We start from the raw sequence: 72,089 nt of genomic DNA, 5'->3' as shown, positions 1-72,089 counted from the left end.
GCACAGGTGGGCACTGGCAGGGTAGATCTGGGCACTGGCAGGGTAGATCTGGGCACTGGCAGGGTAGATCTGGGCACTGGCAGGGTAGATCTGGGCACAGGTGGGGTTTTTAGAAGTTTACTGTCACTTTTTATGTTCAACAAACTCACAGACACCTTCGGTCTCCTCACACGCTATCGCTGTGTGAGGAGACACGTTCGGCAATGGGTGATGATCTCATTTGTTTACATTTGAGATCATCACCCATTGGAGGAGGCGATCGCGCTGTAAACGGCCGCTGTGATTGGCCGTTTACAGCGATCTGTGATTGGCTGTGTCCAGCGGACACGGCCAACACAGATTTTCCCCGATGCGCGCTCCCGGGAGCGCGCAGGGAACTCTTAAAGGGGACGACGTCAATAGACGTAGTCCCGGAAATTGAGATCCGCGCTGTAGACGTCTTTTTACTATAGCGCGGATCTCAAGTGGTTAAATCTCTCACCGCTCCTTGGCCTCGCCAACACCCTGGTAAAGATAGACGTGAGCCGTCCGATGGTTCCTTCACTCTCAGTTACCTAGTAGCCATGCCCCGACATGTTTCGTCATTCACTTGACTTAATCATGGGGTTGGCTACTAGGCAGGGCGTCTAGCTTTTTATTCCCATTTTAAGTGGCTGCTTAGTGGGGAAGGGTTCTTTTGCTGGAAGCGCAGTGGTAAATACACAGGTGAAAGGGCATTACTGAGTGTATTATTGATTTGCATAATTTTGCTTGAGAGCCACGTCGCACAACCGCGCAATTGTCAGTTAAAGCTATGCAGTACCGAATCCCAAAAAGTGCTCTGGTCAGAAAGGGGGTACATTCTTCCAGGGCTGAAGTGGTTAACACCGCCACAAAAATGCTACCACCTATACAAAGGCCCTCCGCACAAACGCAGGAGAGATTTTTTTCTGTCTATACTTTAACCACTTAAGCCCCAGACCTTTTTGTGATTCAGCACTGCGATGCTTTAACTGACAATTGCGCAGTAATGCGACGTGGCTCCCAAACAAAATTGACGTGCATTTTTTCCCACAAATAGAGCTTTCTTTTGGTGGTATCTGATCACCTTTGCGGTTTTTATTTTTTGCGCTATAAACAAAAAAAGAACGACAGTTTTGAAAAAAAATGCATTATTTTTTACTTTTTGCTATAATAAATATCCCCCCAAAAAATATAAAAAAACTTTTTTTTCCCCACGGTTTAGGCCGATACGTATTCTTCTACATATTTTTGGTAAAAAAAACCCAAAAAAAACGCAATAAGCAATTATTGATTGGTTGGCTCAAAAGTTATAGCGTTTACAAAATAGGGGATCGTTTTAAGGCATTTTTATTCATCTTTTTTTTTTTTACTAGTAATGGTGGCGATCAGCGATTTTTATTGTGACTGCGACATTATTAGCGGACACATCGGACATTTTTAACACATTTTTGGGACCATTGTCATTTATACAGCAATCATTGCTATACAAATGCACTGATTCCTGTGTAAATGACACTGGCAGTGAAGGGGTTAACCAGGAGGTGGCAGTGTAGGGGTTAAGTGTGTCCTAGGGGCATGTTTCTAACTGTGGGGGTGTTGCTGTATTTACAGAACACTGATCTCTGCTTCAATCACAGGGAGCAGAGATCAGTGTCACTTGTTGCTAGGCAGAACGGGGAGATGCTGTTTACATCGGCATCTCCCTGTTCTCCCTCCCCGTGAGACGATTGCGGGTATCTCTGCAGCGATAGAGTCCACGGGACACACGGTTGGACTCACGGGGTCCCGACCGGCGTGCACACGATGGCAAGAGGGCAATTTTAAATGGATGTACCTGTACGCCAATTTGCCTGCCCGTGCAATTCTGCCAACGTACATCGTCATGCGCCAGTCGGGAAGCGGTTAACTTGGAGTAACTTGGTCTGAGAATGTTTTTCAACACAAGCTAATTTTGTTTTATAAATTTTGACTTAATAAATGAGCAATATCTTCATATACATGTAGCGTCATGTCACAACTGAGTATAAAAGACAAGAGAGGTGCCTCTAAGGCCGCGTACACACGGGCGGACTGTTCGCCCAACTTTGTCCGCTGAACAGTGTTTCAGCGGACAGTCCGCTCGTGTGTGGGCTTTCAGCGGACAGTTTCAGCGGACAGTTTGACGGACAAAGTCTTTTGGAAATTCCGAAAAACTGTCCGCTGAAACTTGGTTTGAGCGAACAGTCCGCCCGTGTGTAGGCTACTTTCGAAATGAGCAAACTGTTCCCGCTCGGAGGAAAGTCTGCTCATTTCGAGCGCATGTGAAGGTAGGCGGGGCCCGCGACGGAGACGTCGCGGGCTCCGCCGCCTGGAATGGACTTAAAGGGGAACCCCAACGCCGAAAAAAATCGGCGTGGGGGTCCCCCCAAAGTCCACAACAGACCCTTGTCCGAGCACGCTACCCGGCCGGCCAGGAAAGGGGGGCGAGCGAGCGCGCCCCCCCTCCTGAGCCGTACCAGGCCGCGTGCCCTCAACATGGGGGGTGCCTTGGGGAAGGGGGGGCCGCGCAGCCCCCCCACCCCAAAGCACCTTGTCCCCATGTTGATGAGGACAAGGGCCTCTTCCCGACAACCCTGGCCGTTGGTTGTCGGGGTCTGCGGGTGGGGGACTTATCGGAATCCGGGAGCCCCCTTTAAGAAGGGGGCCCCCGGATACCGGCCCCCCACCCTATGTGAATGAGTATGGGGTACAATGTACCCCTACCCATTCACCTGTAAAATAAAAGTACCCAAAAAAAAACCACAGCACACGAGAAAAAATGTTTTATTGCACAGCTCCGGGGGTCTTCCGTCTTCGGGGGTCTTCTCGCCGGACTCCTCCGCTATCTTCTTGTAGCTCTTTTACTAGCGGAGGAGTCCGGCTTTCTTCCTCCCCGCCGCCGGCCTCTTCTCCCGACTTCGGGGGTCTTGTCCCCCTCTTCGGTTCTTCTGCCGGGCCACCGCGCCTTCTTGTAGCTCTTTTGCAGGCGGTGGCCCGGTCTTCTGTCGCCGCCGCCTTCCGTTCTTCTGCCGGGCCACCGCGCCTTCTTATAGCTCTTTTGCAGGCGGTGGCCCGGTCTTCTGTCGCCGCTGTCGCCGTCGCCGCCTTCCGTTCTTCTTCTTCTTCTTGTTCTTCTTCTTCTTCTCCAGGAGATGTTGACACGACGCTCTCTCCGGCCGGAATGCCAGAGCCGCCCTGCGCTGCCACTTATATAGTGCCAATGGGGCGGTGTCACATGGTATATGTCACATGGGTTGGTCACATGGGTTGATGTCACATGGGGACTATGACATCGTAAGGGGGCGGGGTCACCATGTGACATCAACCCATGTGACCAACCCATGTGACATATACCATGTGACACCGCCCCATTGGCACTATATAAGTGGCAGCGCAGGGCGGCTCTGGCATTCCGGCCGGAGAGAGCGTCGTGTCAACATCTCCTGGAGAAGAAGAAGAAGAACAAGAAGAAGAAGAAGAACGGAAGGCGGCGACGGCGACAGCGGCGACAGAAGACCGGGCCACCGCCTGCAAAAGAGCTATAAGAAGGCGCGGTGGCCCGGCAGAAGAACGGAAGGCGGCGGCGACAGAAGACCGGGCCACCGCCTGCAAAAGAGCTACAAGAAGGCGCGGTGGCCCGGCAGAAGAACCGAAGAGGGGGACAAGACCCCCGAAGTCGGGAGAAGAGGCCGGCGGCGGGGAGGAAGAAAGCCGGACTCCTCCGCTAGTAAAAGAGCTACAAGAAGATAGCGGAGGAGTCCGGCGAGAAGACCCCCGAAGACGGAAGACCCCCGGAGCTGTGCAATAAAAAATTTTTTCTCGTGTGTTGTGGTTTTTTTTTGGGTACTTTTATTTTACAGGTGAATGGGTAGGGGTACATTGTACCCCATACTCATTCACATAGGGTGGGGGGGCCGGTATCCGGGGGCCCCCTTCTTAAAGGGGGCTCCCGGATTCCGATAAGCCCCCCGCCCGCAGACCCCGACAACCAACGGCCAGGGTTGTCGGGAAGAGGCCCTTGTCCTCATCAACATGGGGACAAGGTGCTTTGGGGTGGGGGGGCCGCGCGGCCCCCCCTTCCCCAAGGCACCCCCCATGTTGAGGGCACGCGGCCTGGTACGGCTCAGGAGGGGGGGCGCGCTCGCTCGCCCCCCCTTTCCTGGCCGGCCGGGTAGCGTGCTCGGACAAGGGTCTGTTGTGGACTTTGGGGGAACCCCCACGCCGATTTTTTTCGGCGTTGGGTGTCCCTTTAAGTCCATTCCAGGCGGCGGTGCCCGCGACATCTCCTTCGCGGGCCCCGCCTACCTGTACACGCGCTCGAAATGGGCGGACTTGCCTCCGCCTTACGTGGGCGAGTCCGTTCATTTCAAAAGTTGAGCGAACTGTTTGGCAAACAGTTCGCTGAAACAGTCCGCTCGTGTGTGGGCAAGTCCGCTCATGCAAATTTTGAGCGGACTGTTGCGGCAACTGTTTGACGAACAAAGTTTCAGTGAACAGTCCCCGCGTGTGTACGCGGCCTTAGTGTAGCAATATGGTTACATTTAATGAAGGTACAACATTTAGCAACTCACATGGTTGATGATTAAAACAGGCACATCCAAGTATGCAGGTATTCGGGGTAAAGCTGTCCAGATAGACCATCCTCCTCACCACTAGGGATGAGCCGAACACCCCCCGGTTCGGTTCGCACCAGAACTTTCGAACGGACCCCAAATTCGTACGAACTTTAGAACCCCATTGAAGTCTATGGGACTCGAATGTTCGAAATTAAAAGTGCTAATTTTAACGGCTAATATGCAAGATACTGTCCTAAAAAGGGTTTTGGGACCTGGCTCCTGCCCCAGGGGACATGGGTCAATGCCTAAAATGTTTTTAAAAATGGCCGTTTTGGCGGGAGTCTGTAGTATGCCTGTGAAGTGCCACGTGTTTCCCGTGTTTAGAACAGTCCCTGCACAAAATGACATTAAACGGAAATAACATCATTTAAAACTGCTTGCGGTTTTAATGTTATATCTGGTTCCTGCAATATGGTTGAAAATCATTGAGAAAAATGGCATGGGTAGCCCTCCCTGCCCATTACCAGCCCCTTTGGGTCTTGTACGCATATTAAGGGGAACCCCGTACCCATATTAAAAAAACGAAATGCGTGTGGCCCCCAGGCCCTATATACTCAGAACAGCAGTATACAGGCGGTGCAAACAAGACAGGGACTGTGTAGGTTTGTTGTGTTAAGTTGAATCTGTTTGTAATTTTCAACTGGTACATTTTTAAAGTGTAGCTTCAGTCAAAAAAACTATTTTTAAGCTTTTTGGAAAACATAGGGAAGGGTTATCACCCCTGTATAATTTGTTTTGTCGTCCATCTTTTTTCATCTAACTTGCTGTTGTCTCTTTCCATTTGCAAGTAGGAGATGTTTGTAAGTTGGATGTTTGAAAATAGGGGCCTGCCCTATATGCTCTGCAGAAATGGCGGAACAAGGTGTTGGTTTTGCCACAACATTGTAAGCCCTCAAAGTGATTCTTGGTGGGCGCTGGAGCACCCTGCTGTGAACGATTATATCAAGAATTGTAATTACATGCCATTGTTGAACAGTGGTAGAAAAATTGACCTTTGGTGGTTGTGGTGCTGGTGCCACAACACTATAAGTCCTCACAGTTACTCTGGGTGGGCACAGGAATGGGACCTCCTGTGAAATATTATATCGAGAATTGTAATTACATGTCGCTGTTAAACAGGGGCAGAAAAATTGGGCCTTAGGCACTGGTGCTGGTGCCACGACACTGCAACCTCTCCCATATACTCTAATTTTATTGCAGGAATTAGCCCTGCTGCAAAGCATTGCATCAAAAATTGTAATTAAACGCCCCTGTTAAGCAGGGGCAGAAAAATTGGGCTGATGGCATCACCCAGAACCAGAAATGTTCTTCCAACATATCAGCGGAGGAGGAAGAGGATAGACAATCAACATAACAGGACATCACTCAGCATCAGCATAGGCAGTCTTGAAGGAATATGATATTTCAAAAAAAATTATTCGGTTACATCAGCTTCAGGTGCTTGGTAGCTGTGGGTGATCCAAGACTGATTCATCTTGATGAAGGTCAGTCGATCAACTGATTCGGTGGACAGGCGCACCCTGTGATCGGTAACAAAGCCACCAGCAGCACTGAAGGTGCGTTCCGAAAGAACGCTGGATGCAGGACAGGCCAGTAGCTCAATTGCATACTGTGCAAGCTCTGGCCAGTGATCCATCCTCAAGACCCAGTAAGCCAGAGGATTTTCGGTGGGAAAGGTGTCCAAGTCTGACCTTGCCCCTAGGTATTCCTGCACCATGTAAATCAGACGCTGGCGATGGTTGCTGGAACCGATCATACCTTGGGGCTGCGGACTAAAAAATTGTCTGAAAGCATCAGTCAGACGGCCACCTTCTCCACCGCTCCTTCTGACCGATGCCTCAGCAACACGTTGTCCAGGACCAGGAGTTTGTAACCTCCCAGTCTCTGGGAATGCATTGCCCAGACCTTTCTGCAAGGCCTCCCGGAGATGTCTCATCCTCTGCTCCCTCTGCGATGGCAAGATAAGGTTGGCAACCTTACCCTTGTACCGTGGATCAAGGAGAGTAGCCAGCCAGTAATGGTCCCTCTCCTTGATCCGAAGAATACGAGGATCCTTCCGCAGGCTTTGCAGGATCAGGGAGGCCATGCAGCGTAGGTTAGCTGAGGCATTCGGTCCGGAGTCCTCTGGGTCACTAAGGACAACATGATCCGCAGCTACCTCCTCCCAGCCACGTACAAGTCCACGGGTTTCTTGGGACTGTAAATCATCCCTACAAGACTGCTGCTGCTGCTGATGCTGAGTGCCAGCCTCCACCTCCATGCTGACACAATCATCCTCCTCCTCCTCCTCTTCCTCCTCCTCATCCTCTTCCTGTGTGATGGGTGGCACAGCAGGAACACTGTCTGGATAAAACGGGCCTTGAGAGGCAAGGAAGTCCTCCTCTTCTTGCCTCTGTTCTGCCTCAAGTGCCCTGTCCATTATTCCACGCAGCGTATGCTCCAAGAGGTGGACAAGAGGTACAGTGTCACTGATGCATGCACTGTCACTGCTCACCATTCTTGTGGCCTCCTCAAACGGTGACAGGACAGTCCATGCATCCCTGATCATGCCCCACTGTCGTGGTGAGAAAAAACCAAGCTCCCCTGACCCTGTCCTGGTGCCGTAGTCACACAGGTACTCATTGATGGCCCTCTGCTGCGTGTGCAGCCGCTACAGCATGGCCAACGTTGAGTTCCACCTGGTGGGCATGTCACATATAAGGCGGTTCTTGGGCAGGTTCAACTCCTTTTGAAGCTCAGCCAGCCGAGCACAGGCATTAAATGATCGGCGGAAATGCACACAGACTTTCCTGGCCTGCTTCAGGACATCCTGTAAGCCTGGGTACCTGCCCAAGAACCGCTGCACCACCAGGTTAAGGACGTGAGCTACACAGGGCACATGGGTCAGTTGTCCCTGTCGGAGGGCGGAGAGGAGGTTGGTGCCATTGTCGCAAACCACCATTCCTGGCTTAAGCTGGCGTGGCGTCAACCACCTCTCGGCCTGCCCCTCCAGAGCTGACAAAACATCCGCCACAGTGTGGCTCCTGTCCCCCAAACAAACCAGCGCAAGCACGGCATGACATCTTTTGCCTGCGTACTTGCGTAGCCCCTGGAACGCCTACGGAGCACCGCTGGTTCTGAGGACAGAGCACTGGAAGAGGCCATGGAGGAAGAAGAAGAGGAGGGGGTGGAGGAGAGAGGTGTGTCACAACCAATAGTAGCATTTTGGAGGCGTGGTGGCGGAACAACCTCCAACACTACTGCACCTTGTCCTGCATCCTTCCCAGCTGCCAGAAGAGTGACCCAATGGGCCGTGAAAGACAGGTAACGTCCCTGTCCATGCCTGCTGAACCATGAGTCAGCGGTAATATGCACCTTACCACTGACCGCCCTGTCCAGCGAGGCAAGGACATTGCCTTCCACATGCTGGTAGAGAGCCGGAATCGCCTTTCGGGAGAAAAAGTGGCGTTTGGGGACCTGCCACTGAGGAACCGCACATTGTACAAACTCACGGAAGGGAGCCGAGTCTACCAACTGAAAAGGCAGCAGTTGAAGTGCTAGCAATTTAGCCAAGCTAGCATTCAGCCGCCGGGCATGTGGATGGCTGGGAGTGAACTTCTTTCGCCCGTACAGCAGCTGGGGCAGGGACATTTGCCTGCTATAATCGGACGTGGGTGTACTGCTAGCAGAGTGCCTTGAAGCACCTGGCTGTGACACACCTAATTCTACACCTTCATTCCTCTCAGTGCAGGTTTCAGAGAGGACTGAAGGTCTAGTGGGGTTGGAGATGCCAGCTGATGAGGAGCAAGGAGAGGTCCGCTTTGTTCTTTGGTGTGGGTCTTTGAGGTACGCTTGCCAACGAGCTGCATGGCAGGTCAACATATGTCTGGTCAAGCATGTGGTGCCCAAGCGGCTGATGTTTTGGCCACGTGAGATACGCTTGAGACATATGTTGCAAATAGCAGCGGTGCGATCTGATGCACTCGTCTCAAAAAAGGCCCACACCAAAGAACTTTTAGAATAACGCGCAGAGGCAGCGCCCTGCACTGGCGGAGCTTTGCGGTGTGATTCAGTCGGTGTGCTGCCCCTAAACTGGCCCCCGGAGGGCATCCTGCCTCGTTGGACATGTGACTCCTCTTCTCTCCTACCAGGCACCCACGTGGAGTCAGTGCCCTCATCATCCCCTCCCTCTTCATCGCTGTAGCAAACCTGGCAGTATGCTGCAGCTTGTGGAACATGACTGCCAGATTGCTGTCCTTCTTGAGCATCCCCTCTCTCTGCATTCACGCCACTGCCTTCCTCTAGCTGAGTGTTATCATCAGAGCCTACAAAACACTGGGCATCCTCCTGGAGCATGTACCCAACACTGTGCTCAAAGAGTTCAGGAGACTCCTCAGGAGGATGTGGTGGGTCTAGGGAAGGAGTCACTGATGATGACATTGAGAGGAGGGAAGACGATGCGTTGGCAGCTGCTTTGCTAGTACCCTGAGACTGGGTGAGAGAGGATGAGGAGGATGAAGAGGGCTTGGTCATCCACTCTACCAAGTCGTTGGCATGTTGCGGCTCAACATGTCCAGCTGCCGAAAAGAAGGACAAGTGTGTCCCATGGCCACGTGCTGATGACAATGCACCGCGTCCACGACCAGCATTGTTGTCTCTAGACACAGAGCCTGCTTGCCCTCTTTTATCGGCTCGCGCCTGTCTGCCTCTCCTTGCTGGCCTTCCAGACATGGTAATGGCCTGAAGGGAGTTGAGTAAAACAGCAGTTGGGTAGTGTATATTGTGCTGGAGGCACACAACACCCACTAACTCCTGCAGATGCCTTTATTATAGAACACCAGTAATAAAGGATAGATAAAGGGGTATACTGTACTGGAGGCACACAACACCCACTAAGCCCTGAAGATGGCTCTATTAGAGAACAGCAATAAAGGGTAGATACAGGTGTATATTGTGCTGGAGGCACACAACACCCACTAACTCCTGCAGATGCCTTTATTATAGAACACCAGAGATAAAGGGGTATACTGTACTGGAGGCACACAACACCCACTAAGCCCTGCAGATGGCTCTATTAGAGAACAGCAATAAAGGGTAGATACAGGTGTATATTGTGCTGGAGGTACACAACACCCACTAACTCCGGCAGATGCCTTTATTATAGAACACCAGAGATAAAGGGATATACTGTACTGGAGGCACACAACACCCACTAAGCCCTGCAGATGGCTCCATTAGAGAACAGCAATAAAGGGTAGATACAGGTGTATATTGTGCTGGAGGCACACAACACCCACTAACTCCTGCAGATGCCTTTATTATAGAACACCAGAGATAAAGGGGTATACTGTACTGGAGGCACACAACACCCACTAAGCCCTGCAGATGGCTCTATTAGAGAACAGCAATAAAGGGTAGATACAGGTGTATATTGTGCTGGAGGCACACAACACCCACTAACTCCTGCAGATGCCTTTATTATAGAACACCAGAGATAAAGGGGTATACTGTACTGGAGGCACACAACACCCACTAAGCCCTGCAGGTGGCTCTATTAGAGAACAGCAATAAAGGGTAGATACAGGTGTATATTGTGCTGGAGGCACACAACACCCACTAACTCCTGCAGATGCCTTTATTATAGAACACCAACAATAAAGGGTAAATACAGATGTATACTGTGCTGTGCTGGAGGCACACACAACTTCCAATAACTCCTGCAGATGGCAGATGGCTCAAATAGAGAAGAGCTATGTAGGTGGATATAGCGGTGTGTACTGGGTACAGAGCACGCAGACAGCACGCACAAGCTCCTAACACTGACTGCAAGCTCTATTATAAAAGATAGATATATCGCTAGCTATATAGGTGAGGTTAATATAGCGGTGTTAACTACGGTCAGGGCACGCAGACAACAACCACTACAGAAGAGCAAGATCGAAAAATCGTCCCATAACGATCGGTGTATACTGTGTTGAAGGTACACAGAACACCCACTAACTGCTTCAGACGCCAACACACTACACAAGGCCGCGGCGCTGGCGGCCTTATATAGTGTGGGGCATGTACTACACAGCCTGAGCTATGATTGGCCACAGGCATCCTGCCTGTGACCAATCATGGCTCTCCTCGCTGCCGGCGCTGTGATTGGCCAAGCATGCGGGGTCACAGTGCATGCTTGGCCAATCATGAGCCAGCAATGCACTGCGCCATCGCAGTGCATTGTGGGCCGTGAGCGCCACAGGAATTTGGCGCGAACGGCCCATAACGTTTGGAATTCGCAGAACGGGCGAACAGCCGATGTTCGAGTCGAACGTATGTTCGACTCGAACACGAAGCTCATCCCTACTCACCACCATCAAAGTCGTCCCTTCCATGCTGCACTCCATGAACTCTTCAAGCCTCGCATTCAGATCACTCTACTGCAAGTTAGTCTTCCCGGTCACGATTGTAGACTATTAGGGGGAGTTTTCTTCCCGGCAGGGTCTGGCGTCTGCGGGACTTTCGGTCAAGAATGCCCTGTGCGCATGCGCTGCTGACTCAATGACTCATTGCGAGTTGAATATCTCCTAAACCATACAGGTTTAGGACATATTCTTTTTACCTACAGGTAAGCCTTATTATAGGCTTACCTGTGGGTTAAAATCAAAAATAGGACTATACAACCGCTTTAAATGTAACCATATTGCTACACTTAGAGGCACCTCTCTTCTCTTTTATACTCTGTAGATCCTGCTGGATTTTGCTTTTAATCCCCTTGTGGATGCTGCCATTTGTGTATAGACACTTTATGGTTACACAAGCCGCGAGGTGGGGAGACACCAGTGTTCCTGCTCAGTGACGGGGAGTGGGTTGATTATTGGATGCTGGACAGTCAAATTGACCATAATGCGCTTCTTTATTTTATGTTTGTACGTGTTTTTTTTAACCACTTCAATACAGGGCATTTTCGCCCCCTTCCTTCCCAGCTCAATTTTCAGCTTTCATCGCTCTAGCGCTTTCAGTGACAATTGCGAGGTCATGCTACACTGTATCCAAATGAAAGTTTTATAATTTTGTTTGCACAAATAGAGCTTTATTTTGGTGGTATTTATTCATGACTCTGTTTTTTATTTTTTGCGATATAAGCGCAAAAAAAGCGGAAATTTGGAAAAAAAACTATATTTTCTTTTTTCTATTTTAAAAGAAATCTAATAAAAATCTAATTTTGTCATACATTTAAGCCAAAATTTATTCTGCTACATGTTTTTGGTAAAAAAAATTCCGTTAAGTGTATAATAATTGGTTTGTGTGATCACGGACATATGTACGCAAATGATCATGTACATATGTGTGCAGGTGATCACGTACATATGTGTGCAGATAATCATTGGGACATGTGATTTTAGTGGGACATATGTGGGGGACATGTTTTTATTATTAGGGACATGTGTTTTTATTATTTGGGGACATGTATGTTTTGGGGACATGTGTGTTTTGGGGACATATGTGGGGACTGTGTTTACACTGTGTGGTGTGTTGTGTGTTTACACTAGACTGGTGATCAGTGAGTAAAAAGCTGTAAAAAACAGCTCATACTCACTGATCATCAGCCGGCTGCAGCGATCTGCTCTCCTCTCCTCAGCGATGACTTCTGTGTGAGGAGAGGAGGAGCCAATTGCCTAGAAACCGGCTGTTTGTTTACATCACATGACGGCCGTGATTGGACACGGCTGTCATGTGATCAGGAGGGCCAATCACAGAGCCCTCCTGCCGATCTGAGATGCGCCGTGTCCGGGTGACACGAGCACATCGGGAACGCGCCGCTGCGCAGGCACACGCGCGCGCGATCCCGCTCCTAATCAGAAGTAGACGGCTCCCACCCGGCCGTATATGTGCATTGGCCGGATAGGAAGTGGTTAACCAGTTGCCGACCGCCGCACGCCGATGTACGTCGGTAGAATGGCACGGGCAGGCATAAGGACATACATGTACGTCCCTTGCCTCCCGCGGGTCGGGGGCCCGATCGGGCCCCCGCCCGGTGCCTGCGGCGGTCGGTTTTCGTCCGGGAGCGATCCGGGACGAGGGGGCGGCCATTCATTCATGGCCACCCCCTCGCGATCGCTCCCGACGAATAGAAATCCCCGGTGACATCACTTCCTCTCCTGTAATGTAAACACAGGAGAGGAAGTGATGTATTCTCTCCTCCGTGTCGGTATTTTTCGTTCCGACACGGAGGAGAGCGGATCGGTGAGTTGCACCAACACTCTACACACACAGTAGAACATGCCAGGCACACTCACACCCCCCCTTTACCCCCCGATCACCCCCCCAATTACCCCTGCCCCCCAGTCACAGTGACACCAATGTCATTTTTTTTATTTTTTATTTTTTGCATTGGTGTCATTTGTGACTGTAATAACTGTTAGGGCAGTTAGAGTTAGCCCCCTTTAGTTCTAATGTACCCCCCTAACCCCCCCAATAAAAGTTTAACCCCGTGATCACCCCCCGTCGCCAGTGTCACTAAGGCTGGGTTCACATTGCAGCGGTTTATGAGAACGAATGTGATTCGCACCGCACTGCAGTGCAAATCACATCCGATCTCTGTGCGATTCGAGTTCAGCCATTCGCCGCACCCGCCGCACCCGCCACACCCGCCGCACCCGCCGCACCCGCCGCAAATTCGCACGGGACCCTTTTTTTGGCCCGCAGCAGAATCGGATCGCATGGGTGTTCACACCATGCGATCCGAGTTTGCAGATCGCACTGCGATATGCGAACTGATCTGGGGGTGTCAGTAACATTTCACTGACACTCCCAGCAGTTCGCATAGGGCAGTGTGAACTGCCGCCGGGAGGCATGCGATGCGGGAACCCGCCGCGGATTCGCGGCGTTTCCGCATCGCTCCAGTGTGAACCCAGCCTAATAAGCGATCATTTTTCTGATCGCCGTATTAGTGTCACAGGTGACGCTAGTTAGGCAGGTAGGTATTTAGGTTCGCCGCAGCTTTTTATAGCGCCAGGGACCCCCATATACTACCGCATAAAGCCCCCTGATTGCCCCCTAGTTAACCCTTTCACCAGTGATCACCATATAACTGTTACAGGTGACGCTGGTTGGTTAGTTATTTTTTTATAGTTTCAGGGCACCCGCCATTTATTACCTAATAAAGGTTTAACCCCCTGATCACCCGGCGGGTGTCATTTGTGACTAATAACTGTTAGGGCAGTTAGGGTTAGCCCCCTTTAGTTCTAAGGTACCCCCCTAACCCCCCCAATAAAGGTTTAACCCCGTGATCACCCCCCGTCGCCAGTGTCACTAAGGCTGGGTTCACATTGCAGCGGTTTATGAGAACAGATGTGATTCGCACCGCACTGCAGTGCAAATCACATCCGATCTCTGTGCGATTCGAGTTCAGCCATTCGCCGCACCCGCCGCACCCGCCGCAAATTCGCACGGGACCCTTTTTTTGGCCCGCAGCAGAATCGGATCGCATGGGTGTTCACACCATGCGATCCGAGTTTGCAGATCGCACTGCGATATGCGAACTGATCTGGGGGTGTCAGTAACATTTCACTGACACTCCCAGCAGTTCGCATAGGGCAGTGTGAACTGCCGCCGGGAGGCATGCGATGCGGGAACCCGCCGCGCATTCGTGGCGTTCCCGCATCGCTCCAGTGTGAACCCAGCCTAATAAGCGATCGTTTTTCTGATCGCTGTATTAGTGTCACAGGTGACGCTAGTTAGGCAGGTAGGTATTTAGGTTCGCTGCAGCTTTTTATAGCGCCAGGGACCCCCATATACTACCGCATAAAGCCCCCTAATTGCCCCCTAGTTAACCCTTTCACCAGTGATCACCATATAACTGTTACAGGTGACGCTGGTTGGTTAGTTATTTTTTTATAGTTTCAGGGCACCCGCCATTTATTACCTAGTCTCACTAGTGTACCCCTAAATTTAGGGGTGTCTACTTTCCAAAATGGGGTCATTTGGGGGGGGTTTGTGCCATCTTGGCATTTTATGGCCTTCAAAACTGTAACGCCCTTAGAAAGTCTGAAGGCGGTGCTTGGTTTTCGGGGCCCCGTACGCGGCTAGGCTCCCAAAAAGTCCCACATATGTGGTATCCCCGTACTCAGGAGAAGCAGCAGAATTTATTTTGGGGTGTCATTTCACATATGCCCATGGCATGCGTGAGCAATATATCATTTAGTGACAACTTTGTGAAAAAAAAAAAAAAAAAAAAGTTTGTAATTTTCCCGCAACTTGTGGCAAAATATAAAATATTCCATGGACTCAACATGCCTCTCAGCAAATAGCTTGGGGTGTCTACTTTCTAAAATGGGGTCATTTGTGGGGGTTTTGTGCCATCTTGGCATTTTATGGCCTTCAAAACTGTAATAGGTAGTGAGAAGTGAACTCAAAAATTTACGCCCTTAGAAAGCCTGAAGGCGGTGCTTGGTTTTCGGGGCCCCGTACGCGGCTAGGCTCCCAAAAAGTCCCACATATGTGGTATCCCCATACTCAGGAGAAGCAGCAGAATTTATTTTGGGGTGTCATTTCACATACGCCCATAGCATGTGTGAGCAATATATCATTTAGTGACAACTTTGTGTAAAAAAAAAAAAAAAATTTTTTTTGTCATTATTCAATCGCTTGAGGCAAAAAAATAAAATATTCAATGGGCTCAACATGCCTCTTATCAATTTCCTTAGGGGGTCTACTTTCCAAAATGGGGTCATTTGGGGGGGTTTTGTACTGCCCTGCCATTTTAGCACCTCAAGAAATGAGATAGGCAGTCGTAAACTAAAAGCTGCGTAAATTCCAGAAAACGTACCTTAGTTTGTAGATGTGACAACTTTTGCGCAAACCAATAAATATACAATTATTGACTTTTTTTTTACCAAAGACATGTGGCTGAATACATTTTGGCCTAAATGTATGACTAAAATTGAGTTTATTGGATTTTTCTAATAACAAAAAGTAGAAAATATCATTTTTTTTCAAAATTTGCGGTCTTTTTACGTTTATATCGCAAAAAATAAAAATCGCAGAGGCAATCAAATACCATCAAAAGAAAGCTCTATTTGTGGGAAGAAAAGGATGCAAATTTTGTTTGGGTACAACATTGCATGACCGCGCAATTACCAGTTAAAGCAGCGCAGTGCCAAAGTGTAAAAAGACCTCTGGTCATTTACCAGCAAAATGGTCCGGTCTGAAAGTGGTTAATAAATACAAGAGTTGTTCATTATTGCACTATTGGGAATTCTTTTTTTTCACAATTCACTGTTAGATGGAAAGCTTGTGTAGTTAAATATGGTGGATGGTGGTCGATTGGATACCAGGAGCCATATATATGTTGGAATACAGAATTGTATTTTGTGCAACAACTACTGTACATCAGTATTTAGTAGAGATATATTCTTCAACCAGTAGATGGCAGTGTTTATAAACTTGTAGCTGCATCCATGGTGTCCTCTACAGTCTACAGTATGTGTTTTCCCTGAATAAAGTTCATGTTTCCTGTCTGCAGTTGAGCAGCAAAGCCCACGTGGATTGTGTACTGTCTGTTCTGTAGGGCTATTGTAACGAAACGTCCCACACTCTGCTTAATTAACATGAGCTAGTTATCTAATCCTTTACCCAGACTGGATAACTCAGAGATATGACCTTTCAGGGTAAACTTGCCATCTCATCACTCACAACTTACAATACACATAAGTATAAACACATCCCCCAATAGTTTGCTAGGAGACAAAAGGTGTGTTAATGAGCACAATAAACTATTGGATGAAAGACCCAGGCTTTCCAGATCTCATTAATCAGCATTGCTTTCACATATATCTGTCCACTTAGTCCCAAGCATGCAGAGACCATCATGGCCTCTTTCATAGTGTCATTTTGCATTACATAACAGAATATCTTCCTAAATGCTTGTAGCTCCCTCAAATGCTATGGCCCATAGTCAGTGCGCAAGAGGCTAGCATTCAATCCACTCCAAAAGCCTCTGTCCCGGGTGAGTCTGTCAAAGCTATATACAAAATTTCTAACAATACATAAATATATTTTTGCTGATCACTTAATTGTGAGGCAATTCATTCTGGTGAGTGAGACTTATCACATTTTTGGGAGTGGTGATCACGCACATACACTGTGATTGCTATAACAATTCCTTTTCCAGATTTGTGGACACAAGTTCACCTTTTAACACCTTCCCACTCAGCCTATAACAGACTGATGGCTGGGGAGGCCTTTTGTTATTTGAGTGGACGTCATATAATGTCCTTTAAGAAGGGGCCACGCAGCGGCGTGATCTGTCACTGGCTGTGCCCACCGTACACAGCCAACTGATCACTATAGCGGCCCACTGTCAGTATGATGTGATCACTGTGACCAATCACAGCAGATCACATGAAAATTGTAAACAATAGATGGCTTCCTTTCATGCCGTCCATTGTATACAATTGTGTTTCTAACTGTGATTATTCACAGTGATCACATGGTACAGACAAGGCCAATCACAGCCCATCTGTACCATGTGATTAGTTTTGGCTAATTACAACAAAAGACACCAAATTAATGCATTGTCTTCAGTTAAAATAATTGCTTATACCAATGAAATTTGTTGGAATAGGCAATCATAATGTGTAAAAAAAAAAAAAAAATCCTGATCACTTCCACAGTGTTACTATACCATAGTAACACTGTGGAAGTGATCAAGATTTTATTTTTTTTTTATTTTTTTTTACACATGATTGCCTATACCAACAAATTTCATTGTTGTAATTAGCCAAAACTAATCACATGGTACAGACGGGCTGTGATTGGCCTTGTCTGTACTATGTGATCACTGTGAATAATCACAGTTAGAAACACAATTGTATACAATGGACGGCATGAAAGGCAATGGACAATGGACACTGGACACTGCATTTCTCTGGCCACAGTGTGTTAAAACAATTGTAAACAAAAAAAGTAATAAAAAAGAAAATTTAATTTTTTATTTTTTTTACATATTGTCACCAGTCAATGCCTCAACCCCCACACCAGTTATATGATAATGTTGTACTGCACTGGTGACAATATTATTTATTCATTTTCCAAAACATTGTGACAAAAAATTACAACTTCAAAAAACATTACATACCTCTTACTAAATACCTTGGACTGTCTGCTTTTCAAAAAGGACTCATTTGGGTGTATTTGTACTATCCTGGTGTTTTCGGACCTCTAGAAATGAGATAGGCCTTCGGTACATCCGGACTGATCAATTTTCAGATCTACACAATAGTTAGTGGTCTCCAACTATCCTATAGACTAAATAATGTATACTAATTTGGGTTATTTTCACAGAGAAAATGTAGCAGAATACATTTTTACCTAAATTTATGAAGAAATAACATTTTGCAAATAAATAACAGAAACAAAGAAAGACAAGGGTTTTTTTTTTCAAAATTTTTGGACTTTTGATTACATAGCAAAAAAAACAAAAAAAAAACATTGTTGATTAAATACAACCAAAAGAAAGCTCTATTTGTGTGAAAAAATATGTAAAAATGTCTTATGGCTACAGTGTTGCATGACCGCGCCGTTGTCATTAGAAATGTGACAAAGCTGAAAATTGGCCTGGGCAAGAAGGGGTAAAAGTGCCCTGTAATGAAATGGTTAAAGTGGTAGACTTCTATTCATTTTATATGTTATTTTTGTCCATTGTTATATTTTATTATCCGTTGATGTATTTTTATGCGTTTTGCATCACCCTAGGTCCACCTAGGGTTTGTGTCACCTATCCATTATCATACAAGAATATAAGAGAGTATTGCTTTCCCGACATACAGTATATATATATATATATATATATATATATATATATATATATATATATATATATATATATATATATATATACCGTATATACTCGAGTATAAGCCGAGATTTTCAGCCTCTTTTTTGAGGCTGAAAGTGCCCCCCTCGGCTTATACTCGAGTCATCGCTGTCTGCCTGCTCGATCAGCGTGTCGAGCAGACAGACAGCGGACATTCTACCATTCAAACGCCGCGCCTCCGCCTCCGCCTTCGCCTCCGCCTTCGCCTGTGATAGGCGGAACACTGAATTTCCCAGCAGCCTGTGTTCCGCCTATCACGGACATCGTCTCATCCTCGTACTACGGACGAGGATGAGACGATGTCCGTGATAGGCGGAACACAGGCTGCTGGGAAATTCAGTGTTCCGCCTATCACAGGCGAAGGCGGAGGCGGAGGCGCGGCGTTTGAATGGTAGAATGTCCGCCGAGGCGCCGACGAAGAGCGGCGATCCTGGCAAGGCACGGGACAGAGGCAAGGCAAGGCACGGCACGGGACGGGACGGAGGCAAGGCACGACACGGGACGGAGGCAAGGCACGGCACGGGACAGAGGCAAGGAGGCAAGGCACGGGACGGAGGCAAGGAGGCAAGGCACGGGACACAGGCTCGGGACACAGGTAGGCTGGGCACACACACACACACACACACACACACACACACACACACACACACACATGGACACACACACACAGGGATGGATGGATACACACACACACAGGGATGGATGGATGGATGGAGACACACACACACAGGGATGGATGGATGGAGACACACACACACAGGGATGGATGGATGGATGGAGACACACACACACAGGGATGGATGGATGGATGGACACACACACACACAGGGATGGATGGATGGATGGACACACACACACACAGGGATGGATGGACGGACACACAGGGATGGACGGACACACAGGGATGGACGGACACACACACAGGGATGGACGGACACACAGGGATGGACGGACACACACACAGGGATGGACAGGCATGTCTCACCCTCGGCTTATACACGAGTCAATAAGTTTGCCAGTTTTTTTGGGGGTAAATTGGGGGCCTCGGCTTATATTCGGGTCGGCCTATACTCGAGTATATACGGTAGTCAAATTATGCACCTCCCTAGCTAACTGTATAATAATTGGAAGTTTTCTCATTGAATTTAAGATTTTTTAATGTTTCATAGTGGTTACTATAATGCAAATAATGTTGACCACTTCCTTCAATAGAATCATTCTAATTGCTTTGATTGTGACTGAAATGAAGCAGTATTTGTACACAAAAGTGTAATGGATGGAGAAGCTGACTCCACCTGCAAAATGAAGAATGAACACTAAGCCCTGGTTCACATTGATGCTATTTTCATTGTGCTACTTCATTCAAGTAGCAGGTCAGCGCGATTTCAGGTGCTACTTGGCCAACATCTGTGACACTTCATGCACAGATGTCTATTGAAGTAGCACCTGAAATTGCCAAAAGTGGTGCAGGAACTACTTATGCAAATCGGTGCCGGCAATAGGCTGCGACTTGTCATGCGATTTGACCTGCTTCTGATTTTTGCAAGCAATGAATGGCTACCAGCTACCCCCGCCTGCCAGAAGACAATTGCTGGGCAGGAGGGCTTCCCTGTCAACACTGTCTGTGTTGATGGGGGAATCAACCCATGGTTGCAGGAAAGAAATTTGCACCATCTATTACCTGTGTAAGTATGCATACTCCATATCTGGCCATTCCCTGTGGAAGCAGAGAATCACTAATTGACTGTTGCTGTCTCCCCATGATGTCAACTTCATTGTTTCTCCGCCTCGTACAAAGAGAAAATGCTTTTCATTTTTTAAAGGTGTCTTTTGAATGACACGTGCTGGGCAAGTGCCCCCCTGTGGTAACAATGGTGCAGGGCAGCCCCACTACACAAGACTAAAGCCGCGTACACACGATCGGAGAATCCGTCGGAATGCGTCTTATCAGACCGTGTCGTCAGATAATCCGACTGTGTGTGGTATGCATCGGACTGATTCCGTCCGAATCTCCGTCCGACCCAATTTTCCAACATGTTGGAAATATTTCCCGACCAACTGGGCTGGTCAGACGTAATCCGATCATGTGTAGAGAATTTTGATCGGACCAAGTGCCCCGCATGCTCAGATCAAATTCCTACATCAAAGCTATTGGCTACTATCCTGAATCTAGTCCCATCGTAACGAAATTACGTCATCGCCTTCTGAAAGATCAGATTTTTCAACAACTTAGTCCGACCGTGTGTATGCAACAGTTTCGGACACAATCCGTCAGACTAAATCTGACGGACAAAATCCGACGGATTTGGTTGGCAGAATCTCCGACCGTGTGTACAGGGGCTAAGGATGAGCTCAGGCGTGTTTGCAACCCGCACATGCAAAGCGCTTGTGGCACTGTGCAATAAAATGCATGTTTTTATGTGCGTTACCACAATGTACTGTACAGTGCCACACAATCTGCAATGAGGTGCATTGCCATTCAAAATGGCCCACTCCACCTTGCAAATGCACCTGAAAACAAAGGCAATGACCGGCATCAAAATCATTGGGCTGCTTTAATGCAATGCAAGTGAACATGCAGGATACCATATGTATTTTAATGCACCACATACATGTGAAGGGGGCCTGGAAGAGATTTTATTTTGCTGTTGATCAGGACTGAGACGCAGGGGTGTTTCCAGGAATTTTGCACACATTGGTGCATTGCAATGCAATACACCAGGGTACACTAGTGTGGAGTGGCTCTAAAACCTGTAAGGCTGGATTCATACCACATCAGCTGTTTTTAGGTGGTGGTGATGAGCGTTAAATGCATGTGAGTTGATGTGCATTGGCATTCATTTATGTCACTCATTGATGTACATTTTTTACCGCATTGCAGGCTTTTTTTGGAGGCGTAGTAGCCAAAATACATAGTTTTTCTTTCTTAACACGTGCTGCAATGCACTGTGATGGATTGTTATGTGTTGCATTGTCTTCCTCTGCATTTCAATGCCGAATGCTCCATTTCACAAAAGGCACACAAATGCAATGTGTTGTTGTGAACCAGTGGTGGCTGGTGTTTTTTTTTGGGAGGGGGGGCGGCATGAACCCACCCTTTTTTTTTAAGCCTCTGGCTCTAATCACATGCTTAAAAGAAAACCCCATTGGCATCCATGTGTCTGGTGCCCCGGATGTAGTTTAGGGGGCCGGACGCATGGATGGGGGGGGCAGTACCCATGAGTGCTGCATTAAGGGCCGCCACTGGTGTAAACAGAACCTATGAGCAAAGGATTTCAGATTGTTTTTCCTTATGGGTCTGCATTGAGCTACGCAGCCCAACTCGCATTTTTTTTTTTTAATGAAACCTGGTAGTTCCTGGAAATCTGAGACTAATGTCAGCTTTAACAAGTCAGCCCCTATTCAAATTTGTGATTAATATATGCAAGCAATTTTGAGGCTTTATTCCCACAGTTTTGGGGAGGAAGTGCCATACAGGAGGTTTCTTGGGGCACGATCATGTATTGTTTAATTCACAGGCTTTTATTTTGGGAGTGTCTGAAAAATGCATATTATTTATCCCTTTTCTGCATGCACCAGTTGAAGCCAATGGGGCCCAAAACTATTTATTCTACAGATGCACCAAAATTTCGGCATCCAAAACATATCGGACAAAAATTGTGTTTGGCATTTTGCCGATACAGTAAAAGGTGCCGATAATGGTGCCAAAAACACATGCAATTTCAACGTGATTTTATTGTGCTTATGGTGTGTTTTTCATCAAATCTCATAAAAAATCTAACACAGGTGCGTTATTGATGCATTTTCAATGCATTTTAACGGGGATGTGCATTCTAGGTGTGGTGAAGACATACATAGAATTTGAAAGGATGCATTTTTCATGAGCTTTTATTGCACTAAAGGTGCCGTTAATGGCGGAAAATAAATTAACATTCATTTAAAATTGATAATATTAATTAAAAAGTGCCATATAATATATATATATGTGTGTGTGTGTGTGAATATATATATGTGAATATATATTTATATTCACATATGTGATTGTGAGTAAGGGCATTATCTGTTGAAGCCCGAAACGCCAGCTCTATCTGGTACTTTTTTTATATTTGAACGTTGAATATGAATTGATGTTATTTATTCTTCGAAAATAAATTTTTATGTGCAGCAATTCAGGTGTTGAGCTGCAGGTGCCTGAATACTCATATGTGAGCAGGGACAACTGAAAATAGGATTTGGCTTGTTGAACGTTTTGAAGTCTCAAGCTACAAATGTTCAGGTGTAAATGCATGATTAAAGGGGCCCAATAAAAACGACGGAAGCGCATTAGCATTCATGATAAAAAAGCATATAATTGCAAAAACATAGCCGTGAAAATGGTCTATGTGCATCGGCACAAAATGTACACATGTACACTATTCACCCCTTTGGTTTTTTTTTCAGTGTGTATCTCATGTGCTATTCAGTGTCTCCGACTAAACAATTCATTACCCTTTAAATTAGAACTATGGGCAAAGCTTTTTCTTTATTTTGAATGGAGCAAGGGAGGGTTATAACTAGGGTTGCCACCTCATCCCTTTAAACTCGAACACATACAGGTGATACTCGAAAAATTAGAATATCATGCAAAAGTTCATTCATTTCACTAATGCAACTTAAAAGGTGAAACTAATATATCAGATAGACTCATTACATGCAAAGCAAGATAGTTCAAGCCGTGATTTGTCATAATTGTGATGATTAAGGCTTACAGCTCATGAAAACCCCAAATCCACAATCTCAGAAAATTAGAATATTACATGCAATCAATAAAACAAGGATTATACATAGAACAATATCGGACCTCTGAAAAGTATAAGCATGCATATGTACTCACTACTCAGTATTTGGTTTGGGCCCCTTTTGCAGCAATTACTGCCTCAATGCGGCACATGGAAGCCTGTGGCACTGCTGAGGTGTTATGGAAGACCAGGATGTTTCAATAGCGGCCTTCAGCTCTTCTGCATTGTTCGGTCTAATGTCTCTTATCTTTCTCTTGGCAGTGCCCCATAGATTCTCTATGGGGTTCAGGTCAGGCGAGTTTGCTGGCCAATCAAGCACAGTATTCCCATGGTCATTGAACCAGGTTTTGGTGCTTTTGGCAGTGTGGGCAGGTGCCAAGTCCTGCTGGAAAATAAAGTCAGCATCCCCATAGAGCTTGTCTGTGGAAGGAAGCATGAAGTGCTCCAATATCTCCTGGTAGATGGCTGCGTTGACCCTGGACTTAATGAAGCACAGTGGACCAACACCAGCAGATGACATGGCTCCCAAATCAACACAGACTGTGGAAACTTCACACTGGACTTCAAGCATCTTGCAATGTGTGCCTCTCCATTCTTTTTCCATGCTCTGGGTTCTTGATTTCCAAATGAGATGCAAAATTTGGTCTCATCAGAAGAGAGTGTGCGGTGGCTCTTGATGCACTGACTCCAGCCACAGTCCACTCCTTGTGAAAGTCCCCAAAACTTTTGAATGGCCTTTTCGTGACAATCCTCTACAGGCTGCGGTCATCCCTGCTGCTTGGGCACCTTTTTTCTTCCCCACTTTTCCCTTCCACATAACTTTGGCTAAGATCAAGTGTAGTATCTGTTCTTATCAGTTACCAGGAGGTGGCGCTTGCTTCCGTCCCTGTTCCACGGCGAGGTGGAGCAGGGGTGGCAGTTGCTATGCAAAACCTGCTGGTGTAAAGGTGACCCGGAGCGGTTCGTAGCCGAAAGGGAAGCCTTCTGATGGGGATGGAGAACCACTGGTCGGCGCCAGGGGAGGGGACCCTGGCCTTCTGGATTGGATTGTGGCAGCTTTAGCTCCGGTCAGTTGTTCGCGAGGGAACGTTTGTTCCCCTGTTTCCAACAGGGAGGCGGCCTGTACTTCCCGAATGTAATTAGGTAGGAGTGATGGGAGCGAGGGTGAGGCCTGATGGTAAAGGGTCTCACTAAACTCCTGGATCTCCATGCCTTTCTGGCTGGGATGGAAGCTGTTGTGGTCTGGGGGGTCGGGGATGCTTCTTTGGAAAAGCCTATGGTGATGTGCCCCTGAAGTGGTGGTTCAGGGGTGCTTTACATTCACAGTGATTTATCACTTTGAAGTTTGGCACCATGGACTTTTTTCAATAGAAAAATAACTTTCTATTAATTTGATACCGCACTTTGGGAACATCCAACTTCTTTTGCAATTGCCTGTTGAGGCTTTCCCTCCTTTTGGAGGGTGTCAGTGATGGTTTTCTGCACAACTGCCAGGTCAGCAGTCTTTCCCATGATTGTGATTCCTACTGAACCAGACTGAGACCATTTAAAGGCTCAGGGAACCTTTGCAGGTGTTATGGTTTAATTAGCTGATTAGAGTGGAACACTTTGAGCCTAGAATTGCACCTTTTCACAATATTCAAATTTTCTGAGATTGTGGATTTAGGGTTTTCAAGAACTTTAAGCTATAATAATCACAATTACGACAAATCACAGCTTGAACTATCTTGCTTTGCATGTAATGAGTTTATCTCATATACTAGTTTCACCTTTTAAGTTGCATTAGTGAAATAAATTTACTTTTGAATGATATTCAAATATTTTGAGTATCACCTGTATGAATTACACAGTTTCTGAGGCTAATTTAATGCAGATAAGACACCAAGTGAGTTGAATTACCACCTTAAACATCCACATAACCTGTATAATTAATATATGTTTGGTTTTAAAGGGATAAGGCGGCAACTCTAGTTATAACCCCTGTCTGAATTTTTTTTACCATCTGTGTCCTATTGTGGGGTTTTTCCTTCACTTCCTGTCCCATAGCCAAACAGAAAGTGAGAGGGAATCCCTGCAAATTAAGGGAAATCTTTGGGGACCCCAGATAACCAGAACTAGTGTCCCCGTTGGAAGATTTCTCCTTTATTACTTTTCTGGGAACAACCTAAAATTGGAAATTTTCTTTTACTTTCAATGATAATGGTAAACAGGAGAAATAGAGAGGGTGAATTTCCTTATCAGGGGGCACAGACAGCAATAAAAACCGACAAGCATTCTAAACACTCTGCACTCTATCCAAAACAAAATTTCACCTCTAGTTCTACTAGACATAACTTATAATAAATTTACACGTCTTTCCAAAAAATATAATTTTCAACAATTTTTTGTTATTTTGTTTGTAGCAGTGTAACCCAGTGTTTCTCATCTCCAGTCCTCAAGGCGCCCCAACAGATCATGTTTTCAGGCTTTCCCTCAGATGAAATGGCTGTGGTAATTACTAAGGCAGTGAAACTGATCAAATCACCTATGCAAAATAATGAAAAGCCTGAAAACATGACCTGTTGAGGTGCCCTTGTGGACTGTAGTTGAGAAACACTGGTATAACCCTATGTTGGTATGCATAAATTAAGTCAATTCCAGATCACTGATGCTTTCCTACTTCCCCACCCATTTCCTGCTGAGTAATTAGTGGCCTTATATAAAGGACAGACTGCCTCCTTGTGAAGGAACAGAACACCAAGTCTCCTGCTGAAGGTGCCACGTTGCCAGTGAGACTGAGGTATCCTGATATTACTATATACACCTCTACAGGTGAACAGGTATGATTTTCACTTTCTATTAACTATATACTGTATATTTACATATATCATTTTTGTGTGTTTAATTATTGAGCAAGAAGTCAGACATGTTCTAATAAAATTCGGTAGCTCTTCTGAAATCACGTCATTTATGGGATAAAGACATTTTGTTCTTGATGGTTTGTTGCAATTTGCAGGAATGACACACAATAGTGAGCCATGTAATGTCCTGATCAGTAAAATAGATGTTCTCATTTATAAAATAAGGCAAGTCCCCGCTGGTTTGTCTGTTGGTTGCCTGGGGCCAGATTCCTAATGACAAACTATGGAGCAACAAGGGCTCATCCTTATCAGGAGGAGAGGTTAGGAAAAAAAGTTGTTTCTTTTGCACAGATGGATATTTTGAGCACAGGTGCATGGTTTAGTTAAGGCGATGTTAAAGCCTTTGTTTTAATCTAAATTCTAATACAAATTGAAATTCTAAAACAAATGTCACTACTGTAATAGATACTTCTATTGCTGTGACAGATACTTTTTTTATTTTTTTGGTCTCTTTTAGCACTTTTGGGGTTTGTGGTGGCTTCTTTCCCTTGCAGAGATCTATAGAGCAACCTTTGTGTGCATGCTCCCGGCCAGCACTAGAGCTGAGTTGTGTGTGTCCACTCAAACACACAGCCCTGAAGTAAGCCACTGCCCTGCTTCTCCCGCCTCCCTGTGTTGAACAGTGCATGCGGGATACTCAGGGCACACACACTCTTTCCTGGAAGTTCAGGGAAGTAGTGCTATACCTGGAGGTATACCTGGAGGTGATGTGCAGTTGGAACTCTGCTTGTTTGTGCTTGCACATTTATTGGATTACTCACTGAGGAATAAGAAAAAAGGTTGCTACGAAGCCAATAATAAAAAAATTAAAAATAAAAGTTAAATTAAAGTCGTAAAATCTTAAGTTTTTATACTATAATGCATTCTATGCATTAAGGTGAAAAACTTTCTGTGTTGCAGCTGCCCCCAGGCCCCCCCCCCCTTTTTCTTACCAGAGCCCGATCCAATCCAGTGGTGTGCATGCCAGCCGCTGTCTTCCCACATGGACAGATTGATAGTAGCAGGAGCCATTGGCTCCTGCTGCAGTCAATTAAATCCAGTGACATGGGAGCCAGGGGTCGGGGCTGAGTGCTGCTGTCTGTGTCAATGGTCACAGCAACGGGACTTGGGAGCATGGAGCATGCCGGTAGGGGACCCCAGAAGAAGAGGATTGGGGCTGCTCATTGCACAGAGCATATAAGTATAACATGTTTGTTATTTTAATCCAAAAAAAAAAAACTGTACAACCTATACTCAAGTAATGTTGAGTATAGGCGAGTAAAATTCTTCTTCTTTGCCAGTATTGTGATATTCCCATTTATACTTATGACGCCCGTTTGCAAGGGGCCAAAATGAGTAAACGCAAGTAAACTACTGCAATCAATTAAGAAATTTTCTATTTTTGTTTTACTGCTCTCTATTCAATTCTGTATTAATGGTCTTTACTCAGCTGTGTGCAATGTCCCATAGACAACAATGCATCTCATTTCAAGCTGGACTAAGATGGTCAAATACATTTTTCCTTCACTAATACATGTGTTTTTGCTTCCATTATTAGCCCATCAGCTACATAATGTATACAGTGCTGTACTCTGGCAGTGTTGTGGACTTCATACACCACTCTCTTCCTCATCCAATCAGAGAACGCTTTGCATTGGATCAGGAAATGTGTTCTCTGAATGGTGCCCGTGCTGAACAGGCAACCTCCTGTTTTCTAATGCATTAACCTGAGATCAGTGAAGTAGCAATGGGGTTTATTTACTGAAGGAAAATCCACTTTGCACTGCAAGTGCACATGGAAGTGCAGTCGCTGTAGATCCGAGGGGGGCATGCATTGAAAATAAAAACCAGCATTTTTGCTTGTACATGATTGGATGATAAAATCAGCAGAGCTTCCCCTCATTTCAGATCTTCCCCCTCAGATTTGCAGTGACTGCACTTCCAATTAGTTGTAGTGCAAAGTGGATTTGCCTTTAGTAAATCGACCCCATAGTCTACTTCAGTGAATTCTAGCTTCCAGGGATGTTGAACAGGGATGGTAAATACATAGTTACATCAGGCCAGGCTGGGCCAATATAAAAATATACCATGCCTGGAATTCTTCTTTAATCCAAACCTGGAGTTGGGCTTTAGGTAAACAGGGTCCAGGAGCCATTTTTCTTCTCATTTAAAAAAAATTGTCACTGTGCACCATTTATGTAGTGAATTGTTTTTATAAATATCACTTGCTATACAGTCAACATACCCTATTGGCAGAGTCAGTTCATTACACTGGCACCCTATGATGTGTCTGGACTTCCATGGTGCAACTAGAACCACCTAATACTAACCTGATTTAATAAAATGAATAAGAAAATTGTAATAACTACAGCTACATAGCGCACGCCCTATCAGGGTTTCTTGTTACTATAATTGCTAGCAATTACTCGCTAGGAGTGGCAACTGGTCATTAAAAAATTGGAACAAATCACTCTCTTCGAAGTAGCAGCAATCACTCATACATGTTTTTTATCATTTTACAATAATGCTGGATTGATTGCTGTTTCATGACACCTTTTGTAATTTACTCCATAGGCAGAAACTACTATTCTAGGCACTTTTTTTGGACAACACATGATGCAAACACATTGTGCTACACTAAGGGTCGGTTCACACTGAGGCAGCGCGACTGCCTCAGGCGACCTGCATCCGACTTCAGCGGCGGCTCGCAAAATTACTTCTATATAGAAGTCAAGGCAAGTCGTCTGAAGTCGCCCCAAAAGTAGTACAGGAACCTTTTTTCTTGTGTCGCCCCTATTAGAACGGTTCCATTGTACAGAATGGAGTGCAACTTGTCAGGCAGCTAAGTCACCTGACAAGTTGCCCCAGTGTGAACCGAGTCTCGAGCTCATGGGAGAGTGGTTTATGGTGTAAATATGTATTGGGGCATGATAACACACATATACTGCATTAATAGATAGTGGGTCACACTGTTGTTTACTAATAAATTATATATAATTATTATACACAATTTATATAGCACCAACAGTTTATGCAGCGCTTTACAATGTATAGGGGGAGGGGTGAACAACACAATTACAGTGTGTATATATATATATATACATTTATTTTTTATTGCTTGATGACTTGAAGATTGCAGATTGGGAAAACCACCAGGAAGGAGGTTTTAGCTTCTCTCACAACTCTAATGATGAAATCATTAAGTAAACAAATGAAACATGTCAGTCCAGTAAAATCCGTTGTCCATATTGGTCACGGTTACAGTGCTGATGAAATTTAAGAATAATTGAAAGTTATTTCAACAATAATATCACATTTTATTGCAGAACAAGCTTGCATCATGTGGCTCCCTCTGCTGGTGGTGTTGGGTTTGATTCTTCTGTACAGATGGTACAGGCAGAGTCAGATACTGTCGAATCTCACAAATAAATATGTATTTATTACTGGATGTGATTCTGGATTTGGAAACTTGCTGGCTAAACAGTTGGACAAACGTGGAATGAAGGTTCTGGCGGCTTGCTTAACAGAGGCTGGAGCTGAAAAACTGAAGACAGAAACTTCCAGTATACTACAAACAAGAATTCTAGATATCACTGACAGCAAAAGTGTGAGCTCTGCTGCCGAATGGGCATCAGCCATCGTTGGAAATGAAGGTAATGTTTTTTTTCTACATCTGGGTTGCTGATTATTATTATTGTTATTGTAGAAAATGTCTTATAAATAGGGTCCTATAGCGTTCACCCCACTTACCAGCACAGTAGAGAGGAACATTACCCTTATCATAAAAATGTCCTCTTGTTTCTAAGCAACAAAATGCCAACCCAGACGCAACAACAGATCTCTCAGCAGCCAGCATTAATAGACCCTACAACAGCCAGCAACAATAACCTCTCCCTCAACAGTAGATCCCTCCCAGCAACAATTTACCCCCCAGCAACATAAGACCCCCGCCCACCAGCAACAACAGACATACCCAGCAACAATAGATCAGCCAGCAGCCAGCATCAATAGACTTTTCAGCACACCCCAGCACTCCTTGCCATAAAATACATTCAGTGCTGGAAGGGAAGGAGTTGCCTGAACTGCTTTTAACGTGTTCCTGTCCCATAACCAGGGCTTTTTTTTCACTGGGAAGTGAAGGGAAATCTCTGCAATGGGACACCAAAAAAAAAAATTCTGACTCCCACGCTCTATCCAAAATGGGGGGGGGGGGGAGTTTTGCCTATAGTTCTAATTTACATCTACATCATGGTCCAGAGAGAAATAGAAGCAACTGAACATGTTATGTATTGGATTTAATTGGCTTTAAGCAAACTATAGATAAATAAGAAAACAGGAATGTGTTCTTTGGCAAGAAGGACCATACATATACTATTGAGTAATGCTGGGTACATACTATAAGAAAATCGGGCAATCGATCGTCCAATTTTCCTCGTTTCACAGCAAAGGAACCGAATGTCAATTTCATACAAAAATCCTCATACAGCAAAGGCTTTTTTGTTTTTGTTTGTTTCTGATCATGCAGAGTCTTTCTTGTCTCTGATTTTCTTGTACGAAAATGGTACACAATAACCGCTTGCTGACTGCACCATAGTCGAATGACGGCTACAGCGTGGCTCTAACTCTGGGAGGACGTACACTGATGTGCACCTGGGAATATACGTGACTGCCGGGTCCAGAGGACCCGATACATAACGGATCACGGTAAATGGCCGCTGATAGCGGACGTTTACCACGTGATTGCTCTGTCAAATGACGGAGCTATCACTTGTAAACCAACCGGCGTCACGTCCGGTTCCTCTCTCCCTTCTCTGTACTGAGCGGTACAGTGTGAGAGGGGAGAGACTGGTGGCAGCAGTGCTGTGGACTGGATCTGTAGTGGCCACAGCGCTGATGTCCAGCACTCATCCATCCATCCTCACCCACCCATCTATCCATCCATGCTCAGCCATTCATACTCGGCATACTCATCCATACATACTCAGCAATACTCATCCATCTATGCATCCATGCTCATAATACTCCTCAATCCATACTCGGCATACTCATCCATCCATCCATACTCAGAATACTCATTCAGCCATCCATGCTCAGCATACTCGGCCATACTCATTTTCTTTACACAAAAAAATTACATGTTCAAAAGACTCATTATGCCTCATAGATTTTACATTGGATTGTTTTCTTTCCAAAATGGGGTCATGTTTAGGGCGTTTCCATTGTCCTGGTGCTCCAGGGCCTTCAAAAGTGTAAGCCCTTGTACACACGGTCGGAGAATCCGTCGGAATGTGTCCTATCGGACCGTGTTGTCGGATTATCCGACTGTGTGGTATGCATCGGACTGATTCCGTCGGACCCAATTTTCCAGCATGTTGGAAATATTTCCCGACCAACTGGTTCGATCGGACATACTCCGTTCATGTGTAGAGAATTTTGATCGGACCAAGTGCCACGCATGCTCAGATCAAATTCCTACATCAAAGCTATTGGCTACTAGCCTGAACGTAGTCCCATCATAACGAAATTACGTCATCACGTTCTGAAAGACCGGATTTTTCGACAACTTAGTCCGACCGTGTGTATGCAACAGTTTCGGATAAGATCCGACGGACAAAATCCGACTGGCAAAATCCTACGGATTTGGTTGTGGAAATCTCTGACCGTGTGTACAGGGGCTAAGAGGTAGTCAAAAAATGATATGTGTAATTTATGCTCCAAGAATGCCTGATGGTGCTCCCTGCATGTTGGGGCCTCTGTATGTGGCCACGCTGTGTAAAAGTCTCACACATGTCATATCCCCATATTCAGGAGTAGGAGAATGTGTTTTGCGGTGTAATTTGTGCTATGCATATGCTGTGTGTGAGAAATAACCTGAGAATCGTGAGGAAAAAATTACAACTTCAAAAAAACTCACCATGCCTCTTACTAAATACCTTGGAATGTCTACTACCAAAAAGGGGTAATTTGGGGGGTATTTGTACTTTCCTGGCTTGTTGGGGTCTCGAGAAATGAAATGGGCCGTCAGTACATCAGGTGTGATCAATATTCAGAGATTGGCACCATAGCTTGTGGACTCTATAACTTTCACAAAGACCAAATAATATACACTGATTTTGGTTATTTTTACCAAATATATATATAATTTTTATTTTTTTACAGTGTTTAGTCTTTTTTTTCTTTTATAGCGCAAAAAAACAAAAAAAAACAAAGGTTATTAAATACCACCATACGAAAGCTCCATTTGTGTGGGAAAAATAGGACAAAAATGTAATATAGGTACAGTGTTGCATTCAAAATGTGAGAGCACCGAAAGCTGAAAATTGGTCGGTTTAGGAAGGGGGTTTGAGTGCCCAGTGGGTAATTGGTTAAACGAAAATTGTTTGTTCTGTTCCCGTATGAGACATTTTGGAGTTTGTCCCTTCGGGAATTTTCATATGAAAAGTCGGAATCGGCTTTTGCAAGTTGTATACACACTACGAAAATCGTACAAAAGTTCCTGGGGGTGAAACCGTTCGCCCTATTTTTCTTATAGCGTGTACGAGCCTGACAGGGGTTGTAAACCCTCAAGGTTTTTCTACTTATTGCATTAAGGTGAAAAACCTCCTGTGCTGCAGCAGCCCCCCTTATACTTACCTGAGCCCCATAATTCCCATGACAGAAACAAGCACACCGGCTCCAGCCAGTGTCTCGTGTTCTGATTGGATATATTTATAGCCGTGCAGCCATTGGCTCCCGCTGCTGTCAATCAAATCCAATGATGTGGGCACCAGGGGGCAGAGCTGAGTCCTGTTGGCACCAATGGCTGCACATGTGTCTACAGGAGCGTGCCCAAACAGTAGTCCCCTCGGAGAGCACTACTCTGGTGGGACACTAGAAGAGGAGGAGCAAGGTGTGCCGCAAAGGGACCCCAGAAGAGGAGGACCAGGACCACTCTGTGCATAACCAACTGCACAGCAAAGGTAAGTATGACTTCTTTCTTCTTTTTTTTTTTTTCTTTTTTTTTTTTTTTTATCTGAACCTTTACAACCCCTTTAAGTGGAGGCAAAATATACAATGGATTAAAGCAGCCTTTCACCTATATTTCTGTGTTTCTCTAATCTTTAAAGTTTATCCCCTCCCATAATATAACAAATATAATAATAATTATTATGCTTTAACTTTTGAGCAACTACTTCCCAACACTTCTGCATTCTTGCAGTCTTTGTACAGTAAGACTGGAGAGCAAGAGGATGAAGCAGCACAAAAGGCTAATTTCATGTGCTGAAGAGGAGCATTCTGGTAGGAGGAGAAAGCAGAGTGACAAAGGGATGAGCTCAGCGGCCTTCTGCTTTTCCTTTTGCTGTCCAATCACAAGCAGGAGGGAGTCCAGGATGACCTTGGCTCAGAGATAGTAGGCTAAATGATATTTGCCATCAGGCATTTTGTAGCAGAAAAAAAGTGCCGTGGGATAAATCTCTGGATTAAAGATGAACATTGCAGACAGTCGGTTTTGTTTCTTTTAATGAGCTATTAATTTTTATTTATTTTTTTGGCTGGAGTTCTGTTTTGATTCACTGGAAAAAGTGCCAGAGGGAGAGACAAAGTGCTAATTCACTTGTTCTATATGCTGGGTTTGATCAGTATCTGTCCTTAAAGCTCCAGGCTTAAAGTAGAACTAAAGGCAAAACTTTTCCTATTCACTTGAATAGGTTGGGTTTGGCGTGGATACTTTCTGTCATATGTGACTGGGGGGGATAAATATAAAGCATTGCAGCCACCACATGTGTTTTACCCTCATATGGCTGAATTTTCAGCTTAGATTGGATGCTAAAAAGTGCAAAATTGCCTTCAGGAGTTTTTTTTTAAATAAGGAGGATTTTTTCGCCCCTCCAAAACAAGTTGTCTTCTTTTTATGGAAGTATAATCAGCAATAAAGATTTATGGACTATATTGTTTTGAAAAGTGCTGTATCGTGTGCTATAGATTTTAAACCTGTTTTAGGCAGTGTTCACACTTGTGCGATCCCAGACATTGCATGTGATTCACACCACATTGCTGTGCACATCAGATGCGATGTCTGTGCAATGCAAATTCAGCCACACAGTTTGTTGCAGGACCTTTTTTTTTTTTTTTTTTTTTTTTTTTTTTTTTTTATCCGCACTGGAATCAGATCACATGGGTGAGTCAGATGCGATGCGGGATCCTGCAAAGGAATCGCACTGGTTCCCGCATCACACAAGTGTGAACCAAGACTTAAAGGTTAATAAAGCAGTTTTTCTTTATTCAGTACTGATATTACTTTGTTTCTTACCTTACAGGACTTTGGGGATTAGTTAACAATGCTGGCTATGGTGTTGGTTTGGGACCCAATGAATGGCAAACAAAAGAAGACTTCTCCAGGAGCCTGAATGTAAATCTGCTTGGCACAATCGATCTCACTGTGAATCTGCTGCATCTTGTTAGGAAGGCACGGGGCCGCATTGTATATACATCTAGTGCTCTGGGGAGGTTGGCTATTATTGGTGGGGGATATTGTCCTTCAAAGTATGGCGTGGAAGCTTTTGCAGACAGCTTAAGGTGAGTTACCATGAAGATCTATTCTATAGCTTGTATCACAAAGGTGTTGTATTGCAGTAAACACTTGTGGAAATAAGACATGGTGTAAACTGAAAACAAGACACTAGCAACAATTGTGCCAGGCCCCTTACCAAACAGTAATGATCTCCAAATGATACGAGATCAACAGTGCAGAAATTATCCCATTGGGCCACCACTCAGGATACCACTTACTCACCACCTCCATGGTCCTTCACTAGTTATCTAAAGCCAGCACAAAAGTTTGAGTAACACAGGAAAAATACACCACACCAGGGATCAACAGCAGGTGTACAACATCCTCTGCCATTGGCCTTCCCCGCACATGTTTCGTCCCGCCGGCTCCAGAGATATAAGTATCCTCGGGCATCCCTGTTTTCCCCAAAATGTTCAACCACCTCACAGTGCTAATATCATTTTTATTTTAATGTCACTTTATGCAACAATAATACTTTTTTGAGACCATATCTGTGAGAATATGGTAACTTGCTAAACTGACAAGGTCAGAAGGCATTTAGAGAGACTGTCACTTTATTTTCTAATTTCAGGGCAAAGTGCAAGTCTATGTAAAGCTCGCCCCTGGTCTAGTTATACTCCCCTTCACAGCACTCTTCCACGATCCTTCATGCATAAATAAAAATAATCAGGTATGTATGTATGTATGTATGTATGTATGTATCATCAAAACTGTTATCAATAAAAACCATTGAAATTGGGGAAAACACTGCCACTAGATGGCACTGAGTATCATATGACATAGGCATGCTCATCAGCTCCATCTAGTGGCTATAATGCAGTATTTTCCCAATTGAAGTTTTGTTTTTTGTATTTAATGAACATTTAATCTGCAGAGAATATAGCCTTAGACCATTAGACTATGCCCAATTTGCACAGAATTAATTTGTAGTTTCGATGGTTGAACAGCTGGTGTTGATTGTATGGGAGAGCATCTGACTTCATGATGCAATGCTTGGGCCTGAGTAGCCAATCGCTACAGTCACATGACAGGAGGTGATGGGTTTTATACTCTTTAAGCTTCAACACTCTTTATGTTGCCATGGTTGCAGAGGACTGTTGTGCAGGTGAATATATCTAGGTTTGGGGATAAGCTTTATTACAGGTGCTTCAAAAAAATCTGAACATTCATATCCTCTGTCTAGTGATTCTCTGACTGTAAATAGTCTATCTAACATGGTGGTGGTACGTTGCAAAGCTAGGTGTATAAAATGGGCATCTACCACTTCTCTGGTAGTTGTAGGGGCAAAGGATAAGAGTTCTCCATCCAATTCATAGGCTCAATTGGTAAAAAAAAAATTGGTGCAAAGCAGGAAGTCCCATTTCAGCAAAAAAATAATAATGCGTTCTAACCATCAATCTCCCTCACCCACCATGAAACATTAGCATCATTTTGGAATATCATGCTGTAGCCCAGACTGTGAACACCACTGTATCCCAGCCAAGCTTTTGCCCTACATCTTTAGATTTCAAAGAAATATGAACATGCTATATTTTGCTTTTTTGTGGTATTAAAATAATAGTACATGTTTTTAAATGAGTAATTCCTGTATACAACTGGTGTGTTTTTTATAGTAAATCATTTTATTTTATTTTTATTTCATAATATTTGTGTTGCTTTTTTTACAGGAGGGAAATGTGTGCATTTGGTGTAAAGGTTGCTATCATAGAGCCAGGAGCTTTTAGAACACCAATGACTGATTGGGAGATTCATCAAAATAATCTACTTCGACTTTGGAAAAACCTTCCTGCACATATTAAGGAGAGCTATGGAGATGATTACTATAAGCAAAGTAAGTATTATAAGCAGAGTCCCTTCACACTACGGTGGTCTAGTGCAGTGCATTTAACTTACGCCTGTTTACATGCGTTGTGTTGGCAGCCCATTCATATGACTTCAGCTTGCATTTGTCGGAATAAGAGGGTCTGCCTGGTATGAGGTCAGTAAAGAGCTTGTCAATTACAAACCTGCTGCATGTTTCTGTTGGTTATTTTCCCAGACATCTCTACTAATACTTCAGTGCAGTAATAGAAAAACTATAATGGCTTTGGGTTTATACCAACTTTCAACTAGTAGACACCGCTTCTCCAGTGATCATCACTAGCTTCTGGGCCCCCCCCCCTGTCTATACCAGGCCCCCAAAATCCATACCAGACCCTTATACAAGCATGCAGGCTGGAAGTCAGGAGTGACCCCCCCCCCCCTCCCTGAACCATACTAGATCGCTTACCCTCAACATAAGGAGAGTGCTTTGGGTTCCTCCCCAAAGCACCTTATCCCCATATTGGTCGGGACAAGAGCCTCTTCCCGACAACACTGGCCATTGGTTGTGTGGGTCTGCGGACGGAGGGTTTTTTCGGAATATGGAAGCACCCTTTAACAAGAGGGTCCCCAGATCCTGCCCCCCCCCCCCCCCATGCGAATAGGTATTGGGTACATTGACACTTTTTTTGGTGAATTGGTAGTGGTACAAAGTAAAAACCACAACAGACCGTCTTTGACAATTCCTTTTATTAAAATTAAATTTATTAAAAGAAAAGTTTCCCACGATGTCCATTCATCTTCAGTCACGCCACCTGATGGACCCGAAAAATAGACGTCAGAAGGGGGTGGGGTCACTCGGTTAAATCACTGGATGGCCCCGCCCTTGCCTATATAAGAGCTGTCAAAGCCAAGAAATGGCAGTTGCCGAGAGGCCTCCCATCGAGGCAGCGCTTATTTTTTTATTTTATTTTTTTGGATCTGTTGGGGGGGCTTGATTACAGATGGATGGACATCACATTAAAGGGGGCTTCCAGATTGAGATAAGCCCCCCCGCCCACAGACCCTGACAACCAATGGCCAGGGTTGTTGGAAAGAGGCTCTTGTCCCCATCAACATGGGGACAAGGTGCTTTGGGGGGCACCCTTCCCATGTTGAGGACAAGCAGCCTGGTCTGGTTCAGGAGGGTGGGTGCTCACTCATATCCCCCCCTTTTCCTGGCCTGCCAGGCTGCTCGGATAAGGGTCTGGTATGGATTTTTGGGGGGGACCCCACGCCGTTTTTCTTAAGCCCCAAACCATTTTGCTGGCCAAAGACCAGAGCACATTTTGCGATTCGGCACTGCGTGACTTTAACTGACAATTGTGTGATGTGGCTCCCAGACAAATTTTCTTCCCACAAATAGAGCTTTCTTTTGGTGGTATTTAATAACCTCTGCGTTTTTATTTTTTGCGCTATAAACAAAAATAGAGCGTCAATTTTGAAAACTTTTTTTTTGGTATAATATCCCATAAAAATATATAAAAAATTTTTTTTTTTTCCCTCAGTTTAGGCTGATACGTATTCTTCTTCTGGTAAAAAAAAAAATTGCAAATAAGTGTTTATTAATTGGTTTGCGTGAAAGGTATAGCGTCTACAAAGTAGGGATTCGTTTTATGGCATTTTTATTATTATAATTTTTTTTTTTACTAGTAATGCTGGCGATCTGCTTTTTTTATCAGGACTGAGACCATTAGGGTGGACACGTCGGACAATTCTGACACATTTTTTGGACCATTGACATTTTTACAGCGATCAAAACCCCCCTCCCCCACCCGCCGTTTTACTTTCCTGAGGCCTGAAATTTTTGCACTCACAGTCCACCCAGGTGTGTTAGCAAAGCAAATTAATATTTGCTTTTCTAACACAACCGCCTCTCAGCCAATCAGGAGGCGCAGATCTAATACCCATCACCTGAGCACCAGCCACTAATATGCATACTTTCAATTACACCCCAAAATACATTCTGCTACTCCTCCTGAGTGTGCCACATGTGAGACTTTTTCACAGCCTGGCCACATAGCGAGGCCCAACATGCAGGGAGCACCATCAGGCATTCTAGGAGCATAAATTGCACATATAATTTCAGTCCTACCTATCACACATTTGAAGGTCCTGGAGCAGCAGGATAATTAAATTACCCACAAAATTACCTCATTTTGGAAAGAAAAGGCCAACGTATATTCTATGAGGGATGGGCTGCAGATAGGTACTCTTATGGGCTGCAGGAGGGAGGGAGTGTTTCTGCTGGCATCATTTTACAATAAGCTGTTGGGGAAGTGGTTAAAATCCATACCGGACCCAAAGGGTCCCCCTTCACCATTTTTTTTTTTTCCCAAATTTTTTTACATTTTTTTTTTTTTTTTTGTACAATATTTTTTTTGTTTTAATCTAGCTCTCAGCGAGGAATCCTTCGCAACCTATTGACTGCACTCCGCGGGCAAACATCCCACTAAGTGCCCAGAGAGTTTGGGTGTTGGGCGAGTACCTGAATGGGCGATGTTCATGCCAAACTTATGCTTGGCCCAAACCATTTGCCTATCTCAAGTGGGGCCTGAACACTTTAACCCCTCACAGTTACTCTTGTTGGGCGCAAGAATGGGCCCTGCTGTAAACAAATGTGTAAATAACTTGTAATTACATGCCCCTGTTAAATGGGTGCAGAAAAATTGGGCCTTAAGTGTTTGTGCCCTCAACCAAAAATATTGTTGGAAGCTAGCATAATCAAGACTCAGGAATAGGATAGGCAGCATAAGCAGTCTTCAAGGGATCCCAGATCCCTAGCAAATTCAATCAGTTACATCAGCATGCGGGGCTTGATAGCTGCAGGACTGATTTTTTTTGATAAATGTCAGCCTATCAACGGAGTCTGTGGACAGGCGCACTCTTTGATCCGTTAAAAACCCTCAAGCAGCACTGAATGTTCATTCAGAAAGCCCGCTGGATGCAGGACAGATCAGTAGCTCGATTGCAAATTTGAGCAAGTTCTGGCCACTGGTCCATCCTCAAGACTCAGTAACCCAATAGATACTCAGTTGGAAAGGTCTCCAAGTCTGCTCTTGCCCCTAGATATTCCTGCACCATATAATGCAGATGCTGCTGATGGTTTCTTAAACCTGGGCACTGAGGACTAAAGAATTTTTTAAGGGCATTGGTCAGCTGGCCACCTTCTCCCCTTCTCTTCCTCTGATCGAACGAAGCCCCAGAAACACATTGTCCAGGATGAGGAAATTGTAACCTCCCAGAGTCTGGAAAGGCATTACACACAGTTTTTCTTCAAAGCATCCTGAAGATGTTTTATCCTCCTCTCCCTCTGTGAAGGCAGGATGAGCTTTGCAACTTTACCCTTGTAACGTGGATCATGAAGGGTTGCCAGACAGTAATGATTCTTCTCCTTGATACCACAAATCCTTGGGTCCTTTCACAGGCTTTGCAGAATCAGGGAGCCCATGCAGTGTAAGTTTGAAGAGGCATGATATTCTGAATCCCCTAGGTCACTAAGGATGACATTGTCAGGAACTAACTCCTCCCAGCCACGTACAACTTCTTGGGTTTCTGGGGACTGAAAACCATTCCTTGAAGACTGTTGGATGTTATCCTCAAAATCCATACTGACACAATCCTCCTCCTCTTCCTCCTGTGTGTTTGGCGGCCCTGCAGGAATAGAATCTGCATAAAGGGGGCCTTGAGAGCAAAGGAAGTCCTTCTCTTCTACGCCGCTGTTCTGCCTCAAGTGCCCTGTCCATGATTCCACAAAGCGTGTGCTCCAGCAGGAGGACTAGAGGGACAGTGGTACTGATGCATGCATTGTCGCTGCTCGCCATCCTTGTGGCCTCCTCAGATGGTGACAGAACAGTGCATCCTTAATCAGTAGCCACTGGCATGGTGAAAAGAAGCCAAGCACCCCTGAGCCTGCCCTGGTGCCATACTCGCATGGGTACTAATTGATGGCCCTCTGCTGAGTGTGACATCCCGGTGGGCATGTCAGAAATGAGGCAGTTGGTGAGCAGGTTGAATTCCGATTGAATGTTAGTTAGCCAAGCACTGGCATTGTATGACCGTCGGAAACGACCACAGACTTTTCTGGCCTGCCACTAGAAGATCTTGTAAGCCTTGGTACATCATCAATAAAGGCTGCACCACCAAAATCAGGATGTGTGTCAAGCATGGAACATCAAGCGTCCCTGTGGGAGGGTGGAGAGAAGGTTGGTGGCATTGTTGCATACAACCATTCCTGGCTCACAGTGCCATGTCGTCAACCACCTCTGAGCCTGCCCCTGCAGAGCTGACAGAATTTCTGCCTCAGTGTGGCTCCTGTCCCCTAGACAGACCAACTGAAGCACCGCATGGCATCTTATAGCCTGACTAATTGTGTAGCCCCTTGAACGCTTAGGGAGAACTGCTGGTTCAGAGGACAATTCAGCAGATGAAGCCATAGAGGAAGAAGAGGAGTTTGGAGCAGACAAATGTGTCAGAATCGCCACCAGCTTTTTGGAGGCATGGTGGCGGAACAAGCTCCAACACTGGACCCTGTCCTGCATCCTTCCCAGCTGCCAGCAGAGTTACCCAGTGTGCCGTGAAGGAAATGACCGCTCTGTCAAACGAAGGCCAAGACATTGCCTTCCACATGATTGTAGAGAACTTGAATGGCCTTACATGAAAATAAATTTATTTTTGGAACCTGCCACTGTGGTATAGCACATTCCACAAATTCACGAAAGGGGTCAGAGTCTACCAGCTGAAAAGGCAACAGTTGGAGAGCTAGCAATTTGGCCAAGCTAGCATTTAGACCCTGAGCATGTGTATGGCTGGGACAGCATTTCTTTTTATGGTTCACCAACTTTTCTACATGTTGTGACTCAATAACACAGCCAGCAGCAGAAAAAAAGGACAAAGGTGCACCACCTGCAGAGGATGCACATGTCCAGGACCACCACTTTTCACTGTAGACACAGAGGCTGCTTGCCCTCTTTTAGTGGCCTGTGAGTGTCTGCCTCTCATTGGTGAACTTCTGGACATGATGGGGTGTTTTTTTTTTGTTTGTTTTTTTCCACACTGCCCTATATACCCTGCAATATATACTGTACACCGAATGCACTTTTTTAATATACACTGTATTATATACTGTATATAGTGTACACTGAATTCACAGTATTATATACTGTACACCGCCCAAAGTATAATATATACTGTACACTGCCTGTACTGTATTATATACTGTACACTGCCTGCACTTTATATACTGTGTACTACACGCTCTATCCACTAACTAACCTGCCTAATCTATCTCCAGTTCTTGACACCAACACACTACATACGGCCACCGTGTAAGCAGCCTTATATAGTGTGGGGTGTGGTCTTAGCCCCTCCACAGTGCCCACATTATATAAATCTTCTTTTTACCTTAAAAATACTGCCACTATTTTTTTTTTTTTTTGGATGATCTGTATACCACGGTTACATGATAAACTTCACAGTTTCTCCAGTGCTGGGAGTTCAGGTAGGAGGAAATTTCCACTGCAGCCTGTATACATGTCCACATGTGTGATGTCAATATCATGGGACCCGGCTCTGAGAACAAGAAACGGTTCTCTCCAGCATAAAAGACACAACTAAAGTATGTGCAGGTCCACTGCCTTGCCTGTGTTAGCTGGCCTTCCAAGGATAGACAGTGCAGGAGGCGAGGATCTGTGCATACAGGATAAAACCGCCTTTTTACACAATGCAGAGGATAACCCCTTAAGTTCCACAGTGAGTATAACAAGCATGCTGTGCTGCATATACAGACTGATTTTACTGTTGTGGGTTTAGTAACACTTTAAGCATGAATCTTTTTGAATAGTCTCTAACAAAGCTCTAAGTTTGCAATTAAAAAGACAGACATTCGTCATTAGTACCTCTACTACTAATGGGGGGGGGGTTAATTAAAGGGGGTAAGTCATGTCTTGGGTTTTGACCTATAAAACCAGAGGGGGAAAAAACCGAAATGTCACCATAAACAGAGCATTCCTGCACTAGTAGGGTCTTTACTGACTACTGCTAATGTCAAAGAATCAACTTAAACAACTCTTAACCACTTAATAACCGGCCTATAGCCGATTAACGGCTATAGGTCGGTTTGCTATCTCTGAGAGGCCCAGGGGGCGCGCACGCCGGAACATCCGTGCTCGCCGAGTTCACGGGACCCGGCGCAACACGGATCGCGGTAAAGGACCAATGGCAGCGGTCCTTTACCACGTGATCGCTCCGTCCAATGACGGAGCGATCACAAATGTAAACAATTCGGCTTGCCGGGTCAAGCTAAGGTCATCAGTCTCCTCTCCTCACACCGATGCAGCGTGAGAGGAGAACATTCCAGTGAAACTAAAACATAACCGTGAGTGCCCAGCAGTGCCCAGCAGTGCCCAAATAGTGCCACAACAGTGCCAGAACAGTGCCAGACCAGTGCCAGACCAGTGCCATCTATCACCTGTGCCACCTCTGTGCCACCTCTGTGCCACCTCTGTGCCACCTCTGTGCCACCTCTGTGCCACCTCTGTGCCAGCAGAGCCACCCCAGTGCCACCCCAGTGCATACCAGTGCATACCAGTGCCACTACAGTGCATACCAGTGCCATACCAGTGCCACACCAGTGCCACACCAGTGCCACCTGTGCCCAGCAGTGCCACCTGTGCCCAGCAGTGCCACCTGTGCCCATCAGTGCCATATGTGCCCATCAGTGCTCATCTGCGCCACTGCAGTGCCACATCAGTGCCGTCTGTGCCCACCAGTGCCGCCTGTGCCCACCAGTGCCGCCTGTGCCCACCAGTGCCGCCTGTGCCCACCAGTGCCGCCTGTGTGCTAATCAGTGCCACCAGAGCCACACCAGTGCCACCAAAGTCACTATAGTGCCCATCAGTGCCACCTGTGCCCATCAGTGCCACCTGTGCCCATCAGTGCCACCTGCGCCCATCAGTGCCACCTGCGCCCATCAGTGCCACCTGTGCCACTGCAGTGCCCCATCAGTGCCGCCTGTGTCCATCAGTGGCGCCTGTGTCCATCAGTGCCCACCTGTGCCCATCAGTGCCCACCTGTGCCGCCTGTGTCCATCAGTGCCCACCTGTGCCGCCTGTGTCCATCAGTGCCCACCTGTGCCGCCTGTGCCACGACAGTGCTCTGCAGTGCAGCCTCACCAGCCACAAGAATAGCAAAAAAATATTTTACTAGTGAGGAAGCCTACAAGCTTCTAGGTGGTTGAGGTATTAGATGTGTAATTTATGCTCCTAGAACGCCTGAAGTTGCTACTTCAATGTTGGACTTGTGTATGTGGCCAGGCTGTGTAAAAGTCTAACACATGTGGTATCACCGTACTCAGGAGGAGCAGCAGAATGTATTTTGGGGTTTCATTTGTGGAATGTATATGCCGTGTGAGAGAAATAGCCTGGTAAAATGACAATTTGGTGTGAAAAAAAATTAAAATAAAAAAAATCTTTATTTTGCAAAGAATTGTGGGAAAAAATTACAACTTCAAAAAACTAACCGTGCCACCTACTAAATACCTTGGAATGTCTACTTTCCAAAAAGGGGTAATTTGGGGGGTTTTTGTACATTACTGGCTTGTTAGGGTCTCCAGAAATGAGATAGACTGTCAGTACATCAGCTGTGATCAAATTGATACATTTTCAGTGATTGGCACCATAGCTTGTAGACCCTATAACTTTCACGCAGAATAAATAATATCCACTAATTTGGGTTATTTTTACTAAAGACATTTAGCAGTATACATTTTTGGCCAAATTTATGAAGAAAAATTACTTATTTGCAAAAATTTTTAATAGAAATGAAGAAAAATGCTTTTTTTTACAAAATTTTCGGTATTTTTTCATTAATAGCACAAAAAATAAAAAACGCAGAGGTGATCAAATACCACCAAAAGAAAGCTCTATTTGTGGGAAAAAAAGGACGAAAATTTCAGATGGGTACAGTGTTGCATTACCGAGTAATTGTCATTCAAATTGTGAGAGCACTGAAAGCTGAAAATTGGTCTGGTTATTAAGGGTGTTTAAGTGCCCAGTGGTCAAGTGGTTAAACATCTAGCGTTCAAACCACAAATTATGACCATTGTTTCATCAAGAACCAATGAGATGTGGAAATGGGTTGCATAGCTGAACATTATGGCAAATAACACTTACCCAACTGAGCATAACTGTGTGTCATTAATGCATATTAACTGCTGCTATCTTAACTGTTGGACTTCTGATGTTCCCACAGGTATCCTGGCTTTAAAAGGACTAACACAAGCAACCAGTCCAAGGCCGTATGAAGTCTCAGACTGTATGGAGCATGCCCTGACTGCTGTTCACCCCTGGACCAGATACTCTCCTGGCTTGGACTCCAAACTGTATTTCCTCCCTGTATCTTACTTCCCCACTGCCATCTCTGATTATTTGTTTTGTCGGTCTGCTCCCAAACCTGCGCAAAGTATATCCTAATGTCATACAGAATTAACTGTTCACTGGGTTAGCCAATTAAAAAAGCTTGTACTTTTATTATTATCACAGTGGGTTATGAGGATTGTGAAATACCCAGTGCATATTATGGAAAGTCATTTGGTGGTAGGTAATTGGTGCACATATAGTCATCTTCTATGAACAGATCAGCGACAAGCAGAAGCACATTCATAACTGAGGGAATCAGCTATGGTGGATTAACACAGGAATCCTTTTGGTGATCCTCAGAACTGGGCTTTGTGGGCTGCTAGTGTTCTGGTGATTATCGTGCCCCGAGTTACATGTATTGCTGTGGAGCTGGTGGCATTTTTTTGGTTCCATATCAACTACTATGATGGATGGTAAGTGTTGGGATGCTTTTCAGCCCTTGGTGTGAGGATTGCTGTAATTGTAGAATTTCTTGTTCTACATTGTATTCTTGGGATTAAATCAAATTATAGTATTAAACCCAAAACTAAAAATGGAACATATTTTACCAGGTATTAGATTTGGTGGTTGCATTCATTTTATTTATTAATTTTTTTAGGCTTTTTCACCCCGTTTTCACCTGGTGAGTAACACAGGACCAGCCTAAAGCCTGATACACACTGTTAGTTTTTTTTTCCGTTCAAACAGGTAAAGAAAAAGTCGGAGTCGCTGTACCCGTGATCGAACACTAGTACAGCGATCTCCCTCGCTGAGCTATTGTGTTCTGACAGGGGGAAGGTCCCCCCAACAGTACACTCCAATCAGTGCTCTCAGCCATTGCCGGTCAGCTGCTGGTTTTCCATTGCACATGTCCAACAGAAGCTGGCCAAATGGCCGGCTTGTGTCAGACCAGCTGCCATACACACAGCTGAATGTCGGCCAGTTTTTATTGAACCGGCTGTTGTCGCCTGGCATTCTGCCTGTGTGTATAGGGCTTTAGGGTATCTACACTCTGAATGAAAGAGCAATAGAGAAACCTTTCGGACAGCAGCATTGTCAGACTGGTGAGAGGGGAGTGTTAGAAGGAATAGCAGATTTAGATTCAATAACAAACTGAAGCCAAACTCCAGCTAATACTTTTTAGGGCAGTTATATTAACTGTTTATATTCCTGGGATAAAGATTTGACATAAAAAAAATCAAAAAAAAATCTGACCATTACTGACCCTGTCAATAGTAAATGGTTTTTGCTCAACTTTCTAACTGCTACATCTTGGGACAGCTTGTTCTGTTGAAAAACAGACTTACGAGCTGGATCACTAGGTGCAAATAAGAGCCTAAAAAATAAAATAAATGCAGCCATCACATCTAAGAATTGGTAAGCTACAATATATTGAATGTTTGCTTTTGGATTTAAATTTGGCCATTTAGCTAGTTCAAGGCAGCGTTTTCTTCGCATATTTAAATTCAACCAAAATCAGAAACCTAGGCATTGTACATCTAGACATATGGGGAAAAGAATGCTCAAGCAAAGGTTACCATCAGTAAAAAGCATGTCAATAGTGGTCAGTGAGACCACTTAGCATACTGAAGGACCAATATAGTGTCATGGCTAGGGATGAGCCGAACACCCCCCGGTTCGATTCGCACCAGAAACTTCGAGCGGACCAAAAATTTGTACGAACTTTAGAACCCTATTAAAGTCTATGGGACTTGAACGTTCAAAATCAATAGTGCTAATTTTAAAGGCTAATATGCAAGATATGCAACAGACAACACCAGCAATAAGGGGTATTTTCAGGTGTATACTGTGCTGGAAGCACACAACACTCACTTTAACTCCTGCAGATGCCTGTATTAGAGAACACCAGCAATAAAGGGTAGATACAGGTGTATACTATGTTGTGCTGGATGCACACACCACCCACTAACTCCTGCAGATGCCTGTATTAGAGAACACCAGCATAAAAGGGTAGATACAGGTGTATACTGTGCTGTGCTAAAGGCACACAACACCCACTAACTCCTGCAGATGCCTGAGAAAAGAACACTGTCCCTGCCTATCTTGCTCTTTCCCTGCACGCCGGAACACACTACATAAGGCCGCCGTGCTGGCGGCCTTATATAGTGTGGGGCGTGTACTAAACCCCCTGAGCTATAATTGGCCACAGGCATCCTGCCTGTGGCCAATTATGGCTCTCCTCGCTGTCAGCGCTGTGATTGGCCAAGCATGCTGGGTCACAGTGTATGCTTGGCCAATCATGAGCCAGCAATGCACTTTGGTGGCGTAGTGCATTGTGGGCCGTTCGTGCCATACAAATTTGTCGCGAACGGTCCACAAAGTTCTGAATTCGCTGAACAGCCGATGTTCGAGTCGAACATGCATTGGAGTCGAACACCAAGCTCATCCCTAGTCATGGCCAAGTGGAATTTTTTACAGTTAAGAGTTGTATATAATGTTACCTGTCTATATCTGTGGATCTACTTTTTTGGATGCAGTTTTTGTTGAAGGTTCATTTGTGCTTGTTATTTTAAAGCTGAAATCCAGATGTAGATTTTATTGCAAAGTTTAATTAGTATGCATATGCCACAATTATGGAAGCAGAGAGTCCTCTGGGTCATGTGCCATTCACAGCAAACTTTGCATCTTTCTAAATTATTATTATGCAGGTTTTATATAGCACCAATAGTTTGTGCAGCGCTTTACAACGCGACAGAACAGTTACAATACAATTCACAGTTACATAGTGGGGAGGTTGAAAAAAGACTCAAGTCTCAACTATCGATGCCCCCCCCCCCCCCTGCACTGAAACCACCGCCTGTGGAAGGGAATTCCACATCCTTGTTGCTCTTACAGTAAAGAACCTTCTACGCAGTTTAAGATTAAACCTCTTTTTTTTCTTTTTCATTTTAACGAGTGGCCAAGTGTCTTATTAAACTCCCTTCCGCAAAAAAGTTTTATCCCTATTGTGGGGTCACCAGTATGGCATTTGTAAATTTGAAATCAAAACACTTTCAATCGTCTCTTCTCCAGAGAAAATAGGTTGCATGCGCTGAACTTATCTTGATAATTAATATCCTCCAGACCTTTTATTAGCTTTGTTGCCCTTTTTTGTACTTGCTCCATTTCCAGTACATCCTTCCTGAGGACTGGTGCCCAGAACAGGACAGCATACTCCAGGTGAGGCCGGACCAAAATCTTGTAGAGTGGGAGAATTATCGCTTTATTCCTGGAGTTGATCCCCTATTTAATGCATGCCAATATTCTGTTTGCTTTGTTAGCAGCAGCTTGGTATTGCATGCCATTGCTGAGCTCATAATCCACTAGGACCCCCAGGTACTTTTCTATCCTTGGTTCTCCCCCCCAGTGAGTAGATTGCATTCATATTTTTGCCACCCAAATGCATTGTTATTAAATTCAATACAGTAGAAATCAGAGAGCCCTGCTTTATAGAGCTTACAATCTGAAATGAATGCAAAGCATTCCCTTATTGGATGAGATGGAGATTGGGACTTCACTGCCCTGCCTCTCTACCTCTTCAAATCAGAGTGCACCTTGCATTCTTTGAGAACAATGCAAGGCAGTTAGTGAATTGCGATCATGAGGTAGTGACACCCCGTGGTTACTGAGCACTACTGCTCAGCACAGGACCATGTATGACAGAAGCTGAGGAGGAACGTATTCAGCAGAGGGCATACATGACAGGGTGAAAGGGGAATCGGGCGTAAGGGGTTAACTGTTTAAAGTTGTGTGGCCAGCCCTTACTCTTACCTTACTGGTCCAGGAGAGGGGGTGATTGTGAGGGGCTGGTGAGTATAGCTGCTAAGTAGGATTGGTTTTGGCTCATTTGCAGAGTAGAAATCATCAGATGAACATCCCCCCCGCCCACCCTTTCTTTTTATCCAGTAGTCATGTTCTCTTTAATTTGTGATTCTATGGCGGTTGGGGTCCCTTCCGGGGGTCTAAATCTGGTTATTGGGGAAAATGGTGGGGACTCATCTGAGGTATGAGTTTGAACAGTGCAATGCATAGTGGCGTTAAGACTGGGGGGGGGGGGGGGGGTGGTCTGAAAGGACAGCTGGGTTAGGCCCAGAGATGGTGTTTTGTGGCTGGGGTCGCAACTTGTGTCTGTAGCACCAGATAGCTGAGTTTTGACTATATGGCATCATCAAGGACCTCACATCATTATCTGGATTTAGTTATGTATTGTTATGTTGTGTTATTTAAGAAAAAGCTCATGTTTAATAAAAAGCTGATTTAGCCAAATTGACTCCACTTATGTGTTGTGTGTTTGTTTTGTTATTCCTAAGAAGTAAGGGGGAGAGAGTTTTGGGGTAGACCTAGGTAGGGGTCAGGTTTGCAGGTGAGCTCTGAACTCACGGAGTCTGGACAGATGCGTTCTATGATCCGTGTCGAAACCTCCTGCAGCACTGAATGCCCATTCTGAAAGCACGCTGGATGCAGGGCAGCCCAACAACTCAATAGAATACTGGGCAAGTTCTGGCCAGTGGTCTATTCTCATGATCCAGTAAGCCAGTGAATTGAAGTCAGTGGATCGTCAGCTGGAAAACTCTCCATCTCTGTTTTGGCCACGAGGTAACCGTGCACCATGTGATGCAGACACTGCCGATGGGATGTGGAAGCTGACAGCCCTGGGCGACGAGGACTAAAAAAAATTCCAAAATGCCTCACTTAGGCAGACACCTTCTCCAACGCTCCTCTCTTGGCCAACAGAAAACTCAAAAATATGTTTTACATGACACTGTAATATACTGGAGTCAGGAAAAACGTTCAATAAATTCCTCTTTAACTTGTCCTCAAGAGATTTTATCTTCTGCACTCTCTGTGGGGACGGGATGAGTTCTGAGACCTTCCCCTTATAATGGTGGTCAAGGAGGGTTGCCAACCAGTTATCACCCATCTCCTTTATGCCACGTATTCTTGGGTGCTTTCACAGGCTTTGAAGCATGAGGTTGCCCATGCGCCTCAAATTTGCCGAGGCTTGAGAAGCAGACTCCTTGGGGTCACTCAGGATGACAGCGTCTGGAACTTCCTACTCCCAGCCACGTACCACTTCCAAGGGTCCTGGGATTGAAAAGCCATCGCGTACAGATTGACGCATGTCTTCCTCTTCTTCAAAGCCTATGAAAGTGCCAGAATCCTCCTCCTCATCCTCCTCCCTTCTCTCTTCCTATGTGTTCTGTGACATAGGAATTATGGCGTCCGGATAAAGTGGGCCTTGCGAGGAAGGCCCACTCCTCTTCGTCTTGCTGTTCTGCCGCCAGCAGGGCTGGATTAAAGTAAGGGCTAATGGAGCTGCAGCCCCAGGCCCCTACCTTAGAATAGACCCATAATTGTCAGCTGTCACAGATTCTAGTAAGATGTTCTGCCATGCTCTTGTCCTGGTTTCCGCGAAATCTGCACATCATGTCTGCACAAAGTTCATCAGTATCAGGGATCTACTGCCTATGTCTGCACATCAGGATTTGAATCTCGACCCACTACCTCACTCCCCAGCAGAATCAGGCGCTCTCCTGCAGGATAAATATACCCGGGGCAGAGCCTTCTGGCTATTGCTGTTTGAGTGGGTGGGATAGGGATGTGCCCGGCATCTGTGGTTGCGCCCGCCAGGAAGAGGGAAGAGGAAGGAGAGCTCTCAGGGAGCTGAGCTTGTCTGGAGGTGAGCTCAGCTAGCATATCATGCATTAGCTTGCAGGCACCTCTGTGCTAAGTCTGCTGAGTTACTGCAGCTTAGCATAGAAGTACTGTGAGAAGATGGCATCTCCTTTTTCATGAAGAACTGTGAGAAGCTGGGCTCATCAAGGATTGTCATTGCCCATAGGTTTACACTGCCCCTACTGTGCCCTGCTGATCCCCTTGTACTTTGTCCTCCTCACGCTCTGCACTGTGCCCTGCACTCTCCTAACCCCCTTTACTGTGCCATGCTGACACCCCCCCCCCCATACTGTGTCATGCTGACCCCCTCCCATACTGTTCCATGCTTGCTGACCCCCATGTAATTTGTTCTTTTGACCCCCCTGTAATGTGCCATATAGGCCCCCTGTCCTCTGATCTGCTGATCCCTCTCCACTGCCCTGGTGATGCCTAGTCCTCTGCCCTGATCTCTGTTTACTGCCCTATATCCTACTGACCTGTGTATGCTACCCTACATATTACTGACCTCTGTACACTGCCCTACATACCTGCTGCCCTACATACCTACTGACCTCTGTGCGCTGCCCTACATCCTACTGACCTCTGTACGCTGCCCTACATCCTACTGACCTCTGTGCGCTGCCCTACATCCTACTGACCTCTGTACGCTGCCCTACATCTTACTGACCTTTTCTGCGCTGCCCTACATCCTACTGACCTCTGTACGCTGCCCTACATCCTACTGACCTCTGTACGCTGCCCTATATCCTACTGACCTCTGTACGCTGCCCTACATCCTACTGACCTCTGTACACTGCCCTACATCCTACTGACCTCTGTACAGTGCCCTACATACTACTGACTTCTGTACACTGCTCTACATCCTACTGACCCCTGTACACTGTCCTACATCCTACTGACCCCTGTACACTGCCCTACCTTCTACTGTTTCCTATACATTGCCCCACATCCTACTGACCCATATACACTGGTTCACCAAAATCCTCAGTACCAGGCCCACAATGCTCTTAACCACTTTCAGACCGGACCATTTTGCTGGCTTAAGACCAGACCACTTTTTGCTATTCGGCACTGCGTCGATTTAACTGACAATTGCGCGGTTGTGCGGCATGGCTCCCAAACAAAATTGACGTCCTCTTTTTCCCACAAACAGAGCTTTCTTTTGGTGGTATTTGATCACCCCTGCGTTTTTTCGCGATAAAAACTGCGACAATTTTGAAAAAAACTCATTATTTTTTACTTTTTGCTATAATAAATATCCCCCAAAAATATATAAAAAATAAATTTTTTTTCCTCAGTTTAGGCCAATACATATTCTTCTACATATTTTTGGTAAAAAAAAATCGCAATAAGCGATTATTGATTGGTTTGCGCAAAATTTATAGTGTTTACAAAAAAGGGGATAGTTTTATGGCATTTTTATAAAAAAAATTTACTAGTAATGGCGGCGATCAGCGATTTTTATTGTGACTGCGACACATCGGACATTTTTGACACATTTTTGGGACCATTGTCATTTATACAGCAATCAGTGCTATACAAATGCACTGATTCCTGTGTAAATGACACTGGCAGTGAAGGGGTTAACCAGGGGTGGCTGTGTAGGGGTTAAGTGTGTCCTAGGGGCGTGTTACTAACTGTGGGGGGCGTGGCTGTGTGTTAGTGAACATTGATCTCTGCTCCAATCACAGGGAGCAGATATCAGTGTCACTTGTTGCTATCCAGAACGGGGGGATGCTGTTTACTTCCGCATCTGCCCATTCAGCCTCCCAGTGAGACAATCGCGGGTATCCCCGTGGCAATCGAGTCCGCGGGAGCCGCGACCGGACTCACCATGCGTGCGCCGCCGGTGGAGCGCACTCGGTGGCAGGGCGGCAATTTCAAATAGACGTACCTGTACGCCGATTTGCCTGCTTGTGCCATTCTGCCGACATACATCGTCGTGCGCCGGTCGGGAAGTGGTTAATCCTGCCCTGGCCTCCAGTGCCCTGTCCAGAATGCCATGCAGGGTCTGCTCCAGCAGGAACATAACAGGGATTGGGTCACTGATGCATGCACTGTCATGGCACACCATCCTTGTGGCCTCCTCAAATGGTGACAATACAGTGCATGCATCCTTAATGATCAGCCATTGGCGTGGGGAAAATAAGCCTAGGTGGCCTGAGCCTGCCGTCACGCCAGACCCACAGAGGTACTCGTTGACGGCCCTCTGCTGCATGTATAGTCACTGCAGCATTGCCAAAGTCAAGTTCCACCTGGTGGGCATGTCACAAATCAGGCGGTTTACGGTCAGGTGGAATTCCCGCTGAATTTCAGCCAACCGAGCACTGGCTGTGTATGACCGCCTAAAATGGCTACAGACTCTTCTAGCCAACTTTAGCACATCTTGCAACCCTGGGTACGTATTTAGGAAACACTGCACCACCAAATTAAGGACATGTGCCAGGCATGGCACATGTGTCAACTTTCCCTGTCTAAGGAAGGACAGGAGGTTTGAGCCGTTATTGCACACCACCATTCCTGGCTCCAGCTGGCATGGTGTGAACCACCTCTGGGCCTGTCCCTGCAGAGCTGCAAGAATCTCTGCTCCGGTGTGGTTCCTATCCCCTAAACACACCAGCTTAAAGAGGAAGTAAACCCTGATGGGTTTACTTCCTCTTTGATTCCCTGCAAAGGTGAAGCATAATGGACTACTATGCATCGCATTGTAGTGCATTATGTGTCACTTACCTGTCACAGGAGCCAGCGAAGTCACCGCTGTCCCCTGTAGTCTGGAGCATCCATCTTCTCGGTGGGTCTTGCTGCCCCGCCACTGTCATTCGACTAAGCCGCGATGACATCACTCCCGCGCATGCGCACGGGAGACGCCCCTCGCAACATATCACCGTTGACAGCGGCGCGCTCAGTGCGCCTGCGCGCCGCTGTCTACGGCGCGTGCACCATAGACAGCGGTGCCTGTGTTTTCGCAAATATCTCCTAAACCGTGTAGGTTTAGGAGATATTTCTTGGACCTACAGGTAAGCCTTAATCTAGGCTTACCTGTAGGTCAAAGTGGTTTGTAAGGGTTTACAACCACTTTAAGCACTGCATGGCGCCTTTTACCCTGACTCACGGAATAGCCCTTTGAATGCTTAGAGGGTACCTGATGTTCATAGGAGAAGAGGAGGGCATGGAGGTGGCGGAGGAGGAGGGGTAGAGCTCACAGGTCTGGCATCATCACCACCAGCTGCATGGTGACATGGGGGGACAACAAGCTGCAGCACCGAGCCCTGTCCTGCATCCTTTCGAGTTGCAAGCAGCGTTACCCAGTGTGCTGTGAACAAAATATATCATCCCTGCCCATGCTTGCTGGACCACATGTCAGCAGTAAGGTGGATTTTATGGCTAACTGCCTTTCCCAACAATGCCAGAACATTCCCTTGCATGTGATGGTAGAGAGATGGAACGGCTTTACGTGAAAAGTAGTAGTGACTGGGAACCTACCATTGGTACAGAACATTGTGCGAATTCATGGAAGGGGGCAGAATCTGCCAGGCTGAAAGGCAGAAGTTGGAGAGCCAACAGCTTTGACAAGCTTGAATTTAGACGCTGGGCATGTGGGTTGCAGGGACTGTGTTTTTTTTCCTGCTGCAGCAGATGGGGCAGAGAAATTTGCCAGCTACAGTCCAGCTGGTGGTGTGCTGCTGGCATATGTGCTGCTAGGACCTGGGACACCTTGTGCTCTACCATCATTCCTGTCAGTGGAGGCTGCTGAGAGGTAATGCCTCTGTATAGCAGGGGAAGACTGGAATGGGTAAGGAGGAAGAGTGACAGATTTGTGCCCCTTTTCTGTGGCTTTTAGGTGCTCTTGCCAACGGGCTGAGTGGTTGGACATTAAATGCCTTGTTAAGCATGTGGTTCAAATGGTTGGTGTTTTTGCCACGTTTTATGTTCCTGAGACACAGTTTACAGATAGTAATCTGCGATCTGCTGCAGATGTACTGAAAAAGGCCCAGACAGCTGAGATTTGGGGAATGGGCCGGGAGATAACAGCTGCAGAATGTGATGGAATAGGGTGGCTGTTCTCTACTCTTTCTTGATGTTGGTCTCCTTATGGTTGTGCGGACTCACCTTCAGTTTCCTCCTCTGCTCTATCTGGCACCTAAGTTGCATCAGTGACCTCATCATCATCATCATCAGTATCTCCATCTTCATCATTACCACTGGAGACAACTTGGCAATATGCTGTGGCTTGGGGAACATGAATGCCAATTTGTCTACCAGTGTTCCTCCCTCTCTCGTGGCTCATGTTCCTGTCAACCTCAACATCAGAACCAACATCTGAATCCAGTAATGGCTAGGCATCATCAAGGAGAAAGTGGCTGATGCTGTGGTCAAATAACTCATCTGACTCCTCAATGGTTGATGTTGGGGCTATGGCAAGAATGAATGTTGACAAGGAGTCAGGTTTATCCACTCTGGCAACTGCAGGGCACTGCGCACTTGTATCTGCTTGCATTACAGAGGATGAGGAAGGTTTAGTAAGCCAGTCAACCACCTCCTCTGCATGCTGTGGCTGGATAGCACGGGTAAACTCACTAAACAGAGGAAATGATGCCCTGCCTGAGGACTGACCACCACGTCCACCTTTGCCTGTGGACACATTTATTGCTGGTCCCCTTACAGTGCCAAGGGAACGTCTGCTTCTCCTTGTCCTCCCAGACATTATTGGGAGGGAGAGGACGGTGCTTATAAGCAAATGTAAAGAAGTTAAAATCTGTACGTAGATGCCAGTGGTGTAACTAGAACCTTCAGGGCCCCGATGCAATAAACCATGAAGGGCCCCCCTGACCACTGGACAGGGCTCGATCCTCCGAGGCTGGCGGTGGAACAACAGGGCCTTATCGCAAGTGGATTGCTGCATATAAAGGAACCAATCTCTCCATTTTCCCTTGCTTCTCCGCCTCTCCCGTCTGCAGGCATTCAGAGGCTGCAGGAGGAAAATGGAGAGATTGGTTCCTTGATGTCGGTGTTTCTCAATATTTTTGCAGTCAGGGCACCCTTGAAGCATATCCCTAGGTGAATGGGGCTGCACTGCATCCACCCTACAACCCTACAATCACTTCCCAACCCGCTCATGATGCCCAGCAGGATAAGCCGCTCTTGCGTGCCCCCAGGGGCGTGCAGCGCAGCAATCGGTGGTGTAGTTTGTTGATCCGACACACCGCATCTCTGATCTAGGTAAAGAGCCTATGACGTAGGATTTTTACCACGTGTTCAGCTGTGTTCAATCACAGCTGATCACATTATAACCGGGAAGTGACGTTTATTGGCTTTCCTCCATTCGCACTGACAAGGCTGGGATAGAGGAGAGCTGATCAGCAGCTCTCCTGACAGGGGGGTCTGAGCTGATAATCAGCACATTGATTATCAGTACAGACCCATCAGCAATGCCCACCAGTGATCCCCATCAGTGCCCCACCAGTGATGCCCACCTGTACCCATATGTGATGCCTATCAGTGCCCATAAAGGATGACAATCAGTGCCATCAGTAATGCCAGTCAGTGCCCTTCAGTAATGCCAGTCAGTGCCCATTTGTAATGCCAGTCAGTGCCTCCTCATCAGTGCTGCCTATATGTGCCATCTATCAGTGACACCCATCAGTGCCTTTCATTGCTGTCGATCAGTGCCCATCAGTACTGCATATTATTGCCTCCTCATCTATGCCTATCAGTGCCCATCAGTGCTGCATATTAGTGCCACCTCTCATCTGTCCCGCCTCATCAGTACCATCTCACCAGTGTGTGTCAGTGAAGGAGAAAAAGTACTTATTTACAAAATTTTATAACAGAAACAAAGAAGAAAATTTTTTTTCCAAAATATTTGTTTTTTTTTATTTGTAATGCAAAAAATAAACAAGCCAGTAGTGATCAAATATGGCCAAAAGACAGCTCTATTTGTGGGGAAATAAAATTGTCATTTAAAGTGAAACAGTGCTGAAAGCTGGAAATTGGCCTGGGCAGGAAGGGGGTAAAAGTTCCCTGTATTGAAATGGTTAAAGTGGATGTAAATCCTCGCATATACTCAGTGAATTGAACAGCCTCAGATGATACACAGAGATTAAACAAATCTCCCTACATAAGTTTTACATGTGTATCTGCTGTCTTCAGCTTTCTAGGCTGTCTAGAAAGTGCACATAGTGTTAGGCCGCGTACACACGGGCGGACTGTTCGCCCAACTTTGTCCGCTGAACAGTGTTTGGGCGGACAGTCCGCTCGTGTGTGGGCTTTCAGCGGACAGTTTCAGCGGACAGTTTGACGAACAAGGTTTTTCGGAAATTCCGTAAAACTGTCCGCTGAAACCTTGTTTGAGCGAACAGTCCGCCCGTGTGTAGGCTTGTTCGTCAAACTAAGTTCCGCGCATGCTCAGAAAGGATTTACACGCCGAAAGTTATAATGCAGTGTATAGGACGTCGTATTTTTCGTCCCGTCGTACGTGCCGTTCACGTCATCGCGCACGGTTTCAGCAAACTGTTCGTTCGTCGTGTGTGGGCATGTCCGTCCATGCTAATTTTGAGCGGACTGTTTGCCGAAACTGTTTGACGGACAAAGTTGGGCGAACAGTCCCCGCGTGTGTACGCGGCCTTAGAAATGTTTCTTCCTGATAAAGAAGTGGGAGGCGAGTCTAGGCATACACCGTGTGACAGCTGATTGGAGGAAAGGCACACACCACCCCCCCCCCCCCTCTTCATAAGCAGAGGAACAAAGAAACTTGCAGAGCTGTGCCTGTGAATAGACAAGCTCTCTGCTTATCTATCTCTAAGCTCCCTTCTGACACAAATTTCCAGCTGCTTTTATCTCCTGTGTCTGAGAACTTGTGATGCTGAAAAAAGAGGAACGGAGTAGCAGAAAGACATGGGACTCAGAGCTTTGGAGAGAGATAAGTAAACAATACAGATATATATGTGCCCATATCGGGTTTACATCCACTTTAAGGTGGTATTACAGTTGTGCTCATAAGTTTACATGCTCTTGCAGTATTTATGATTTCTTGGCCATTTTTCAGAGAATATGAATGATAACACAAAAACTTTTCTCTCACTCATGGTTAGTGTTTGGCTGAAGCCATTTATTATCAATCAACTGTGTTTACTCTTTTTAAATCATAATGACAACAGAAACTACCCAAATGACCCTGATCAATAGTTTATATACCCTGACAGGGGTTGGTCAGTTCGGCCACGGACCAAGGGCCTGAACCCTGAAAGGGGCCCGCCAGCGCCACCTGCTGGAACTCTCAGTGCTCCTACAGGCCCCCCACGACCATTGTTTCAGGTTCACCTGGGCCCCAGCACTGCCGTCACTACTGAAGGGGTGGCAACCACGGGTGACACCAGGCTTGGATTGAAGCCGCGGCTCCCTTTTTTCCCTTGCGCTATCCCTCAGCTGCATGCGATGTGTGGGGAGCATAGGCGAGGAGGGACAACGGAGTGAGGCAGAGACACTGACAAACATGGTCAGAGTGCCCGGGTCCAATCGTCCCACGCACCTCCACAATCACACTTCTTTTCAGCTGCAGCCTCCTCCTCGGCTCTGACATTCAGAAACACAGGCTGGGAGCAAGAGCGGGGGAGGAAGGACACCTGCCATAAGAGGTCTGTAATAACAAGAGTCTTGGAAGGGGGGACGAGAAGGGCCTGGGCACTGGGCAGGTAACAATTGTGCTGCCAGGAGTGATTCTAGGGAAGGGAAGGGGGGTGGTGGATAGGATATGTGTTTGCTAGGGGGTGCTTTGGGTTAGAGAGGACTTGTATTAGAAGGAGGGGGGCAGATTTGAATTTTGACCCCCCCAGCACAATTCCTCTCCCCTCCCAAAACACCCCTAGCACATATCCTATCCCCCACCCCCCTTCCCCTCCATAGAATCACTCCTGGCAGCACAATCGTTACCTGCCCAGGCCCTTCTCGCCCCCCCTTGAAAAGCACCCTGTGGCACATATCCTCCTTTAACCCCCCTCCCAAATCACAGATCCCAGCTCCATCCTCCCCCCTGCCCCCGGATCCCATCCCAGCTCCATCCACCACCCCGCTCCCATCCTGGCTCCATCCACCCCCCAAACCCATTCCAGCTCCATCCACCACCCACCATTCCACTGCGGCTCCACCCGCCACCTCAATCCCATTTCAGCTCCAGCCACTCCCACTCCCATCCTGGCTCCAATAACAACCCCCCATCCCACTCCGGCTCCATCCACTACCCCAATACCATCCCAGCTCCATCCATCGCCTGATCCATCCTAAGGCTCCATCCACCACCCCAATCCCATGCGGGCTCCATCCACCCCCCCCCCCATTTGACTGTGGCTTCATCCACCACCCCGTTCCCATCCTGGCTCCATCCACCGCCCTAATCCCTTCCCGGCTCCATCCACCACCCTGATCCAATCTACTGTGGCAGGCTGGGAGGAGAGTCGCACTGAGCAGGTGGTGGGGGGTATGACACCATGTTTTACCACACCAGGTGACACTAACTCTAATGATGCCACTGATGTCGCTGGGGCTGGCCAGCTTAGAGTATAGGCGGGCTCCATACTTAGTTAGGCAGGAAGCGGAAGGGGAGGGGCCAGTCTGCACAAGGAGCCGTAAGGGTAAGGAGCTTCTTCCTTCCCTGCGGCCGTTTGTATATTCGCAGTCGCGCACCCCGGCGTCCAGAAGTCGGAAGTTTCGGGCCGGGGCAGTGTTAGAGATCGGGAGGACGGGAGCGAAGACGAGTCCGTGGAAAGCGTGATGATGGCTCGTGGAGGTCCGATTCCACGGCAGCCTGGTAAGCGGCCGTATGGCCACCCTTTGTTGTCTTCTATGTGTGCGCCTGTGGTTGGGGGTGTGAGTGCTGGGGGTGGGGAGCATGGTGTGTCTGTCTCAGGGACAGGGGGGGGTTGGATTCCGGAGGGCCAGGGTCCGGTTCACAGGATCTGGTGCTGTTAATGGCGGGTTTGAGAGATATCTTGGGGCGGCTGGCTAAGACGCAGGGTGCTGCGTTGCCCACGACGGCTTGGGTACCTTCCTCGGATGCGATCGTGAGTGGAACGGGGCCCGGGGGATCCGGGGCGTTAGGTGTGGTGCCGGTCTCACTATTGGCAGCTGTGGGGGCGCCTCCTGGCCCGGGGACAGGACGGGGCACAGGGAGCCGGAGCTGGAGTGCGGCGGATGGCGAACAAGGTAAGTCGAAGGAGAAGGAAGTAGACAGGGTGCGTTTGGCAGATTCTGCCAAATGCGAGGTGTACGTTTGTTTTGAAGGGCCGCTGGGAGCACACCTGAAGCAGGAGGTTCGCGAAAAGATATGGCGAGGGGTGTATGCTGAGATCTTTTCGCTTCTTCCGCTAGAGAAATTTAATCTGGACAGAGGTAAGTTGGATGACAGCAAGAAGGAAGAGGAGGAGAAGAGGAGATACAGGCTCATCCCCCGATCATTTGCTAATTGGTTTCAAGCGTTTGCCATTCTAGCTAGTGTGGTGGGCGAAAGAGCGTCGGAAAACTGCTCCGCGCTGTTTTGTTACCTCAATGCGATAGGGGAAGCTCACCGGGTTTACGGGGGTTTGGCTTGGCTCAGGTACGATGAGCAGTTCCGTCAGCGAAAGGCGGTACGTCCATCATTGCGTTGGGATCACAAGGACATTAGTCTTTGGATTCGTCTCATGACTTCGGTGCGGCCTGGAAATTAGTTTTTTCAGGCGGGGGCCGTCGGATCTTCTGCCTCGGGACAGTCGGCCAACAAACGTAAGGGGTGTTGTTGGGCTTTCAACGAGGGGACTTGCAAGTTCGGCACCACATGCAAATTTAAACACGAGTGCTCCGGCTGCAGTGGCTCCCATTCCTTTACTAGATGTGCACAACGAGGCAAGGGTGGAAAGGGGGAGCTTGCAGGAAAAAGGGAAGACGCCAGTGAGCATAACAAGGATGCACCCATTTCTAGGTAGGTATCCGCGGAGGGAGGCACAGAGCTGCTGGTTTCAGGATTCATCGAGGATTTTCGGATTCCGTGTAGACTGGCACAACCACCACCTCCTGCGGATAATTTGAAGTCAGCGTTGGCCCATCCAGAGGTGGTGTCTGCGAAGTTAGCAAAGGAGGTGGAGTTGGGACGCATGGCTGGTCCGTTTTCCTCCCTGCCACTGGATAGGTTGGTAGTTTCCCCTTTGGGGGTGGTTCCCAAGAAGGAACCCAACAAGTTTAGGTTAATTCATCATCTGTCCTATCCCAAAGGGGGTTCGGTGAATGATTTCATAGATGCAGATCTATGTTCAGTTTCTTACACTTCCTTCGACGCGGCGGTGCATTGGGTTCGAGCATATGGGCAGGGAGCTTTATTGGCAAAAACGAATATTGAATCCGCTTTTAGGTTGTTGCCGGTGCATCCAGACAGTTTTCATTTGTTGGGTTGCAAGTGGCAGGGGTCATACTTTGTTGATCAGTGTTTGCCCATGGGGTGCTCTATTTCATGTTCCTTGTTTGAAACTTTTAGTTCTTTCTTCGAGTGGGTGGTCCGGGAAATGGCTGGGCTTCAGTCAGTCATCCACTACTTAGATGAGTGTGTGTATTGGGCCGGCCGAATCTAAGCAGTGTAGGATTTTGTTGGCTACTGTGCAGCACATGGCGGAACACTTTGGCGTGCGGGCCCGTGGCCGTTGGGAATGGCGTGAGGCGGCATTTACTCGGAATTTGGCCCTTCTGGAACTATTTCCGATTGTGCTAGCGGTGGAGCTTTGGGAGTCACAGTTTTGTAACAAAAAAATCAGTTTTAATTGTGATAACATGGCGGTGGTGCAGGCGATTAATAGTGTGTCAGCGTCCTGGCCACCGGTGGTACGTTTGTTGAGGCATCTGGTGTTGGCATGTTAGCGATGCAATGCTTTTGTTTATGCTGTTCATGTCCCGGGGTGCACTAATTCATTGGCCGATGCTCTTTCTCGGTTTAAGTTGGACAAGTTTCGTTTGTTGGTGCCGGGAGCGGCGCAATCGGGAGTTCCTTGTCCGGCATGGCTGTGGCGGATTGCCTTGGAGTGACCGCGGCGCTGATTCGACGGTCGGTGAGTGAAGCGACCTGGCCCACATATTCAAAAGCCTGGGAAGAGTGGTTTGGTATGGTTCGGAATTTGGGTGAGGTGGTTGATGTCGGGGACGAGGTATTCTTGGTGTTGTATTTTATCGGACGGAATGTAGAAATGGGAGTTTCGGTGTCGACATTGAACAGTAAGTTAGCGGGGTTGGCGTTCTTGTTTAAATTGATGGGTCGCAAGGATTGCACTAAGGATTTTTTGGTGCGGCAAGCGGTTAAGGGATACCGCCGGGGCCGTCGATCGGCGGATTGTCGCCGCCCGGTGTCCTTTGAGTTGTTGGGAGCATTGTTTCAGGTGCTGCCAGGAGTGTGTTCATCGGACTATGAGGTCCTGTTGTTTAAGATAGATTTTTCCTTGGCATTTTTTGAGGCGCTGCGTATCGGGGAATTGGTTTCTTCATCGAAAAAGGGGTTTGATGGATTGCAGTCTGCCGATGTGCATTGCAGCGGTGTTTCGTTTTTTTTTGGATCCGGAGGTCCAAGACTGACCAGGTCGGGCGGGGAACGAGGGTGGAGTTATTTGGTGTGGACGGGTCTCCGGTTTGCCCAGGACAGGTGGTGGCTCGTTTCCTGGAGTCTCGCCCAGCTGGGTGAGGACCCCTTCTATTGCATGCGGATGGTTTGGCATTGTCTAGGTATCAGTTTACGGCAGTGTTCAGGAAATGTCTGGGGGTATTGGGGTTTTGCCCTTCGGACTTTGCATCTCACTCCTTTTGGATTGGGGCAGCTACTGAGGCAGCCCGCTGGGGGTTAAGCGAGGGGGTATTACGGCGCATGGGAAGGTGGGAATCGAGGCGTTTCCGCCTGTATGTTAGTCCACAGTTACTTTGAGTGAATATTTGTGTGGTTAGTCGGGGTACGTATGTTGTCCTGTTTGTCCCCTCGGTTATGGTAAAGGGGGAAGGATGGTTTGGGCACCTTTAATACTGGGGATGTGGTGTGTTGTTTTTCTTTTCAGACAGGGGCTCCTGCCTTATTTGGATAATGGGACACTCGTATGTCCACTGGGGAGTGAGAAGAGCGGACGTACGACCTTACGGACGTCAACTGGGCATTCCCCGGGAAGAGGCTGTGGTTCGGTGGATCGGTTGGCCCGGCCTGCCGTGGAGCCGAATTGTTCTGGATTTTGAACATTATGCTAGGCTGGACAGGCCCCCCGATGTTTTGGTGCTTCATGCTGAGGGGAATGATTTGGGGCTGAGGTCCATGCGGGAGCTCATCCGGGACATTCAATTAGATTTTTTGCGGCTGCGCATGGATTACCCGGACTTGCTCATAGTCTGGTCTGACATGGTGGCACACATGCAATGGAGGTGGACCAGGTCTGTGGTGGGCATCAACAGGTCCAGGGTAAAAATTTATTGGGAGGTGGCCAGATTTTTGAGGAGGAATGGGGGTTTAGCGGTGAGGCACCATGAGCTTGAGGAGGAGCCCTGGAGATATTTGCGAGGGGATGGTGTGCATTTGACCGATGTGGGAATCGACATGTGGTCTTTGGGTTTGGAGGAGGGTGTGCAGAGGGCCCTGAGGGTGTGGAGGGCCTCTCAAACCTAAGGTGTCAGGTTTGAGTGGCGGTGGCGGGGTCCAAGGTACTTGTGAAGGTCATATGGGCACCTAAAGGGCATGGTTTAGGGAACCGTCTGAGGGCGGCTCCCAGTTGGTATATGGGTACCTGCTAGTTGTCTCTGAGTCGGAGGCTTTAGCGACTTGAGGCCTGAGAAGTGGCTAGCAGGTACAGTCATGTGTTATGCCTATTGGACCTTGGTGGTGATAAAACTGAAAAGATATATATATATATATATATATATATATATATATATATATATATATAAAGGTTATTACGTTATTTTATGTTAATTATAAAATTTATATATTGGTTAATAAAAATAAGAATGGCTGCTGTGGCCAATTCACTCTACCCCTGTGTTGTGTGATCATTAGGGGGTGGGATGGGCTATTGGTAACGGGTTCAGCCATAGTTAATACCATAGTCAAGTGAGGCACGGAGCAATGCCGAAGGTATTCGGCGGAGGGCCGGCATGACAGGGGTTAACGGGGCGGAGCCAGGTAAGGGGTGAATGCCTGGGGTTGGCCAGCTTAGAGTATGGGCGGGCTCCATACTTAGTTAGGCAGGAAGCGGAAGGGGAGGGGCCAGTCTGCACGAGGAGTCGTGAGGGTAAGGAGCTTCCCACCCACCCGCCTGAAGATTGGAGGAGATGGTGGTGATGGTAGGGAGAGGGGGGCCGGAATACTGGTTGGTGGTTGTTTGGCGGGGTGCAAGGTACTTGTGAAGGTCATATGGGCACCTAAAGGGCATGGTTTAGGGGCCCGTCTGATGGCGGCTCCCAGTTGGTATATGGGTACCTGCTAGTTGTCTCTGAGTCGGAGGCTTTAGCGACTTGAGGCCTGAGAAGTGGCTAGCAGGTACAGTCATGTGTTATGCCTATTGGACCTTGTGCCCCATGGTGATGATAAAACTGAAAAGAGATAGATATAGATATAGGTAAAAAGGTTATTACGTTATTTTATGTTAATTATAAAATTTATATATTGGTTAATAAAAAAAAGAATGGCTGCTGTGGCCAATTCACTCCACCCCTGTGTTGTGTGATCATTAGGGGGTGGGATGGGCTATTGGTAACGGGTTCAGCCATAGTTAATACCATAGTCAAGAAAATGAATGCAATTACTATCTAAGAATTGGTAAATTCCAATATAATAAATGTTTGCTTTTGGGTTTATTACCACTTTAACATTTTCTCAGAATGGAAATCCTTCAATATTACATTGTCAATTAATCGTTTTCACTTTCTTTAACTTTACCTGTCTACTTAATATGAAACAATAAAAGAAAACAATTAATAATATGTATGTCCTGAAAAGGCATTTTTTTTAAACATTTAGGTAAAGCTTCTGAATCTCACATAGTATAGCCTTACCACTGAAAGTGTTGATCATTCCACATCATAAATCCATATATGCTGGGTAGGGATGGGCCGAACGACCCCCTGTTCAGTGCGCTCCAGAACTTTCAAACGTCGGAAAAGTTCGGAATCGAATCACAAACCCCATTGAAGTCTATGGGACCCGAACTGCAAAAATCAAAAGTGCCCATTTTGAAGGCTTGTATGCAAGTAATTAGGCATACAGCAGTTATGGGAGTCCAGGTACTGCCCTGGGGGACATGTATCAATAAAAAAGTTTGTAAAAAAACATCATTTTTAAATAAGCAGTGATTTATTGATGCTTAAAGTGAAAGCATAAAAAATGAAAAATTACTTTCAATATAGTGCCTGGAGGTCTCCTTAGTCTACCTGTAAAGTGGCACATCTGTACTGTGTAAAGAAGCTGCCGCAGCAATGATTGCATTTATAAAGTCAAAATGATATTTTCCCTGCAAGCTTTCTTTATTTTGTAAGCAACGGCGGAGCCAGTCTGTATGATGAGGCCACAATGTAGTGCACTTAGAGATTTTTTTCGATAAATTCTGGTGTCTCTTCCACAGACTTTGGATAGAAGTAACAGATGCCAAAAAATTGGTCTTTGGGTGTCGGTGGCGCATTCACACCGTAACCCTATAGAGGTACTGTTGATGAAAGCAAGAATTGGCCTTGCTGTAAAAAAATTAAATGATATGCCCTGTTAAACAGTTGCCGAAAAATTGGTCTTTGGGTGGCGGTGGAGCCTTCACACCGTAATCCTATAAAGATACTCTTAATGTAAGCAAGAATTGGTCTTGCTGTCAAAAATTGCAATGACATGCACCTGTCAAACAGATGTGAAAAAATTGGTCTTTGGGTGCTGGTGGTGACTTCTCACAGTAACCCTATAGAGGTATTTGTCAGGGAACTCACCGTGTGAATGCCCATCCCATGTAGCAGCAGCTTATTTTCGTTACGTTTATGCTAATAACCATGCGCTGTGTCCCCGTCAGAGGCAAATGAGTTCCGGAACGAATGGGCGCACGCACACGCCAATACGAACACGTGGGCGCACTTGCGTGCCAATCCGAACGTGTGTACGCACTCACTTACGCACAATCCTGGCACATGACACCATATATAAACAGGGTCCTTACCTGATACCAGTGTTGGATCGTCTTCAGCTTGTTCCTGAGATACCTGACCGCTGTTGAACCTGTTACCTTGTTCCTGATTACCCAGCTTGCTCGACTATTCTTCTGGATCACCCCTGCTTACTACTTACCTGGATTTACTATACTGACCTCGGCTTGGACTCTCTATTTCGGCTTGCTTCCTGACTTTGTACCCCGCTGCCAGCACGTTGCCAACCTTTTCCTGTCCTTCATTATGAACCTGCCTTCCGTTCCTGTACCTCGTTGCCAGCCAGTTGTCAACCTTGCCTGTTCCTAACATGCAGTATTTCTACTTACCTGCTTGGCTTCCCCTGAACACTTCCGGTGATCAGTCTACACTTCTTCCTCCGTGAGGATCCAGTGTCTTTGAGCTTCAATCTACAATCTGCAGGCACCGGCACGCTTTCGCTGCCTCAGCACTCTCTGTCCCCACTACCAGGGGTGTTGAGACTGGAACCGTGCAAGAGGCCCCCCTCAGCAGTCGGGCTCCACTGTAAGGTACGTGACAGTAGTCTTGATGAAAGCAAGAATTGGCCTTGTTGTCAAAAATTTCAATGATATGCACCTGTCAAACAGGTGAGGAAAAATTGGTTAACTGTGCTCATGAAACCTACACCAAAAAAATTCTTCCAGATGAAATCAACACCCACAACACTTAATCAGCGACATCGGCATCAGGGGCTTCATAGCTGCTGGTAATCCATGACTGATTCATTTTGATAAATGTCAGACAGTACACAGAATCTGTGGTCAGACGCGTTCTATTATCAGTAACAAAACCTCCAATATCTACCGCTTAATATCTCTATTTTGATGTGGAATATCTCTGAAATGATGTGAGATCTAACGTTAAAACCACTTGATCTTACCGGATCTAACAAATATCTATTAGCCTGAATGATTTTTGGCCAGAAAATTGCATGTGGGGGGGGGGGGGGGGCTAACCCGTCCATATATACCACCTAATATCTCTATTTTGATGCGCAATATCTCTGAAATGATGTGAGATCTAACGTTAAAACCACTTGATCTTACCGGATCTAAGGAATATCTATTAGCCTGAATTATTTTTGGCCAGAAAATTGCATGTGGGGGGGCTAACCCGTCCATATGTACCACCTAATATCTCTATTTTGATGTGGAATATCTCTGAAATGATGTGAGATCTAACATTAAAACCACTTGATCTTACCGGATCTAATGAATATCTATTAGCCTGAATGAATTTTGGCCAGAAAATTTGAAAAGGGGGGCTAACCCATCCTTACGCACCACCTAATATGTCTATTTTGATGTGGAATATCTCTGAAATGATGTGAGATCTAACGTTAAAACCACTTGATCTTACCGGATCTAATGAATATCTATTAGCCTGAATGATTTTTGTCCATAAAATTTGATAATGGGGGGGCAGCCCCCCCTTATTAATCACTTAATAAGGCTTTAATTATGTGAGATCTAACGTTAAAACCACTTGATCTTACTGGATCTAACAAATAGCTTTCAAAATAGCTAACTGTTTGGTCAATTTTTTGATAGGGGGGAGGGCTGATGACGGGTTAGCCCCCCCAGCAAATAACTGTTAATGTTGCTTCTTCTGTGTGAGATCTAACATAAACAACGGTTGATCTAACCTGATCTAACAAAGATCTAACAAACTGCATAAGATTTTTTTCAAAAATTTTGATATGGGGGGGGGGGGGGGGGGGGCTAACCCGGCAGAGGTCTATCAGCTAGCTTAAACCATCTCTGAGACAAAGTTCTCCCCATTGTGTCTAAAACCACCTCTCCAGATTATGAGGTACTGCAACTAGAGGACGCCATTAAGGAGTTGTCTGCCTCATACAACTCTTATCAAACTACAAGCAATAAATATGAAAACATCCTGCAGAGTATTCACTGGAGGAATTGAAGAATGTCCAGCTGCTTAACCTGGAAAGAGACAGCTTTACCCTGCAAACTAAAGCAAAGGCAGAAGCAAGACTAGCACAATTACTGGATGATGCATCCCACATCTCCGCATCTAATAGACATTCTAAAAAATATTCTAGAGCTCAACGTTCAAGGTACTCTACGCTTAGCGAGCAAATAATCAGTGCCCTTGCAGAAGCTGAAGCTGAAGCTACCAAGTACAGGCTGCCTTTGCGCAAAAGATAGCAGAGATGCAGGCAGAGGCAGCAGCTAGGGAAGCTCAAGCCCAAGCAGAGGCAGCAGCAAGGGAAGCTCAAGCCCAAGCAGAGGCAGCAGCAAGGGAAGCTCAAGCCCAAGCAGAGGCAGCAGCAAGGGACGTTCAAGCCCAAGCAGAAGCAGCATGCAAAAGGGCAGAAATAGAACCCTTAAAGGAACAGTGTAATTATGCTACAGCCATGGTGAGGCTAAAGGTCTGGAAGCGAGAAAGACAGAATCAGCTCAAGCATTGCAGAGGTGGAAAATCCTCTTAAACGCAAAAAAGACAATGTCCCGAGCCAAAGCAGTGTACGTGTAATTTCCTCCTATGCTCCTGATAACCCATAGACTCAAAAATACCACTCCAAAGATGTTCCTGATGCTTCTTTCATGCAAGACTGCACGCTTCTCGCTCACTATCCTAACTCTTCTGCATGCATCACAGAGCATCAGACCAAACTGCAAGAAAATCACCAACCTCCTGTTGACTTCATAGTTCCAGATCAACATGTCATCAAGACATCAAACTCTAAATCAACTCCACAGCTGAATGGTTTTGCTGCACCATATTTCCCTGCATCTCTTAACAACAATGTGAGTGACAACGTGAACAGCACTATCCAGCCAGCAGCTCCCTTCACAAAGCCAGAGACTACAGATACAGCAGAGTTTGTGAAATACATACTTACCCATGAACTTACTAAGACAGGTCTTACAAGCTTTGATGACTGAGAGCTACAGAAGTTGGAAACGTGCCTTCAGAACTGCAGTCAATGACCTTGGAATTACTGCTGCTGAAGAACTAGAGAATGGAGTTTTTTTGGTATGGGGGTAATAAGATAGCCGTTCACGCTAACTTTTCATACTCAACCAAGACCAAAAGATTGATGTTGGACTATACCGGTACTTTATATATAGAAACAAAAAGAAGCTTGTAAATGATAATAAAATTTAACACATGTTTAATAATTGCAAAAACAACAGAATACAAAATATCATAAATAAAATTCTAATACACTCCAGATTAACATATACAAATACTCATAGTAGAGTTCGATTCTGGTGGCGTAGGTGGAAATCCACCTACGCCACCAGAATCGAACTCTACTATGAGTATTTGTATATGTTAATCTGGGGTGTATTAGAATTTTATTTATGATATTTTGTATTCTGTTGTTTTTGCAATTATTAAACATGTGTTAAATTTTATTATCATTTACAAGCTTCTTTTTGTTTCTATATATAAAGTACCGGTATAGTCCAACATCAATCTTTTGGTCTTGGTTGAGTATGAAAAGTTAGTGTGAATGGCTATCTTATTACCCCCATACCAAAAAAACTCCATTCTCTAAAAACTCTATGGATGATGGTACATCACATCTGATTTATAATTATCTGAGGCTATACTCTTAAACCTTTTGGCTGCTGAAGAACTAGATAAGGTGGCTTGGCCCGCAATCTGCAGAGAGAGTCAAGAGACTTAAATCAGTCTACATTGACCCAATGGCAGGCCTCACTGCTGCTTGGGAAAGACTAGAACAAAGCTTTGTCAGTCCAGAAGCCATAGAGAATGCTCTATTCATATGACTGCAAGGTTTCCCAAAGATATCCGGTAACGACAATCAAGAGCTTCAGAGACTAGCTTCAGAGTGATCTACTTCTCGAGCTCCAGCTGGCCAAGACAGACCCCCAAATTATCTGGCCTCAGCTATCAGGACACTTCTGATGAGGTTATCACAATTGTCTGTAAGCTGCCATATTGTCTACAAGAAAGATGGGCTACACTCGGATCCGAGTATAGAAGGAAAAACAAGGTTTCTTTCCCTCCATTCTCCTATTTCTGTTAGGAATATCGCAGAAACCAAGAACGACCCAAGTTTCTCTCATGACGAGTGCTATTCTGCTTCACTTCTCCCTAGTGATGGCAGTCCGCATCCCAGCTACACAAACCATAGAGGTCCAGTGTCTGTAAAAAGAATGACGTTCTCCCCTCTGACACCTCAGTTCCAGTCGCAAACAACTAGAGTGGTAAGTTTGAAAACGTTGCTTATGTCCTATACACAAGAAACCTCATCCTCTCAAAAAAATGTATTGTCTTCAAGAAGAAAACACTTCAGGAATGTAAAGAACTTCTAAAGACATTTGGGAATTTTTTTAGATGTTGTGCTTCCACAGAACATCTCGCTAAAGACTGTAAATTTCCTATCAAGTGCATGGAATGCGGCCGTGAAGACCATGTGCAAGTGCTTCATCCATCTGAGCCCAAATCTATGCAACCTATGAACTCCCCTTGACCTTCCCCATCAAAGAACGGCGGGGAGAATACAACTCAAGTGACTGAGATCCCGGAACTATCTTCTTCATGTGCTGAAGTGCCAAACTATGCTTAGTGAATCTGTACCACAAGGATCGCCTACAAAAGACTGTTAAGGTGTACGGCATCTTAGATGATCAAAGTAAATGATCACTAGCAAGATCATAATGGTTTGAGTTACTTGACTTAAAAGGGGATGTCCACCCCTACACTCTAGGTATCTGTAGTGGTACTACAATGGTATCTGGGAGAAGAGCCTATGGACTTGTTGTGGCTTCCTTGAAAGGTGACCTAAAGTGATCCTTGCCAACACTTGTAGAGTGCAACCAAACACCGGCCAACAGGGAGGAGATCCCTACACCCTCAGCTGCTCTTCACCACACTCACTTAAGGGCTATAGCTGACTAAATATCGCCAATTGACAACCACGTGCAGATACTGCTTTTGCTGGGAAGAGACACTCTAATGCCCTGTACACCCAGTCGAACATTCTGACGACAAAATCCGTCTGATTTTTTCCAACGGATATTGGCCCAAACTTGTCTTGCATACACACGGTCGCACAAAGTTGTCGGAAAATCCGATTGTTCAGAATGAGGCGACGTAAACCACGTACGACGGGACTATAAAAAGGGCAGTAGCCAATAGCTTTCGTCTCGTAATTTATTCTGAGCATGTGTGGCACTTTGTGCATCAGAATTGTATACACACAATCAGAATTTAAACAATTGGATTTTGTTGTCGGAAAATTTTAGATCCAGATCTCAAGCTTTGTGTGTCGGAAATTCCGACGGAAAAAGTCAGATGGAGCCCACACACAATCGGAATTTCTGACAACACAGTCTGATCGCACATTTTCCGTCGGAAAGTCTGACCATGTGTACAGAGCACCCAGACCCATCATATTGGCTGGTGTTTGGTAACTGATCAGTCCCGCCCACCACCGACATCACTGCTGACTTTTAACAGCTGGTCTCTTTCCCTGCATGCAGTTCTCACAATCTCCTGAATGTGAAACTCCCCCCCTCCCCTATCTGTGCCACCCAATCCTGCCTATCAGTGCCAACCAATCCTGCCAATCAGTGCTAACCAATGCTGCCTATCAGTGCCAGTGCTGCTTATCAGTTCCAACCGATGCTGCCTATCAGTGGCAGTGTTGCTTATCAGTGCCAACCAATGCTGCCTATCAGTGCCAGTGCTGCTTATCAGTGCCAACCAATGTTGCCTATCAGTGCCTGTCAGTGTTGCCTATCAATCTCAACCAATGTTGTAAATTAGTGCCAAACAATGCTGTTAATCAGTGCCAACCAATGCTGCCTCTCAGTGCTGACAATCAGTGCCCATCATTGCTGACAATCAGTGCCCATCAATGCTGCATATCAGTGCCCATCAGTGCTGCATATCAGTGCCAAACAGTGCTGACAATTAGTGCCCATCAGTGCTGCCTATCAGTGCCACCAATCAGTGCTGCCAGTCAGTGCCCTTCAGTGCAGTCTATCAGGGCCCACCAGTGCTTCCAATCAGTGCTGCCAATCAGTGTCCATCAGTGCTGTGAATCAGAGCCTACAGTATCAGTGCCCAAAAGTGCTACCAATCAGTGCCCATCAGTGATGCATATCAGTGCCCATCAGTGCCACCTATCAGTGTTAATCAGTGCTGCCTATCAGTGCCCATCAACACTGCCAATCAGTGCTACCAATCAGTGCAGCCTATTAGTGCCCATCAGTGCTGCCTTTCAGTGCCCATCAGTGCTGCCTTAGCAGGGATGGTGGAAACCCCTCTACAGATAATTGCAATACAAATTACCTTCAAGTGCAACAAC

The 72,089-nt window shown here is 46.1% G+C and overlaps 1 protein-coding gene across 1 annotated transcript; it reads left to right on the top strand.

The window, feature by feature from the left end:
- Window positions 1-25,991: 25,991 nt before the first annotated feature.
- Window positions 25,992-49,195, top strand: LOC143983623 (retinol dehydrogenase 7-like). Its single transcript, XM_077483545.1, has 5 exons — window positions 25,992-26,074; window positions 29,461-29,787; window positions 34,432-34,690; window positions 36,353-36,516; window positions 44,775-49,195. The coding sequence occupies exons 2-5, from the start codon at window positions 29,475-29,477 to the stop codon at window positions 44,993-44,995; spliced, it is 957 nt and encodes a 318-aa protein (XP_077339671.1). The 5' UTR covers window positions 25,992-26,074; window positions 29,461-29,474; the 3' UTR covers window positions 44,996-49,195.
- The last annotated feature ends 22,894 nt before the right edge of the window (window positions 49,196-72,089 follow it).

The sequence above is a fragment of the Lithobates pipiens genome, unplaced genomic scaffold (genome assembly GCF_037356315.1).
Source record: "Lithobates pipiens isolate NorthernLeopardFrog02 unplaced genomic scaffold, aLitPip1_a1.2 Scaffold_16, whole genome shotgun sequence".
NCBI lineage: Eukaryota > Metazoa > Chordata > Amphibia > Anura > Ranidae > Lithobates > Lithobates pipiens.
Note: the sequence above shows the minus strand (reverse complement) of the source record. Positions and strands in the feature narration are given on the sequence as shown.

Coding starts and splice junctions, on each gene's coding strand:
- LOC143983623 (XM_077483545.1), top strand. CDS start 29,475: ATGTGGCTCCCTCTGCTGGTGGTGTTGGGTTTGATTCTTCTGTACAGA. Junction 29,788..34,431: donor AGCCATCGTTGGAAATGAAG/GTAATGTTTTTT, acceptor CTTACCTTACAG/GACTTTGGGGATTAGTTAAC. Junction 36,517..44,774: donor AGATGATTACTATAAGCAAA/GTAAGTATTATA, acceptor ATGTTCCCACAG/GTATCCTGGCTTTAAAAGGA.